At 29.0% G+C, this 72,089-nt stretch overlaps 5 protein-coding genes across 5 annotated transcripts in view; 3 read left to right on the top strand and 2 right to left on the bottom strand.

Moving 5' to 3' along the window:
* Nucleotides 1-15,345: 15,345 nt before the first annotated feature.
* LOC124921065 (AT-rich interactive domain-containing protein 1-like) lies at nucleotides 15,346-18,225 on the top strand. Its single transcript, XM_047461669.1, has 2 exons — nucleotides 15,346-15,533; nucleotides 16,980-18,225. The coding sequence occupies exon 2, from the start codon at nucleotides 17,131-17,133 to the stop codon at nucleotides 17,854-17,856; it is 726 nt and encodes a 241-aa protein (XP_047317625.1). The 5' UTR covers nucleotides 15,346-15,533; nucleotides 16,980-17,130; the 3' UTR covers nucleotides 17,857-18,225.
* A 22,990-nt stretch (nucleotides 18,226-41,215) lies between these two features.
* On the top strand, nucleotides 41,216-42,960 carry LOC124921302 (cytochrome P450 86A1). The gene is made up of 2 exons (XM_047461938.1): nucleotides 41,216-41,752; nucleotides 41,920-42,960. The coding sequence occupies exons 1-2, from the start codon at nucleotides 41,216-41,218 to the stop codon at nucleotides 42,940-42,942; spliced, it is 1,560 nt and encodes a 519-aa protein (XP_047317894.1). The 3' UTR covers nucleotides 42,943-42,960.
* A 7,972-nt stretch (nucleotides 42,961-50,932) lies between these two features.
* Nucleotides 50,933-51,271, bottom strand: LOC124929354. Its single transcript, XM_047469700.1, has one exon. The coding sequence runs from the start codon at nucleotides 51,269-51,271 to the stop codon at nucleotides 50,933-50,935; it is 339 nt and encodes a 112-aa protein (XP_047325656.1).
* A 2,216-nt stretch (nucleotides 51,272-53,487) lies between these two features.
* Nucleotides 53,488-55,908, bottom strand: LOC124915606. Its single transcript, XM_047456367.1, has 2 exons — nucleotides 54,675-55,908; nucleotides 53,488-53,874 (listed from the first exon to the last, which is right to left on the bottom strand). Exons 1-2 carry the CDS (start codon nucleotides 55,751-55,753, stop codon nucleotides 53,631-53,633), a joined length of 1,323 nt encoding a protein of 440 aa, XP_047312323.1. The 5' UTR covers nucleotides 55,754-55,908; the 3' UTR covers nucleotides 53,488-53,630.
* A 12,395-nt stretch (nucleotides 55,909-68,303) lies between these two features.
* The window catches only part of LOC124915588 (anthranilate synthase alpha subunit 2, chloroplastic-like), a 6,370-nt gene continuing 2,584 nt past the window's right edge, over nucleotides 68,304-72,089 (top strand). Inside the window, exons 1-4 of the mRNA XM_047456343.1 lie at nucleotides 68,304-68,588; nucleotides 68,825-69,009; nucleotides 69,134-69,323; nucleotides 71,619-71,770. Coding sequence (XP_047312299.1) covers nucleotides 68,408-68,588; nucleotides 68,825-69,009; nucleotides 69,134-69,323; nucleotides 71,619-71,770 — 708 coding nt within the window. The 5' untranslated portion in view covers nucleotides 68,304-68,407. The remainder of the gene's footprint in view (nucleotides 68,589-68,824; nucleotides 69,010-69,133; nucleotides 69,324-71,618; nucleotides 71,771-72,089) is intronic.

Genomic DNA, 72,089 nt, shown 5'->3' with positions numbered 1-72,089 from the left:
CATCTCAAAAGACTTAGCCAAATCCTTTTTCAACTTGGCAATCTTGAGCTTGTCTTTCCCAACAATCAGTATGTCATCAACATACAGGAGAAGTATAATAAAATCATTAGAAGCAAACTTTTGTACAAAGACACAGTGATCTGTAGACGTCTTCATGTACCCATTGATTGTCATGAACGACTCAAACTTAAGATACCACTGCCTTGGTGCTTGCTTCAAACCGTACAAACTTTTGACAAGTTTGCACACCTTACTTTCCTCGCCTTTCTTATTGTAACCTTCAGGTTGCTCCATATAAACATCTTCATCCAAATCACCATGGAGAAATGCAGTCTTGACATCAAGTTGTTCAACCTCAAGATCCATACAAGCAGCTAGACTTAACACCACCCGGATAGAAGTCATCTTCACTACTGGTGAGAAAATCTCATCATAATCGATTCCATGTCTCTGGCCAAAACCTTTGACAACCAGCCTAGCCTTATATCTTGTCTTGCTATCATCACCTTCTTGCTTGATCTTGTACACCCATTTATTTTGTAATACTTTTCTGTTTTTTGGTCTTTGAACCAGTTCATATGTGCCATTTTTCAGCAATGACTTCATCTCTTCATCCATGGCAGCTATCCATTCTTCTTTATGAGCATCCTCAAGAGCCTCCTTGTAACATATAGGCTCCCCACAATCAGTTAGAAGGACATACTCTGTAGCAGGGTACTTAGAACTTGATATTTTCTCCCTAGTAGACCTCCTAAGTACCTCTGTTTGTTGATTCTGTTAATTTCCATCTTCTTGTTGAACATCAAAATCAACCTCAACATTATCACCAAGATTAGTTTTAGTATTAGTATCATTTCTATGGCCTACAGCTTGACCCTGAGGAACATCATCATCACTATCTGAGTCTGAAGCTACATGTAGCCTTGTCTCCTCAACATCATGAGACAACTCAAGACCAGAAAGGTCACGTATGTATGCATCAAGCTTTTCACCATCTTCAAAATTCTCAATAGTCTAATCTTCAAAAATACCACATCTCGGCTTCTCAAAACCTTCTTATCAACTGGGTCATAACACCTGTATCCCCACTTTTCATCACCATACCCCAAAAATATGCATTGTCTGGTTTTTGCATCTAGCTTAGACCTCTCATCTTTTGGAACATGCACAAAAGCTCTGCAACCAAAAACACGTAAATAGTCATAATTAACCTTTTTACCTGACCAGACGCTTTCTGCACACTTATTATTCAATGGCTTGGAGGGAGAACGATTGATCACATACACTGTAGTGCTCATGGCTTCAGCCTAGAAATTCTTAGCCAACCTGGCATGGGAGAGCATACTCCTCATCCGTTCTAACATTGTTCTGTTCATCCTCTCTGCCACACCATTTTGTTGTGGAGTCTTAGGCACAGTCTGTTCATGTCGAATACCCTACTCTTTGCAATAATCATCAAATGAGCCTATGTACTCTCCCCCGTTATCTAACTGCACCCTCATTAGTTTTCTTCCTGTCTCTCATTCAACCAGCTTGTGAAAGACCTCAAACCTTGTTGCAACCTCATCCTTGGACTTTATAGCATAGGCCCAAACCTTCCTAGATGCATCATCTATGAAGGTTACAAAATAGGAAGCACCACCTATGGATTTAATCTTCATAGGACCACAAACATCTGTATGGACCAGTTCAAGGACATTCTTTTTCAGTTCCACTTTTGACTTACTGAAGGAGACTCTGTTCTGCTTACCCTTCAAGCAATGCTCATAATTTTCAAGATGAGCATCCTTGAGATTCAGCAGCTCATTCCTCTTGATCAAAACATTCAGCCCCTTTTCACTAATGTGACCTAGTCTCTTATGCCACAACTCAGAGGATGACTCCATCACAACAGAATATGCTACATCATAGACAATTTTCAAATTTGTCTTGTATAAGGAACAACATTTCTTACCTCGTGCAACAACCAATAAACCCTTGCTTAGCTTCTATGCTCCACCACTGAAAACATTATGGTAGCCTCCATCATCGAGCTTACCTGCTGAAATCAAATTCATTCTCAAATCAGGAACATGTCTTACATCTCTCAATGTCATGAAGCAGCCCATGTTTGTCTCGATTCTAACATCACCAAAACCAACTATCTTGGACACACCACTATTACCCATGCGAACCTCACCATAATCACCAGTTTTGTAGGACTGGAAGTAACCTTTGTGTGGAGTAATATGGAATGAGGCACCTGTGTCAACAATCCATGCTGTTTCATTTGAAAATGTGCTAAGACAGGAGTCTTGACAGTTAGAAGCATATGTCAGTTCACCATCTGAAGCATAAGCAGATGTATCTGCACTCTGTTCTTTCTTTTCTCTAGGTTTCACTGTACCCTTCGCTTTATCATTTTTAAATTTCCAGCACTCATTTTTCCAGTGACCCAATTTGCCACAATAATGGAAAGCACCATCCTTCTTTGGAGCTCTAGACTTGCTTCTAGACTTGCCCCTGCTCGAACCACTTCTATTATCCTTTGATCTTCCTTTATCAGCCACCAATATATCAGACTTAGATGTTTTATCCCCCTTTCGATTCTCCTCATCAAGTAAGGAACTGGTGACAAATGCCATGTTGACTTTACCATTTGGTGCTGAGTTGCTGAGAGTGATAATAAGTATCTCCCAACTTGCAGGTAAAGATCCAAGAACTAAAAGTGCTTGCACCTCATCATCAAAGTTTATCTTCATACTACTCAACTGATTCAAAATATTTTGAAATTCATTCAAGTGCTACACAATTGATTTATTATCAATGTACTTCAGATTCACCAGCCTTCGTACTAGTGCTGCTTTATTCCCTGCTGACCTCCCAGCATAGAGAGCTTTAAGTTTGCTCCACACACCATATGCCTTAGTCTCATTCTCAACATGGTGCACAACATTTACACCAACCCAGGAACGAATAAAGCTGCAGACCTTTCTATCTATCTTTTTCCAATCAGCCTCTTTTGTAGTCTCAGGTCTAACACCTTCATTTTTAATTGCTTCATTCAAATCATCTAAAACTAACAGATCATTAATCATCAGTTTCCATTGCTTGTAGTTTGTACCATTCAGATTCACTATATCAGGTCTAGATTTCCCCATTATTACTGCCTTAACAACTAACAAAAAAACCTAGCAAAGAAACCAGTTGATCTTTTCTACGAATTTTGCCAAATAATCAGCAGAGCACTCTGCTCCAATGTTAAAACAGATAACCAATCAATACTGCTCTGATACCACTGATGGGTTTTGCAACAGCAAAACTATGGATATTCTTAGAAATCAAACCTGTAACAAATCAGTTTCCAAATCGTCTATGACGAACAATAGATTTACCAAGAATTGAAATAGCACAAAGCAATAAACGACAACACAATATACGTGGTTCGGTCAAAATCGACCTACGTCCACGAGAGGGATAAGTTTCACTAAATCAAACAAATGTCAATAGTAGAAACTTACATGCCTTGTTCTCAAATGAAAGAAGTGATTACACTAGGAATTATTGGACTACTCTACAATCAAAAGTTCCCCCAATCTCTCTCTCTAGATCAGCCAAAGAACAAGAAGAAGAAGAAAACCCTAGATCTGTAATTCACTCTCTCTCAACCTTTCTCTGTTATGAGAAAAATACCCAAAAAAAATTAATTATACTCTAACCCGTTTTCATAAAAGAAAACCCTGACCCGTTTACCCGGAATTTAAAACCTGCCCACAATGGCAAGGAACACCAACAACCCACACATTGTGCATATTGTTCCATTCGACTAGTCATTATCAACCAACACATACCCTCACTTTGAACATTATGCACTAACAAATTCATCATTATCAATCACATTACACCCTTATTTTAGGCATTTTGATCTGATTTGAACCATCATTCCCATTTTAATCTTTATATTAGTCACTCTAAAATTCGGTCATTCCTTTAATCGATCATCGTACCCACATATACCATCATCATTTTAACCTTTATAATATCCCCTCTAAAATCCGTATTGGTTGGGACTTGAATCATGAGCACAAATTTGAAATGTGAACACTTTAATCGTTATACCCTTCTTATTATTGAATTTAATTTATAATTTTGTATATGTATATAAACTCATAAAGGAAGACAAACAATCAAACAAATTCATCCAAGACTTGTCATATTATTGACCATCTTCTACCCTCACATTGTACATATTGCTCCATTCGACTCGTCATTATCGACCAACACCTACCCTCACTTTGAACATTATGCACTAAGAAACTCATCACTATTAATCACATTACACCCTTATTTTGGGCATTTTATTTTGATCCAATTTGAATCATCATTTTCATTTTAATCATTATATTACTCACTCTAAAATTCGATACTAGTTGGGACTTGAATTTTGGTATTAAATTTGAAATATGAACACTTTAACCATTACACTAATTTTGATGGTTGAATTTAATTTATAAATATATATATATATATATATATATATATATTGTATATAAACTCATAAAAGAGACTCGAACATTTGTCACAAGTTTAAAATATGAACACTTTAATTGAATTGAATTTATAATTTTGTATATATATATTATATATAAACTCATAAAAGGGAGACAAATAATCCAAACAAATTAATTTATTATTATTTAAATATATCACAAAATAATAAATAGGTTTTACAAAATTTATAAGGAATTAATACAAAATTTTAAAATTATATAAACGCAATTACGTCCATTTATCAAATTTATATTGAATTTAAAATATAAATCATTATTAACTTGGTTAGTTAAAATGTTGAACCTATATGGTTAGTAACGTCTAAATTTATCATATTTTGTGTTAAATTTAAAATATAAAATCTTATTAGCTGCTAATTGATTAAAGAGTTATTAATATTATTTTTTTTTGTTAGTATGCAAGTTTAAAACTTATATATACCATATTTAATTTAATTTAACTGTTTCAAATTTATGGGCGGGTCAACCTACAAACCGACTCAAATATCAATTTACTCTCACATATATATCTAAGTTAACTATCGTTCTCAACGACAATCTGGACACTTTGAAAATTAAGCATTATATATATATATATATATATATATATATATATATAAAGAAAAAAAATCAATTGAATAAGTATATTGTGTCGATATTTTAAATAATATATTTGGAATTTTCGGTTACCTTTTCCTTATTAATATGTTGTAAAATTTTAATTCATTTTTTCCAACTGTAGCATATTGTTTTATGAAATGTAAGAAAGAAATATGAAAAGATAAAATCGTAAAATCAAGTTACCAAATAATTTAAGTGTGAAAATATTGTTGTTTAAAAAAACAAAGTTCAAAGTATAGAGGAGGCACAGCTCAAACCTTTGGAGTGGTAACGATGAGTAAATTATGCCTATTTAGTTATAAAAAAGAAAGTATAAAAAAATTAGTTTAAGCCTATCAATATTTGAGTCTAAGAAGTAAGTTTTATGTGAAATTATAGTGTTTTTTCATTTTTTTTTTAGAGAAAATTATATATTTATTCTACATTTGTAGTGCCCAAACCAAATTATTGGTTTTATTGTATTTATGTTAAATCAAATTATTGCTTTTCTTGTATTTATGTTAAGGGGTTGAATTTTGATATTTCAGTTTATTATTTTTTTTCAAATTTATTTGGTTAATAAAATATTAATTTTAAATTTACCATGTTAATTCAAATAACAATAATAGTGTCTAAAAATTAAATATTTTAAATTAAAATAAATATCATGACTATAAAATATATTTATTTATTTATAAAATTTCAATATTTTTATTTTTAATTAAATTTAATTATTTATTATTATATTAAATTTATTCATTAAATATTATATGTTATTATTATTAAAATAATAATTAATAAATTGAATTTAAAATTATTATTAAAAAAAATCAATTCAATAAATATATATATATATATAATAATAATAACGCTTAATTTGAATTTGTTTGGTTTGTCATATCTAAGAGTTATGGTTAATTTAGATATATACGTATTGAAAATAATATAGGTAGAGGTATGCTTCAATTGCAACCTAATCAAATAAGTAAAACTCTTTAACCAAATAAACTAATAAAATTTTAGATTTTAGATTTTACACAAAATTTTATAAACACTATATTTAACAAATTATATATATATATATATATCATTAATTTTATATACATGTTTTCTTCTTTTATTATATTTATGAGGAGTGATAGAGGGAGGGAATTTGGTGAGGGAATTTGGTGAGGGAATGACGTGGCATCACCTTCATTGGTTTGGAAAAGGTTAAAGTGGGAGGAGAGAGAAAAGAGAGAAATTATTTGATTTTTTCAGCGAATAAGATTATGCCACGTAATTCCATCACCAAATTCCCTCACCAAATTCCCTCACCTAATCATTTTTCTATATTTATATATAAATAAAAACCTATTAAATAAGAATATTATATACATATAAATTAATATATATATATATATATATAAAACATAAAAAAATTATATAATATTTTTTTTAAAATTAGTTTTAAAAAATATGATATAAATATTTATATATAAAATTAAATAAATAAATATGTTATATAATTATTATATATTAAAAAATAAATGAGCAGATTAATATTTTTAACTAAGATAATATATATATAAGAGAGAAAAAAATAAAAATCAAAATTATTTTTATTAATAAATTTATTTAATATATTAAGAAAAATTAGGATATAATAATAATGTTATATATATCATTATTATTTTTATTTAATATTAGGATAAGAGATATAATTATTTTTATTATATTTATATTTTTTATAAGTATAAATTTTTTTTATAATATATATATAATTATAAAATTAGGATATAATAATAATGTTATATGAGTGGTTTAGCGGTTAAAGTATTAATATTTTATATTTAAGATTATAATTAGAATCCCTCTAAAAGTAATTATTACATGTGAGTGTGCAAATATTGGTAGATGAAGCCGGAGCAAGAATGTATATCGAAATGTTAGGAATGTCAGCTTGAGAAATGCAAACATTGGTGAAAAACCTAATAATTCGTCTACGGATAATAATTCAGTATGATCGATTGTTAGAATGTCGGCTTGAGTTAAACATTATAATAAATACTGGTAAATTCACATTAGATGCACACAAAAAAAATAAAAAAAATAAAATAAATTTAACACTAATAATTTTAAAATATGTATTCAATTTGTCTTATACTTAATAAATAAAATTAGTATAAGAAATTTAATTATTTTTATTGTATATAATGTTATATATATCATTATTAAATAAAATTATTAGGATAAGAGATATAATTATTTTTATTATATATTTTTTTGGTATATGTATGAAAAATTTATATAATATATAGTTATTCAAAAGGTAACTTACAAAATATATATATAAAATTATAAAATTATTTCAACAATTAAGGCTTAAGTATGATGGGAATTGAAATGGTTAGGTTAACAATTGAAATATAATTTAAATAATATATATGGGAGCAATATATTTTAATAATGTATTTTTTTAGTATTAAAATTGTTAATTATATATATATATATATATATATATATATAAATTCATAAAATATAACAAATATTTATTATTTTAATTTATAATGTTCATATATATATATATATATATTAAAAAAAATTAACTAAATATGTTAAGTTTTTAAAATCGGAGAAATTATTAAAAACAAAAATAAGACTTGAATCAATATTGTATGATTGACTAAAAACTTTAAAAAACAATTTCAATATATTATTAATTAAAAAAACTGAAATAAAAAAAATAAAAAATGTTTGTTAAACATAAAAATAAAAACTGTAAAAAAAATTAATAAAAATATTTAAATTAAAAACTTAAAAATATATTTAACTAGATTGGTAATTTGATCAAAATTCAATGTTGATGAATATTTTTTTTTCAAAACTATTTTTCTTTCTTCAAACATAATTTCTTCAAACATAATTTATGTTGTCAATTTATATGATAGTCAGCAATGTATTATATTTTTTTAAGATATTTTTAAAACTTTATATACTCGTTAAATTTAAAAATATAAGGAAATATTAAATTTGAATTAAATTTAATTTAACATATTAAAACCAATTCAAAATTTTGAATAATATCATTTTATTTATTTTTTTTATAAATAATATTTTGTTCATATCTTTACTCGTATAAATGTAAATTCATTATAGTATTGTTAAATAATTATAGGATATTTTATCTATCTAGACAGAACTATGTAGGGATGACAATAAGTACTTATATATTCGGTACATGTAGGTACCCGATAGTCGGTTCAAGTATTTTAAATTGGGGTCGGGCATGTGGAGGGGGAGAAAGTACCCGGTCGGAATGAAGAGTCTGCGAAACCCAAACACGCTACTATATTAATATTAAAATTATTTTTTTTATTAAAATTAATGTGTGACTTTTCAAATATTTCATCATTACAAATACATCATTTAATTTAGTCTTATCCATATTTCACTCTAAACATTGTCATAAATACACTATCCTCCACTTCTAAATTTGTTATATTCCCAAAAAAAAATTCTACATAAATTTTCAACTCCAACTTTTATTTTAATAACAAAATATTATTTCTCTTTCATCATTTTTCATATTTAATCTTTAATTCTTTTTTTCAATATTCATCCATTTTTTTCCATACTAATTTATCTTCAAAATCTAAAAAAATAGTTATGTAGATAAATAATTTTTTTTCTTTAATATTTATAATTTTATAAGTTTTTTAATCGGGTAATGGAGTATCCTTCAATGATCGATACCCAATGAATTGAGGATGGGAATAAGAGTAGAGATATCCATCGAGGTCGGCTAATAAAATTAAAATTGGGTTCGGGGATGGGTACTTTACTACCCGTCGGGTAGGATATCCGTTGTCATCCCTAGAACTAGGGATTGTTGGGAGAAAGTACCCGGTCGAATACGGGGTCGGGGATGAGAAGTGTGCGAAACCCAAACTCGATACCAAACTATGTTAATATTAAAATTAATTTTTTTTATTAAAATTTAATGTGTAACTTTTCAAATATTTCATGATTACAAATACATCATTTCATTTGATTTTATCCGCACTTCACTCTAAACATTGTCATAAATTCACTACACTCCACCTTTAAAATTTTTATATTCCCAAAAAATATTTCTCACATAAATCTTCAAATCCAACTTTTATTTTAATAAAAAATATTATTTCTCTCTCATCATTCTTCATATTTAAATTTTAATTATTATTTTTCAATTCTCATTCTTTTTTTTTCACCATACTATTTTATCTTGAAGATCTAAAAAAAATAAGTATTTAGATAAATAATGTTTTTATTTATATTTTTAATATTTTTATATTACTAATTTTAAATTTATTTATTAAAGTTGTATTTTTTTTTAATATTTATAATTTTATAATTTTTTTAATCGGGTAATGGAGTATCCTTCGGTGATCGGTACCCAATTAATTGGGGATGGGGATTGGAGTAGATATATCCGTCGGGGTCGGGTAATGAAATTAACATCGGGTTCGGGGATGAGTACTTCACTACCCATCGTGTAGGATATTTGTTTGCCATCCCTAGAACTAGGACTTGTTAAGGAGAAAGTACTCGGTCGGATACGGAGTCGGGGATGATGAGTGTGCGAAACCTAAAATCGATATCTGATTATATTAATATTAAAATTATTTTTTTATTATTAAAGTTTAATGTGTGACTTTTCAAATGTTTCATCATTACAAATACATAATTTAATTTGATCTTATCCACACTTCACTCCAAACATTGTCATAAATGCACTACACTCTACCTTTAAATTTTTTATATTCCAAAAAAATATTTCTCTACATAATTCTTCAACTCCAACTTTTATTTTAATAACAAAATATTATTTCTCTCTCATCATTCTTAATATTTAATTTTTAATTATTTTTTTTCAATTTTCATTCTTTTTTTTCTCCATAAATATGAAGATAAGTAATGTTTTTATTTATATTTTTAATATTTTGACATTACTGATCTTAATTTTTTTTATTAAATTGTGTTTTTTTCTTTAAAATTTATAATTTTATAAGTTTTTTTAATCGTGTAATGGAGTATCTTTCGGTGATCGGTACCCAATGAATTGGGATGGGGATAAGAGTAGAGATATCTGACAGGGTCGGGTAATGAAATTAAAATCGAATTTGTAGATGAGTACTTCACTACCCGTCGGGTAGGATATCCATTGATATTCCTAAAACTAGGGCTTGTTGGGGAGAAAGTATCCGGTCGGGTACAAGTTCGGGGATGAGTACTTCTCTACCCGTTAGGTAGGATATCCGTTGTCATCTCTATAATTAGGGTTTGTTGGGGAGAAAGTACCCGGTCGGGTACGGGGAATGAGGAGTGTACGAAACCCAAACTCGATACCCGACTATATTTATATTAAAATTAATTTTTTTTATTAAAATTTAATGTGTGACTTTTCAAATGTTTCATCATTACAAATATACTATTTAATTTGGTCTTATCCACACTTTACTACAAACATTGTCATAAATACATTAAACTCCACCTTTAAATTTTTTATATTCCCAAAAAATATTTCTACATAAATCTTCAACTCCAACTTTTATTTTAATAATAAAATATTATTGCTCTCTCTTCATTTTTTATATTTAATCTTTAATTATTTTTTTCCGTTTTCGTTCATTTTTTTCTCCATACTAATTTATCTTCAAGATCTAAAAAAAAATAAGTAGGTAGATAAATAATGTTTTTATTTATATTTTTAATATTTTGATAATACTGATTTTAAATTTATTTATTAAAGTTGTATTTTTTTATTTAATATTTATAATTTTATAAGTTTTTTAATCGGGTAATGGAGTATCTTTCGGTGATCGTTACCTAATGAATTGGGGATGGAGATAAGAGTAGATATATTCGTCGGGGTTGGGTAATGAAATTAAAATCGGGTTCGGGGATGAGTACTTCACTACCTGTCAGGTAGGATATTCGTTGTCATCTCTAAAACTAGGGCTTATTGGGGAGAACGTACTCGGTTGAGTATGATAAGTGTGCGAAATCCAAACTCAATACCCGACTATATTAATATTAAAATTATTTTTTTTATTAAATTTTAATGTGTGACTTTTTAAATGTTTCATCATTATAAATACATCATTTAATTTGATCTTATCCACATTTCACTCCAAACATTGTCATAAATACACTACACTACACTTTTAAATTTTTTATATTCCCATAACAATATTTCTCTACATAAATCTTCAACTCCAACTTTTATTTTAACTAGCATGTAGCCATGCATTTGCACGAGTAATGATATAAAAACCGAGAAAATAAATTTACGATGAAAATGTGATACATTTTTTATTACTATCACATTTATATCAAAATTAACTACAACTTTCGACTCGACAATCCATACATTTTGAAAATTAAGCATCATTGTATATATATATATAAATATATATATTAGTTAGTTAAAAAATAGAACTTATACTCGGCAATCCGGACATTTTAAAAATTAAACATCATTATATATATATTAGTTAGTTAAAAAGTTGAACTTATATTGTTAAAACGTCCGCGCTCATCAAATTTGATATTGAATTAAAATATAAAATCTTATTTGCCTTGTTGGTTTAATAGTTGTATTTATTTTGTTATGTTGCGAGTTCGAAACATACCTATAGTATTTTTTATTTTTTTAACCGTTTTAAGTTAATGAGCGGGTCAATCCATAATCCGACCAAAAATCCATTACTTTCACATATATATCCAAATTAACCATAATTTTCGACCCGAAAATCTAGATACTTTGAAAACTGAGCATATATAATAGTTAGTTAAAAAATTGAATTTATATTGTTAAAACGTTCTGCGTTCATTAAATTTAATGTTGAATTTAAAATATAAATTTTTATTAGTATAGTTGGTTAAAGGTTAGTACTTATTTGGTTAAGTTGTGAGTTTGAAACATACATATAACATTTTTAATTTTATTTTTAATCGTTTTAAGTTTATGGGCGGGTAAACTCACAACCGACCCAAGTATCAATTTACTCTCACATATATATCCAAATTAACCACAGTTCTCGACTCAGCAATTCGAACATTTTAAAAATTAAACATAATTATATATATATATAGATAACAAAAATTATTTATTTTTCATCATTTTTCATATTTAATCTTTAATTATTTTTTTCAATTTTCATTCTTTTTTTCTCCATACTAATTTATCTTCAAAATCTAAAAAAATAAGTATGTAGGTAAATAATGTTTTTATTTATACTTTTAATATTTTGATATTATTGTTTTTTAATTTATTTATTAAAGTTGTGTTAGTTTTTCTTTTATATTTATAGTTTTATAAAATTTTTAATCGGATAATGGAGTATCCTTCGGTGATCGGTACCCAATGAATCGGGAATGGAGATAGGAGTAGAGATATTTGTCGGGGTCGGGTAATAAAATTAAAATCGAGTTCGGTGATGGGTACTTCACTACCCATCGGGTAGGATATCAATTATCATCCTTAGAACTAGGGCTTGTTGGGGAGAAAGTACTCGGTCGGGTACGGGATCGAAAACGAGGAGTGTGCGAAACCCAAACTCAATATTCAACTATATTAATATTAAAATTAATTAATTTTATTAAAGTTTAATGTGTGACTTTTCAAATGTTTCATCATTACAATTACATTATTTAATTTGGTCTTATGCACACTTCACTCCAAACATTGTCATAAATATACTACACTCCACTTTTAAATTTTTTATATTCCCCAAAAATATTTCTCTACATAAATCTTTAACTCCAACTTTTATTTTAATAACAAAATAATATTTTTCTCTCATCATTCTTCATATTTAATCTTTAATTATTTTTTTCAATTTTCATTTTTTTCCACACTAATTTATCTTCAAGATCTACAAAAATAAGTATGTAGGTAAGTAGTATTTTTATTTATATTTTTAATATTTTGGTATTATTGGTTTTAAATTTATTAATTAAATTTGTGTTTTTTTCTTTAATATTTATAATTTTATAAGTTTTTTAATGGGTATCCATCGGGGATCGGTACCTAATGAATCAGGGATGGGGATATGAGTAAAGATACTCGTCGGGGTTGGGTAATAAAATTAAAATCGGGTTCGGGTATGGATACTTCACTACCCGTCGGGTATGATATCCGTTGTCATCCCTAGAACTAGGGCCTGTTGGGGGAGAATGTGCCTGGTCAAGTATGGGGTTGGGGATGAGGAGTTTGTGAAACTCAAACCCGATACCCGACTATATTAATACTAAAATTAATGTTTTTTTATTAAAGTTTAATGTGTAAGTTTTCAAATATTTTATCGTTACAAATAAATTATTTAATTTGGTCTTATCTACACTTCACTCTAAACATTGTCATAAATACACTACACTCCACCTTTAAATTTTTTATATTTTCCAAAAAAATATTTCTCTACACAAATCTTTAACTAAAACTTTTATTTTTATAACAAAATATTATTTCTCTCTCATCATTCTTTATATTTTAATCTTTAATTATTTTTTTCAATTTTCATTTTTTTCCACACTAATTTATCTTCAAGATCTACAAAAAAAAATAAGTATGTAGGTAAGTAGTATTTTTATTTATATTTTCAATATTTCGGTATTATTGGTTTTAAATTTATTAATTAAATTTGTGTTTTTTTCTTTAATATTTATAATTTTATAAGTTTTTTAATGGGTATCCGTCGGGGATCGGTACCTAATGAATCAGGGATGGGGATATGAGTAGAGATACTCGTCGGGGTCGGGTAATGAAATTAAAATCGAGTTCGGGTATGGATATTTCACTACCCGTTGGGTATGATATCCGTTGTCATCCCTAGAACTAGGGCCTGTTGGGGGAGAATGTGCCCGGTCAAGTATGGGGTCGGGGATGAGGAGTTTGTGAAACTCAAACCCGATACCCGACTATATTAATACTAAAATTAATGTTTTTTTATTAAAGTTTAATGTATAAGTTTTCAAATATTTTATCGTTACAAATAAATTATTTAATTTGGTCTTATCTACACTTACTCTAAACATTGTCATAAATACACTACACTCCACCTTTAAATTTTTTATACTCCCCAGAAAAATATTTCTCTACACAAATCTTTAACTATTTTAATAACAAAATATTATTTCTCTCTCATCATTCTTTATATTTTAATCTTTAATAATTTTTTAAAATTTTCATTCTTTTTTCCTACATTAATTTATGTTTTGAGATCTACAAAATAAGTATGTAGGTAAGTAATATTCTTATTTATATTTTTAATATTTCGATATTACTGATTTTAAATCTATTTATTAAGTTTGTTTTTTTTCTTCTTTAATATTTATAACCTTATAAGTTTTTTAATAGGGTAATGTGGTATTTGTCGGAGATCGGTACTCAATGAATCGGGAATGGAAATAGGAGTAGAGATACCAATTGGGGTCAGGTAATGAAATTAAAATCGGGTTCAGAAATAGATAGTTACTCACTGTTGGGTAGGATATCTTTTGCCATCAATAGAACTAGGACTATTGTGATGGATTTTTTAAATAACTTAGAGAAATAAATGATGATTGAATATAATTTTGAAAAAGTTGTCCAAATGTATTTTTTATAAAATAGTTTAAAAGGTATTGATATGTATAAATAAATAAAAAATAATAATTTAAAATAAAGTACATTTTAGTATTTTGGTTAATGACTGAAATGATTTGATGAATGAGAAGAAAATGTAATAATATTTGATTTTTTTGTTATTTAAATAACTCAAAATCGAGGCCTAAATTAATATGTTGGATTGTGAGTTTGGTTGATAAGTTTTGGGCTGAGATCGATACTAATTTAAATTCGACCCGTTTAGTAATTTATGTCAAATTATCTAATTGTCAAATTATCTAATTTGAATTTCATATGTTTATTTGTAATTGATTCGAAGCTAACTCGATCTTATTAGATATAATTAATATTATATATCTCTATTTCATATATTAATATGAAAAATAATGAAGTTAAATTACAAATTAATTTTAAATAAATAAAAAATAAAAAAAAATCAAAATCAGAAAATTATAAATGAGTTCACTTTCATATATTAATTCAATTTTGATCTGTTTATTAATTTCAAAAATAAATTATTCAAATCTGATTTATTTGTGTTCTGTTCGAATTTTAGTTATGGACCTGAGCCTTAACCGGATGTAAAATACCAAAACGATGTTGGGCTTAGGTATATTAGTGAAGAGCACATGTAATAGTTTTCAACTGATAGAGGTACAGAGAGGAGAGAGAGAGATTCCATGGCAACTTCAAAGGTAAAAGCGTTCTGGAATCACCCAAGTGGCCTTTGAAGGTAAAAGCGTTCTGGAATCATCCTGCTGATCCTAAAACAAGTACGTTCATAGATTATTCATTTCATACAGCTTGATTAGGCTTTATATGTAGTTTGGATCTCCGAGAATTGTAAACTCTTAACAAATCCAATGATTTGAGACTGGTCTCAAGATCTGTACTTTAAATCTGAACTCATGATCCAATTGTATCAATTCTTGTAACAATTGTCAAATTTTGCCTGATTTTGTTTTTCGATTTCTTGATCTACTGACTGCTATTGCAATACCATATAGATCACAATAGAAAGAGAACAATTGGATTGTCAGATTTTGTATGAAAAATTTAGGACAACATGAAGACATGAGCAGGAGTGGGATGCCTGTTTAGATGAGAATTAGGGAAAAAGGCCATTAATCTAAATCCAGCTGATAAACAATAAGAGACCTAAAATGGTCAGTCAAGAAAACAGAACAGAGAACTGAGAGATCTCACCTTGATAATAGGAATTGCTATGGGGTTGGTTACCATCTTGAGTAATATTTTGTTCTTCATACTATTCCATTACTGAGTATACAAGGCGAGAGAGCTATATATTTCCTCTATTTTCACCATTCTAGAAATCGAATTCTTGTTCTCCTCGCACCTCTCTTCTCCTTTAGTCGTTCTCAGGTGCGTTGAACTTTGAAGACGCCTACAACTAGCCTAATAATGAGTATACAAACAGAAAACTATATGTATCATCCATATTTGCACCAGCCTAAAATCGAATTCTTGCTCCCCTCATACCTCTTTTCTCACCTAGGTCCTCATTTAAGTTTCATCATTAAATCTCTTCCTCAATCTTCTACACATAAATCTATGTATTTCCCCCACATTTTCAACAACTAGGATTCAAAACTATTCAATCAGTCTATGAAGGATGAAGAATTCTGCTATTCAAAATAGGGCCTTATTTTGCAAGAAATTAGGAGATTATTAGTGATAAAATGAGTAGCTATATTATGATAGTTTACCCACTAGAGCTGTAAATTCTAGCTTAGTTGAAATGTGCAAGTCTGAGATATGAAGGATGATCATTGATTCAGGGTAGAAATAGTTTAGGAGGTTTGCTAGTAAATCTGTAGTTAATTCAACATCTAGCTCAGTTTCAATAATGGTGAAAGCATGGTGCAAGCTTTTATGATCTTCCCACTATAAATTTCTAAACTTATGCATAAAGACGAATAATTGAATTTTTGTAGAAAGTAAATTATGTAAAGATTTCTAATAGAATATATCACATTTGAATCAAGGCTGTATTCCTATTGGTGTAGCTTTAGCTGTCTACATCTTCGTTTTTAACATTTTCTTTCTATCTAGGCATATATATTCATTAATCACATGGAATCAAACATTTCTTAGCAGGATTAACATGTAATCTCTACCAAGATTCTGTTTTACCATGATGAAGTGTTTGAATGTAATAAGTGGCAAGTTATTTGACCATTCATTTTGCATCTTAACAGCGGTAATTCCATCCATGTCTTCTAAATATTTAGCAATATAACATAGCATGCATTGGAGTCGTCTTTTATGAGTCACTAGCAATCCTAGTTGAAAAGTGATTCAATAAGACACTACAATTTTTGAGGAAGAAACGAACCTTCGAAAAAGACGATGACGAGGAAGAAGAGTAAACCTATTCTCCATAAAGAACCAGATACACCTAGCTGGTTTGACTTCATCAATGATGATTGTACAAAACTAGTCATTCCGGTTGGGCCTCGTTTTCAGGCAGAGATTCCAGATTTAACTGGTCCACCTTTAGGTGCTCAATTAAGATGGTTGGGCACCAAAGATTGGCCAATCAATGTCCGAAAATCAGAAACAAGAGCCTGCATAATCGGGAAAGGGAGAACCGATTTTTGCACTTGTACCATGCCCGGAACTATTGAATGCGTCAATCACCATATCTTGAACAAAAGGAAGCAGCTGCAGGCTGATCTTGGCCCTGCATTCCAGAAATGGAGATTTGATGAGATGGGGGAAGATGTTTCAAAGCTATGGAACATGCAGGAGCAAATGAAGTTTATCAATCTTGTGAAAACAAATCCAATCTCGCAAGGAAAATGTTTTCTGAAGCAGGCTCCTGAAAGTTTTCCTTCAAGGAGCAGAAAAGCCATTGTTGGTTACTACTTCAATGTTTATATTCCTAGGAGGATAAGTCTGCAGACCAGGTTGGGATGTAAAACTATTGATACTGATGAGGATGAGGATGATGATGATGAGGCTACCAAAACCTCCTCAACTCTGAAAAGCTCGAAGAAAAGGTCAAAGGCTGAAAGAATTTCATCCAGAAACTCTAAAAATGTCCAAACCAAGTACTTAACTGGACATCGATGAGCATGCTTCGGTACACTACTGTATCCTTCAAATAGATAGTCATTGAATGGCAAGCCAAATGTTAGTTGAAGATTCATATTTGACAGTTTTGCATCAGAGTAAGGTTTGGCTTGCACTAATGAAACAACCATGTCCAGCTTTCTTAACGTCTTTGAAAGCTTTTACCAATTTTTTTTTCAAGAATTGTCAATTATGTGTCAATTCTTAAAATTTTATTGGGAATATCAATCCCAAATAGTGATGAATACTAAATTTAGAGGTGGACACTTGGATTAAAGGTTAATAATGTTGGGGACCATTTTTGCATGTTGATTGTATCGGTGTCGAGTTGTGGGTGTAGGATTTTGTCAGGCTAGTGCTTGCTCCCTAGTGCCCATCTCAAACTCACTATTAGAGGGCTTATAAATCGCTTCAGATCTCTTTTTAACCGGTTTAACTTATGCATCTTATAAATTGTTAGAAGTATTTTTTTGTGTAAGGGTATCGATAAGAAACAATACACCCGTCCTGGGTCACGATTGGGTAGTGTGGGTTGGCAATCATATTGCACTTGCCAATTGAGTTTTGGAATTTTTTTTTATCAATAGTCATCTAGTAGCATTGATGATTATATTTTTAGAGTTTTTACTTGTTCTTTTGTAAGGGGATAACCAAAGATAATGTGATTGATAGTATAGTGGGAGGATGTCTCAAGGTTATACAATGTGACAAGTGGATATATGATATGTGGGAGGATGTCTAGTGGTTATACAATTAACATTAGGGATGTCAAGCCTTGATTGGTCAACAAAGAAAGTTTGGTTGAAATTGCTAAAATTTAAGTGGGGATTAATATTTTGGACTTGAACAATTACCAATGTTATTTTCAAAACTTAGACGAGAATGAGCAATTGTTCAAAGAAAAGACAATTTATAGTGTCGCTTTATCCGTATCTATTTAGTACAAACTCGTAAAAGAAAATTACTCAGAGAAAATTGATAAAATTCTAAGTTGGAAGATGACATAATATTAGTTAAAATTATTGAAAATTGAAAATATTGTGTTCTAGGAAGCTATCATAAATTTTTGCTGTGCATTCTTGTTTTAACTCAGCCTGTCTCGGTTTTGGTTATTATTTTACTCTCTTTTACATCTATTAGATTATCGACAAAAATTTTGTCTAAGTGACTTCATTTCGTTTTGTCCAAGTCATTTCTTATACAAGTTGCTTTTCTTTTTGTCTAACTCACTTCTTTTTTTCTTTGTAAGTTTCGGGAATATCCTCATTCATAAGTCCGAGATCTACATCTATGAATTGATCTTTTTTTCTTTGTAAGTTTCGGGAATATCCCCATTCATAAGTCCGAGATGAAAGGTTCGAATGATCAACTCTGCAGTTATTAACAAAAATATTAAAATATCTTCTATTTTAAATTATTATTTTATATTATATATATATATATAAATATTTTTTAAATTTTTTTACCAAAAATAATCATCTTCCTCAAAATTATCGACCATCGTTATTTTTTTCTTTATTCTAGGTTATACAAATAACCTTAATCTGAACAAACTCTTAATAGATTTATTTAGATAATATTTTTGTCACGAGGTTACAAGTATACAATTTTAAATTATCATTATGTAATGATAGTGCCAAAATTATTGTTGTTGAAATGTTAATACAAACAATTCAAAATAATCACATTGTTTAGAGATCAAAATATTCACCTTAAAGTTGGTTCTCACCTCACTTGCACCTTTCTTTTTACTTTGGGCTATTAAAAGGTTGATCTTGCCTTCTAATTCTCAATATAATCAAGAACTCCTTCCTCAAAACTCTTAACCATCCATTTCCTTTTTCTTTTTTCTTTTCACTTCTTTTATCTAGAATATCTTCTTAATCACCTCTATTAAAGGTTAGATAGAGGTTCAATCTTTTATTTAGAATATCTTCTTAATCACCTCTATTAAAGATGTTCAATTTTTACTTTATCAAATTTCACTTTTTCACTTTTTACTTTAAAGTGAATGTCATGGCTGAGGGTTAAGCTATTGTTTTCAATTAAAAAAATCTTCTTAATCACTTCTATTAAAGGTTACAGGTTCAATTTTTACTTAAGTTAAAGTGAATGTTATGGATGAGAGGTCATGCTATCATCCTCAATTAAAAAAAATCTTCTTAATCACTTCTCATTTAGGTTCATCTTTCTCATTTTATATATTCTATAATCTTGTTTATTCCAAGTAAACATAAAAATAAAACCAAATAAGCAAAGTGTCCATACACAAAATTAGAAAAAAGGAAGTAACACACTTATATATCAAACAAACAAACTTCAAAAACAAATATTTATAACTATTAAAAGCTAACATGATGATTGTCTACTTGTTTATCCTTGTAGCTAAATACCTCAAACATCTTAATCCATCTCATCTTAATCCATATGTTTGTGTAATCACAATTCTATCAAATTTTTTAATGTAAAAAAAAAGTAGATCTTACCAAGTATTATTTTAATATTGTTGAATATTATGGAATTAACAATGAGAGAACATACTTGGTAAGATCAAAATATTATTTAGCCACGCAACCATACTTTTTTTTAATCTTAGTTTTGAGATTTAAAATATTAAAACAAATAGAGAATTCAAGAAAGTGTTATCAATAATTCTTGAACCACTATAATCTAGGTGAGTATATATTGGGTTGACCTATATCCTAACCCAAACCTAATATAAATTTAGGTGAAATAATTTGGTTTGAGTTGGGTAAATTTTGGGTTGAATTGAATTTGGATTAAGTTTAATTCAGGTTGAATTTGAGTTACTCAAAAAAAAAAAAATATTAATGTAATTAAAAAAATTTCATAAACAAGTTCTAAATAATCTGTGCCATGTTTTACTAAATTAGTTCTGCTCTCTCACCTCACTTTCTCTTTCAAAAATAAAATATTAAAATATTAATTTTTTATTTATATACTTAATTTTGAGATAAAAAATGTTAAGAAAATCAAATATGTCAAGCCAAAACAAGTTTAATGAATAAAAAATAACGAATTAAACGAGATTAAATGGGTTAAAATATGTTAAACATTTCAAAAGAAGGTTAAATAAAATAAAACGAGTCAAATATTTGTTAAACGAGCGAAAAATATATTAAACAAGTTAAAAATTTGTCAAACGAGTAAAAGACGTGTTAGATTGGTTAAGAATATGTTAAATTGTATATAACGAGTCGAATACTTGTTAAATGAGTTAAAAACGTGTTAATCAAGATACAAATGTATTAAATAAGTCAAAATTATGTTAAATGAAAAACAATTAAAAAAATAGTTTGAGTTACCCAATTCATACCCAAACTATATTAGTGAATAATACAGGTTAAATTATAAGTTACCTAAATTTAATTTAGGTTGAGAATGAGTTGGGTTTATCTGTTTTCTCATCCTATTAGAGCTTACCTAAAAAAATTTAACGAGGGCCTGAACTAGAACATACTTATCTCATAAATCAGACTCAACTCCTCTACCCAACCCACATGTTAGAGTTATGGTGATCATACTTAAATATTTTTGATTTGAGCCGCTCGACCTAGCTTAGCTATGTGACTTATAAATATATGTTTTTAATTAGAGTTTTTTTTTTTTACATAGAAAAATGAATCATTATTCTTTTCTCTTTAAGATTGTAATCCTAAAGTTAGGGATGACAAACGGTGGATCAGGGTAGAAAATGAATTTATCATTCTCTCCCTCATTCTATTTTGTGAATTTTATTTTTCTACAATTTCTATCCCGTTTAGTTTTAGGAATTCCTGTGGGACACAATTATACCATAACTAAAAAATTTATTAAACAATTTTTTTAATACTATATACAATAGAAACTCTATAAATTAATATTTGGTAAATTAATAAACTCTCTAAAATAATAAATTTATTCGGTCTCGACTTAGGCCAATGTAAAAAACTGAAAAACTCAATAAAATAATAAGATAATATTTTTTCGTGAGATCCCTTTATAATTTTTCGATCCCAAAAAAATTATAAATTAATAATTCATAAAAATTGAAAACATATATATATTACATTCTATTTCTATTGAAATATGATTTAATAGTTATCTGATTTTTTAAAGTAAGTCTATTTGCAGCTCATCTCTAACTTTTCTTATTAAATTTAATAGCTTAAGTGTTGTATTTTTATATTGTATGATAAAGTTATGAAGAGTGTTCGACGTCATAAAAGCTTCCTTTCACGTAATAGGCTCCAAAAACACCGTATCATCTTCAATGTCATCTTCTGTATTGTTCTCAATGATAGTACCCACAATTTATATGCTCTATGACATTCACATTTGTTTCTCTTGTTTACATTACAGTATTTTAAAGTCATTTATTACTTCAAAACTCATTAATAATTTTAAGATTGGAGTTCCAATGTTCGCTCCAACGTAATTCTAAAAGGCATAGACTAATTTGTCTTTTTATTTGGTGTGTATAATTACTTATTTTATACGGATATATGAATTATACGTTGAATCGGTTTAAACCTTTTTAAATTAATAATTATTAATTTATCGATAAATTAATAATTATTAATTAATCGATAAATTAATAACTCTTTAAATTAATAAATTTCTCCGATCCCGACATTATTAATTTAAAGAGCTTTTATTGTATATTTTAATATATTAAAATTTTATATTATTAATGGAAATAAACTTAACATTCTTATTTATAGGAAGAATAAATAAATATATTAATGAGGTTATATATTCAATTGTGTTTATTAGCGTTCGGGTGAATTCAGGGCGAAGTTAGGGCGAAGTTAGAGTGAGGACATAAAATACCATTCTCATCCATCCCTGGTCAATTACGTAATTGATCAAACCGAGGAAATACCGCCGAACAAATTATAATTGTCATACCTACCTAATAGGTACTATCCATTATCACACATAAAAAAAAAACTTAAAAAGAATTCATTTACTTTATTTTCAAATAGTTTTCTAGGCATTTTTAAAACTAGAATCAAAGAAGTTTAGAGGTCCAACTGTGTAGACCTCATTTTTATCTCTTAATTTATAATATTTTAAAATCTCAATCCTCAAAATTATTTAGAAAATATTTCTATAATGGTTCACTACACGAGATTAATAATAATTATTTTTGAATTCACTTGATTGAGCTCGGTCATTTTTTGTTCCTTATTTCATCATTTTTGAGATTTGAGAGAAAGATAATTTAACGATGTGTGCATTTTTTCATCGTACGCGTTTCTTTTTTAATTTTTTGACATCACAAACTGCAAAAAATGATATAACTAAGAATTTGTAGATGAAAGAGTAAATTAAATTTCTCTTAAAAAATCAAGTCATTTGAAGCAATAATCAATTTTTTATATAAATTTTACATGCAAATAAATTTCTCAAGTATTTCCAAGGTTTTCAAACCTAGTGTGAGCCTTAAAAATTCATACTTAAAATTAGAATTAATTAGAGGAAATATGAACTAGGTTGTTGTAAACCTTTATTTTCGCTCCCTAATTATATAAATAAGATATTTTTTTAAACTCATATAAGGGCTAATTGTACGAGAATTAAAAAAATAAAAATTTATTTTGAGAAATTGTGTAGTGTTAGATTAAGTTAAATAAAGAAAAATAAACATTAATTAAAAAAGAAATAATTAATTAAGGAAATGTGCTTTATTTGATTAAAACAAACTTATGTGAATAAGTTTAAATCAATAGGACATAGTTTTAATGATGTGTTTATGAACAAAACTAAGTTGTGAAAATGTCTATGCGTAGATACAACTTAAGAAGCGCGAGAAGACATCTTACTTCAACAGACGTGTTAGTCTGAAGAAGCGCGAGAAGACGTCTTGCTTCAACAGACGTGTTAGTCTGAGGAAGCGCGAGAAGACGTCTTGCTTCAAAAGACGTGTTAGTCTAAAGAAGCGTGAGAAGACGTCTTGCTTCAACAAACGTGTTAGTCTGAAGAAGCGCGAGAAGATGTCTTACTTCAACAGACGTGTTAGTCTGAAGAAGCGCGAGTAGACATTTTGCTTCAACAGTTGTTCTAGTCTGAAGAAGCGCGAGCAGACGTCTCACTTCAACAGACGCTCTGGTCTGAAGAAGTGCACGAGCAGACGTCTTGCTTTAGTAGTCATTTGAAGAAGCGCACACAGACGCCTTGCTTCAGCAACCGTCTGAAAAAGCGCCTGTCAATCTACATAGCTCATCAGCATAGTGAACATCAGTATTCGTTATCAGCCATCTACCAAGTCATCTCAATACTCTTAACTGTCAATTACTCAACTATTCCTCTAGCCCGCATTGTACCTTCAAGTACATTACGATCTACCGAATATTCCGCAGCACAATTCGGTACGCCACGATCCAACAAGTATGTTCTTGTGTATGATCCCGTACAACCAGCGTACATCCATCAGAAAGCTGAAACGTATCCAAGAGACGAAATCGACCGTTGCTACGCTTTAATATAAAAGGTGATCAGAGTACAACGACGAATCTCTCGGTTCTCCAATCTCTACACGAATTACGAATTGCTAAGATCTATATTTACTCTCTCTCTCTCTCAGATCTCTTTGTAATTCACTAAGCTAAGTTGAGTGTTAACTTACTGTTCTACCTGAGTGTATCATCAGTATTGTAAGTTGAACAGAGGTTGTTTGTTCAATAGAGTGATAATTAGGAGTTCAGAAATAGACAATTGTTAAGTCATGTGTTTTTGATTGGGTTTGTGTAGTTGCTATACGAATCAAAGCATTCTAGTGAAAAACTTTATGGAAACAGAAAAGGGGTGAGTGACGTAGGAGTTTTATCTCTGAACATCTATAAAATTCTTTGTGTTATTTCATTTCTGCATCTTCTGTCTTGTATACGCCGCTTCAAATTTAGCAAGCATTTCCTCACTTGAATCCGTTCAAGAGCTTGCGACAATTTGTGAAGAATAGAAAAAATTTCTCTAATAGGATTGAAATCGAATTGAAAGTCATAAGTTGCACAACAATATTCAACCCCTACTATTGTTGTACCCGATCCTAACATGTAGTATCGATTGATGCCCAAAATAAATTAATATTAGACCATTTATTTAAAAATATAAAACTCAAGTGTTACAAATAAATAAATAGAATAATATATTAAGTGAAATTAAATATATTTATTATTAATGTTATTATTTATTTTGTAGGTATTGGGGAGAATAAGAAAAAAAATAGCTCCTCAGAGTTGGCCAAATCTAACTGGATGGTCGTACGCTGGCAATGCCTTAACATAGCCACAACATAACCGTAACAACACTCAGGTAGGAGAGCGCAACGCATGCAGGGACGGACCTTGGACCCAAGTGTTGGATGGTCCAACCTAAGCTAAGGGGACACTAATTTACTTTCGTCAATTGTACAAATTGCATAGTATCATAAATAGATATTTCAGATATTACCCATCCACCAGGAGAGTTTATAAACAAACAGAGATGACTTAGATGTCTCATCTTTCTCGAAAAAGTGAAGTACCATAAGAGTGGATCTATAAGAATCCAAATATGTTAAATCACTCATGTTAGGATTTCTACATCCTAGGTCTTCCCGTTCCGTCATCTAGCTTATGTTCATAGATTCAGAGATTCCTGAATAGGTCAACCGAATATGCTGAATCCATGGGCGCCCTCTTTATCTCTTCCTTCTCCGAGCTTAGATTATGGAAGGGGGAGAAGAAGGAACCTAGAAGAATGTATCAACATCTACTGGTTTTATTATGGGACAACTCATGATGTTCATATCGATCTATTATGCGCCTTTGACGATTTTTTGCAGGAAATCCCCAACGAAAAATAATTCCCAAAGTAATACAGTCTCGAAGAGCCGTAGATTCCTCGTGCTGATCAACAAATTTCATTTTCCAAATATTTTTACGAATACGTTTTTTAGATATAGAAGTACGTTTTTTTTGAACTGCCAAATATTTTAAAAGTACATGTTTCTTATTATTCTAGTTGAATTTGAAACTATGTAAAACATGAAGTAGCTCATTCTAAGCACTTTTAATTGGTATATCATATAAATATTTACGAGGATAGAGGATGGTGTAGATCAACTAGAGGAGGTGTGCATAAAAGTATTTGCTCAAAGGAGCAATTCGAGAATTCAGAAGTAGATGTGTAAAAGAAGCAGCATATTGATAAAGTCTTTTTTTCCAAAATCAAAAAAGTGATTGGTTTGAAAAAATAAAGGATTTCTAAGCATCTTCTTATCATTGCTTCGTTAGGATTTCACCCACTATGGAAAATTCCCCATTGCCGCCTCCTGAAAATCCTTAGCATAAACTTCTAGAAAATGTTCTATTTTCTCATATAAATATATACATTTAAGAAAAGCTTCCGAAGATATTGATCGTAATTTATTAGATTGGTTACGTAGAAAAATTAAGGTCGAAGTTGACCAATATTTATATTGGAAAATAGGAAGTTTCCAAGTCCACGACCAAATACTTATTACTTCTTACATGAGAAGCGAATGATTAATCATTCTCTTCTAGAAAAAATTGAAGAATTTCTTAGGAATTCTACAAGATCAATTCCTTCTTGTAACCGATCCGATTATCCCCAGTTTATGTCCCATTCCATAACTTAACACGTGTTTGTGAGACATGTGGCAATATGGAAGGACTACCGCGAGGCAGCTCGAGGTTTGATGATTTTAACATTGGTTTGCGTGCCAGATATCTTTTAAAATGAAACATTTAGTTTTTTAAAAGATTTTGAAAATACATGGAGCGGTAAGAAATTAATTATGTAAAATAATTAATTCTTTGTTCAAACATTAATAATTTAGGAGGCTAAATAACAATTTAACCATAACCCGGTTTAAATTCATTAAACATAATCAATTTAAAGATTATTCATTTGAAAATCAGAGTCGCCAAGAGATTTTATGAAAATCAATGAAATGATACGTGTACAAATGTATTTATACCAGAGTTTCTGAAAAAGGTGGTTCATTGTTTATTTACGCTCGGGAAAAGGCTTTCTCGCTATGTCCTCTACGCCCGCCTAAGGACGGTTTCAAAACCCTTCTAAAATAAACAAAGTTTGGCTTCTATAAATCTAATTATAACATTCATTATCTTTAATTAGTAGTCCAGGGGTCCTAAATGAATAGACTTTAAATAATTGTACAAAATTATTTAAAGGAGGTGTGTACCTGTTGCGTGGAGATTCAGATTTAACAAAACTTGAAAATATCAAAAAATATATTAAAGAGTATAATCAAACAAGACTTTAGCAAAACATTTGCTTTGGGAAATATCTCATAGAATCTTGAGAGTTACTTTCTGACCTTTAGAATACTATTTTTTAGAAAATGGGGTTTAGTTCCAAAATATTTTTGGATTTTTGAAAGTTGGAACCAAACTGGCCTAAGGATTAAATCCTAGGTTCGAGTCCGATCTTGTTAATCTAGGCTTAGTAGGGTTTGAGAGGTTCAATCTTGAGTGAGAGTTCGGACTTAGGCCTAGGGCTGTAACGATCTTAGGCTAAGTGGGGGTTTGATCCTAGGCTAGGGCTTAAGGCTTGGCCTAGGTTAAGATGAGGTTAGGCTTAATTGTTGGTCTTAGGTTAGGTGTCAAGGTCAATTCTAGGTCAAGTGGAAAGGTCTGTCCTAGGTTAATTTGGTCTAGGTTAGTTTTTTCGGTCCTAAGCGAATTCTCTCAGTCCTAGGTTCACGGTCTTGGGCGGTTTCCTCGGTCGGGCGGCACGGTCCTATACATGTTTTCTTGGTCCTAAGGCAAAATTCCAAGACCGGGTGTTCTTGTTTTGGTACAAAATTTCAGAAGGCTATAACTTTTGATTGAGATGTCCAAATCACAATCAGTAAGTTGCAATAGGTTAATATGATCATGAAGAATAAAAGCCCTAAAATAAATCACGATTTTGAAGATCATAAGAGGATCAATTTCAAAACACTGTTTCTAGGTTAAATTTTAGGATCATTTAAATTAGAACATTTCAATGCATGATTTTTATTCCACTAGCTTTGAAATAATGAATATAGTTAATCCATACCAAAACAAGAACATCATTAAAATAGATTTTGAAGATTGAATCAAAATTTAACTTTTTTCAAAAACTAAATTTGATCAAACATGTTCAAAAGGATAAAATAGTCACTTGGAATTCATCCCTACATGTTAAGAATCATGTATAGCTACTAATTGAATCAACAAATCAAACTTAGAAGCAAAAACACGAAATTTCAAAAATTTTATTTTTTTAAACTTTTTTTTCAAAATTTCAATTTGATTAAACATGATCAAAACATGATTACAGTTATATATAAATAGTCCAAACATGTTTATAAACTTGTAATACAACTAATTGAACCAACAAAATCAGATTAAAAACAAAAACACATAATTTTCAAAATCCAAAATTTCAGGTTTTTTTCTCAAATTTCAGTTTGATCAAACATGATCAAAACTTGATTACAGTTGTATGGAAAATCATTTAAACATTTTATAAACATGTATATCAACTATTTGGACCCACAAATCCAGATTTAAACCAAGAACATAATATTTCAAAAAAAAAATTTCAAACTAATTTTTGCAAAATCTTGATTCAAGATGATTTGATCGGTTTTTTCAACAAAAAGCTCACACATGATGTACATAATGATTCTTAATAAAGAAATCATACAATCAAGCACAAGAACATGATCAAACTGACCAAACAATAAAATTTGAAGAAATTCAAAATTTTCAATTACAAATCAAAATTCCAGACTTCTAGAATCATACCAACAATTGGAAAACATTCATGGGCAGTGTTGGAAGTGATCCAGAAGCTTGGATCGCTGGAAAAAGTTTTTGAAAAAACTGTTCTTCACCGGAAATTACAGGTTTTCAATCGGGGAGAATTGAGGTGTCATTTGTGGTTATTGTTTGATGGATTGTTAGTAGAGGGGTAAGAGGCTATTTATAGTGCTCGAAAGTCGGCTGTAGAAAGCCAATTTGACTTTTTTTTAATTGTTGGCGTTCTTATCCCTAATTCATGGCGGTCTTATCCCGGAGAAGATAATGATTCTAGATAAGGGGAAACGTAGGCGCTGACGAGGGGTTCACGTGGGAAAAAAATCAACGGATTTGATCGCTTGTTGACGAAGTTAGAGCTTCTAGTAGAAACACGCCAGCGATGTCGCGATTCCGGCGACCCCTGTGCCAGCAAAGAAGACGAACAAAACGACGTAGTTTTGAGTAACGGAATGCCGAGTTTAGTATGGTTTCGTTAGTGGTCAACCTGGTTGACTAACGGGGTTAGTCTGTCCCGTTAGATGATCCAGTGCGGGCACACGCGCGTGGTTTTGCTATAGTTGGGTGTCTGGCGCGTTTTGGGCTGTCGGATGAGATCTGGGCGCGCATCTGATGGTCTAGGATCCTGCTGCAAAGTTTTAAACATAAAATCAGCCATCCAAAATTTAGCAATTTTAAATTTTATTTAAAAAGTTATTAAAAATTGAATTTAATTCATTTTAAATCCATTTTTTCACCAAAAATTTTACAAAAATTATTTCTAGAATCATAATAACAATTATTATCATGTTTTATTTTTTGGGGGGAGTTTTGGGAATTTTAGGGTATTTTGTTTAATTCGTATAAGTCATGAATTAAACATAAATTATGAATAAACCCTAATTAAATATTTTTAACCCTTCCTTGGTCTAGTTTGAGTAAAATATATACAAATATTTTATCCTCAAATTATTTTTGGATTTTTGGAAAATTTCCTTAATTAAAGTTTAATTATGACAATAATTAATCCTTAATTAGGTTTTAATTCATTCTTTGAAGTTATTTTGAATATAAAAATCTAAAATATTATTTTAATATTATTAAATATAATAATAATTTTTTTCAAATAGGGTAAGTCAAATTTTCATGTTTACAGATCTTTTTTCTCTGATAGATGGTCAAAACTTCATCTATTTTTTTTTTACTATTTTATTTTTATTTTTCTATTGATTTTTCAAAACTCCATAGACCCGCATAAGAGAAATGCTATCCCCACTCGGATCAAGACAAAACTTTTACTTGTTCAAATTTTTGATTGATCCTAACCAGATAATTAATTCTGAATATTTTCAATATCAAATTTGGCGTAAGAAGATAAAATAAAAAATCATGAATTTGAATAAAATTTGACTTCGAACTTCTTATCAATTGTTCAAGAAATAAAAAGAATAAAATGGTTTTAGAAAATTTCGCTTTAGACAATGATCAAATCAGCATAATAGTCTATTTTTTCCTAAAATTCTTGTTTGGTCTACTTATCTCATACCCCCTCTCAATTGAAACATCTTATTAGTCATAGAAAAAGAAAGCCTCATTCTTCCTTACCATGGCAAGTCTTTCCGATGAGAAGAAAAAGAAGGCGTTAAGAGACCCTCCTGGCCCCGCCCTAGACATAGGATAAAGAGAGAGAGCCAAAAAGGAATATTTTGTGTATAATCTTGTATAATCTCGAATGTTATCAGTTGCGGTCTGTTTGATAGACTACCAGAAGAGAGATTTTAAGAAATGACAGAACCTTTTATTCTATCAATAACCGAGCCGGAATTCCGTAAATATTCCATTCCAAAAATAGAAAGTTCGAAATAATTGGGATTTTTTTTTTTGAAAATTGGATGTAGTTACTAATTCATGATCCGGCTAGTTTGTGGTTCATTCTAAATTTTAAAAGGATGCGGTAATCGTCGAGGAATTAGTGTAAATCGTTATTATCCATGTAATCGCAGAAACTATCGAAATGATTACGCTTTGCAGAGATATATGGTGCATTCAAGGGAGTTTTATCTAGAATGAAAGAGCAAAAATGGATTCTTGAAGGTTTAATTACTGAATCACTTTAACCAAAATCTTTTTTATTTGGCATTAACTTGGAACTACTTATTATTTCTGCATTTTTTTAAATACTTAAAATATTTTTAAATCCAGAAGTTTCGAGAATTTTATTATTGTTCTAGAACAACTAGAAAGAAATTCTTTAACTAGAAAGAATTCAGAAAGGCGTAATCGATGGACAACAAATGAATATTCATGTATTACCCCTTGTTGGTCCCTTCAAAGATTCCTCGTGAATTTTTTTGGGGGTATTGTTCATCTACATCTATCTCAATGAGCCTTTTATCGAATCATTTTTATTCAATATAGAATAGAGGGGTCGGGTCGGGTCTGAATTTTTATAAAATCCATCTTATTATTCTACTCTTTTAGTACAATACTCCCATAAAAAGTGGATTCAAGAGGCCTGTAAAGATCAAGATAAAGATGATTGAGCCAACTTTACTTTTGCAGGTAAATAAAAGCAAACAAATGCACACGACTAGAATTGGAAGCACCCGGATCAACAAAGACAGCCAACCAGAAGCCAGTTGTGGAAGCACACTAATCACCAATTGATCCATCTTGACCGTCAACTGGGAAGAAATCTGAGTCGCTAGCCCAAAGTTCTCTTTTGAAACTAGGCTTCAGGTTAGCCTTTTTTGGCTTCTACTCAAGAATGGTTAACCTATGAAGCTTATTTACGAATTACGAGACATATGTTGGTTTGAGGATCAATCCTCATTTTATTCAAGTTTGTTCTTCACTCATATTTATTTATTTTTTGGATTTGAATCCTTAACTTAATATAAGGTAGATTTTATGTGTTTCTTTCCATTTGTTTTGAGCTATTACGTCGTTATTATCAAAGCTTATTTTTGTAGCTTTGAATATTCTGACGAGGCCCATTACAGTTTTGTCCGCTTGAAATTCACTATTTTAGATTGGATTGAGTTCAGATTATATTGAATACATATTGGATTATAATTATCCAAATAAGATATATTATCCATATTTTTTACTTATCTCCCCATAATATATTAATTTTTATTTGTTTTTTACTTTTTCGCAATATTCAAGCAATTAATTTTTTTTCTGAATCATTTAAGAATTTTTTTTTTAATTCTAAAATTAAATTTTATTATAAGTAAGTGATACAATATATATTAATTAATAAAATAAAAAGAAAGTAAAATAAATAAACTTATTAAACAATTAGATAAAAAAAAGATTAAATTGGATTATCCAAATCATACTCAATCAAATTCAAATCTAATTCGTATTAATCAATATTATGGATTAGATTACTGATTGGATTAATATAATTTAGATAGGATAAAACCGATTGAAATTAACCATTTGATCACAACTTGAATGATCTCCTCAAGCTCGGCCAAGTTGCTTTCTAACATCCAAAGAATCTTCAGATGTATGTAGGTCCAAGCTCGGAGGCTTGGAGAAGAGCCCCTTCATTGCTTCTGTTGTTTGTATGTAAAAGGATAGAGGAGGTTCTAGTATTCGTGTCTGAGACCCGCGTCCGTATCCCATGCTGAGATCTCCTGCTCCCAAATTAACATGTTTTCATATTAACATGTTTTCATATTCCCCTCTCACAAGGGGAGGGGGCAATATGATAAATAAATAAAAAGTTTTTTTATTTATTTACTATATTGCCCTTCTCATTGTGAGAGGGGAACAAGAAAACATATTAATTTGAGAACAAAGGATCTGCTTCCCCGTATCCCGCTCCCGCATCCATGAACTGAATCGTGTCCTATTACCCGCACGGTCGCACCCATGTCCAACCCAACAATCTTTTGTTTCCTCTTTTTCCAAGCCCCATGTTCCCTCTGTTACCAACCAATCAAAATGCATCTTAATATTATATTATTAAAAAAAAATTGAAACCAAGCCGATCTATTCTTTTCGCCGTCACCGTTCTGTTTATAATCTAAATGTTTTCCCGCTCTGTCACTTCATTATTCCTCATCTCTTTCAAATTCACCATTTTATTATTATTTATGATTTCTCTCTCTAAACCATTCACAATTTCTTTGTCAGAAATCTATTTACACAAATCTTTTCTAGAAATAAGTGTGTTTGAGAACTAACAAGTTTCTATTTTGTTCGTGTGAAATGTTATGTTTTGTTTAGAGAACTAATAAGGTTCTATTTTGTTAATATTCAAGAAACAAATAACGACGACGCGATATCCAACAATAATATCAACGATAATGATGAGAGGTTACGTATTTCATTAATACTGTATTTTTAATATTCAAGTTAACAATAATGGTTGCTGCAAACTGGTATCATGTAATGCTCACATTACATTAGAGTTATTGTACATCAACTATTGTGTAATGTGAGTATTACATTAGAGCTAGGGGTATTTAATATTTGGTCTGAATCGAATATCCGACTGAATTTAAATTCACCGAATTCAAATTTCATTTTCAGTTTTCGAATAAAATTTTAAACAAATTCGAATTCAAATTCAAATACGGTTTTCGAATTGGTTTTCGAGTTGAGGTTTCATTTCAAAAACCAAGCCGAAAACCAAATTCATTTTTTATTATTTATTTTTATTATATATAATATATAATTTATTATATATAATATATAATAATTTATTTTATTATATATTATATAACTTATTTATATAATATATAATAATTCCTCCCTCATTCTCTAAACCTCGTTCTTTAGTCCTCATTTATATTTTCTAAACCTAATTACTCACTTCATCTATATTCTCTAAACTTAATTCATAAGTCCACCTCAATCTCCAAACCTAATTCCTTAGCCGCCCACTTCATCTCATTTGTATATTCTCTAAACCTAATCCTCATCATATATTTTCTCTAACCTAATCAAATAATCTCTCTAGCCTCCCTTATCTTTATTCTTTTAACATAATCTTTCAACAATCACCTCCCTCTTTATCTCTATTCTTATATGAAGGAGCCTTCAAACTTCAACTTTATTTCTGAGCTTTGATTTATCTAATATTTATTTCTTTTGAGCTTCTTCTTTGTCAATACTCTTAAATTTTGATTTATCTCCGTCGTTCAACACCTATTTTAAATTCAAGATCTATATCTATCATTCAACATCTATTTCCTTCGTTTAACATCTTAATTCAAATTTTGTTTTGAATTAAAATAATTAGAATTTAAAATTTAAAATTTAAAAATAAAAAAGAAAATTAATTTCGTTTCGAATTTGAATTATTCGAAATTTGAACCAAGTATCAAATTTGAATTCGATTCAGTTTTCGAATTGGCTAAAAAATCGAAAAAACTGAACCGAAGAACTCGAAAATCGAGCAAATGTTCAGCTATTATGTAATTCTCGTATTACACTAGAGCTTCTATATATCATCTATTGTATAATGCTCGTGTTTTACTCATGGATTGTACCTCATATCCCTCGCATTCAAAACGAGCACTCTACCATTTAAGCTTCACCCAACTTTGTTAAACTATTATAATGATACAAATATATCAGTTAATAATAAATTCAAAACAAATAACATTTTACTTGAATTATGACAATGATAGTTTTATACGAAAAAAATATAGAGTAACTAGTTTTTGTGAGGTAATAATTTATAAAATTAAAAAGAAGTTTTATTATTCAGATTTCATTATATAATAAAGATTATTTGTTATCTTTATATGAACACAACTTCTCATATTGCAGGCCATCTTCTTTCACCTGGGAGCGTTACACCTGTCGCTGCTTTACTCTCAACTGGAATCAACATAAAGATCACAACCTATTTGGATCCAGATGGATGGAAAACAATATTTTTTACTTCTTTTTCACTTAAACAATAATCCTATTTATATCTCTAGATCCATATATAGAAATAAAATTTTGAAAACAAAAAGATGTTTTAATTGGTACCAATATCTAGTTACAACAATTTTATTTTATTTTTGAAAAATGGGGACATGTGATAAGAATATACATGAATGTGGATTTATAGCTTGTCTAAAGCTAGGGTGGATCCAGTTATTCTATATGGGATTATATCTATAAACAAAACTTAGTTATAATCTCCTTTGAATATCCTTCCCCATGCTTTGAATTATGGTTTAATAATAAGCCAATGTTTCATTTCTTTATAACAGACGACATTCGTTAATAACATCGCTTTTCGCAAGGAATTGGAGTGACTGTGCCAAGTCAGGAGTTGGGATTTCAAACTTTGTATGGAATATACATAATATTGTAGATAGTGTTGTTTAACTTTGAATAATAGACATATGTATATCTTTTTTATATTAATTAAATTTTCATGTGCTCATAGAGGGGTAATTTTGGAGGCATTTAATATATTTCTTACCTTGTTTATGGTAACCAAACTTTCTATAAGTTTTTTTTTTCAATATCTGTGTGAACAAATTAATTGTTAATTTTGACCTTATAAAAAGTGAAAAAATAAATAAAATGAAGCTAACAAATAATCACAATTTAATCCATATTTAAGAAATGTTTCTATTAGGAATGACCGACATTAACATAAATATGTGTTAAAATTTAGCTAAATTGAGAAATAAGTTTATAATTTAGTGACATAATGAATTAGAGAAAGTAAATAGATATTACTAAACTTTTCATCAATGACACAATTCTTGCTCTAAAACTGTAGATTGCTTGCTTTGCATGCGAACACTCTACCATTTAAGCTAATTATACTTAATTTTGTCAAAAAAAACCGTATCAGCCCACTTCATAGAGGCTACTGATGTATAGTAAATAGAGTGTCAATAACCATATTTAAACTTTGCCTCTATCTATATTATTTTTGCAAATTTAAACCAGCTTCCAACCAACATTAATATAAAGATTTCGTTTAGACTTAGTGTTGGGAGTTGGTCCAAATGTGCAAAAGTGTTATAGGATAAGCTTTATTGTACTTGTGTTAACTTTTCAAGACAAAATCTTGGCATATGTTTCCGACAAAGAATCGTGAAATAAAGTTCCGACAAAGAATCGTGAGCTTATTTCTAAATAATCGTAAATATCTAGAAAGAGAAATTGTAAATCGTAATAAAATAGTGTAATTGGAAGAGATGAAAACTGATGGTGTGAAATGATTATGACAGATAAAGTGACAGAACGTGAAATGTAAATTTGGGTTACTAACGGAACTACGGAACGGAGAAACGAACGTGTCGGGCTTGAGTTTCAATATTTTTTAAACTAACTCAATTTTAATAATATTATATTCAATTACATTTTGAATGGTTCACAACATGCATAGATGGGATGATAACAAAAGATCCGGACTGCCGGTTTCAAGCCCATAACCAAGCACGCCCAAGGCCCACAAACTGACACATCATACCCTAATCCTTGTTTGTTCTGTGTTGTTTTTCCAGTTTTCTTTTCTTTAATTATTTTTACATTTTCCTTTGAACAATCTTATAAAAAAAAAAAAATAGGTATCGACTCTTAAGCCTAAAAACAAGTTTATTACCAATGCCTCGATTTGATTTGATTTAATTTATAATTTCAAAATATTCTAAGAGATATATATTTTAATTATATTTCTAAATTGAAAACTTTTGTTGGGTGGATTTAAATGTGTAGAGTTGTAGATCTATATGTCACACATTTGTGTCAAAATTACCGAAATGCAACATACAAAATTACAAAATTCTCAATTTGGGGGTATTGTAAGTCATCAAACCCCAATGCATTTACAGTGATGCTATGATGCTCTTATTTTGGTTGTGTTCAATTATGTTCATCACTTCAAAATTAATGGAACAAAAATCAAACCTTGAAATAGCCATATTCAAAAGATCTCAAAATTTGACCTAAAAACGGTCTTTAAAAATTGATCTTTGTAGAGATCAATTGACCGTGATTAGAGTTAGGGTTTTTGTTCTTTATGATCATATGAATCATTTGCAACTTATAGATCATGATTTCATGATCTATATCAAAAGTTATAGCTTCTGCAATTCTTGACCTATTCAAGAACACTCGGTCCCCGACGACTGAGTCTTGTAGGACCGGGACCGAGAAACAATACCAAGGATCTTTGGTCCGGACCGAGACCAAGGATCAATGTTCTTGAGTCAAAGATCGGTGTTCTTGAGCTAGGACCGATGTTCTTAAGGAAGGACTGAGCACTCCTTTTAGCCTAGAACCGATTTTCTAACCTAGGACCGAGCCTTCTCTTAGCCCAGGACCGAAGACTTCCTAACCCTAGGACCAAGAACATTCTAACCCTAGGACTGAAGTATTAGACCGATAAACTAGACCCGGGACCGAGCCTCCCAAGCTTATGACCGAGCAGTCTAAGTTCGGGACCGAGCCCTCTAAATCAAAGGACCCACGACCCCGAGCCCTAATCTAGACGTCCCGGGTCTAGTTCGAGCCTGTCCGAGCCCAAATTGACAAAACCGGACCCAGACCCTAGAACTCCGGTCATAAGGCATGTTTGGTTCCCATTTTCAAAATCCGAAATCATTTTTGTAATTTTGGAACCCCAATCCATTTTCAAATAATCCTAAAAGGTCAAAAAATGATATTTAAATATTTTTGGGATATTTCCTAAACAGCTAAGGCCCCGTTTGGAATTTATTTTTAAATTCTAACATTTTCTAATATTTTTTTTAGGATTTTAACTTAGTTTTATATCAACGCAATCGCAGGTATGCCCTTTTAAATAATTTTGTACAATTATTTACGCAATTTAAACTTATCCTTATTTAGGACCCGGACTACTAGTTAAAAAAATTAAATGTTATAAGTAAATCTTGAAATAGCTCGACTTTGTTTTAATAAAATTAAGTCGTCCTTTGACGGGCGTGGAGGACATAGCGCGAAAGCCCTTCACTGAGCGTAACCAAAATACGAACCCTTATAGACACTCTGGTGTAAAATACGTTTGTACACGTACACCTATTTACTGATTTTTTAAAAATTATTTGGCGACTCTGTTTTCAAATAAATAATATTTTAAATTAGTTATGTTTGATTAATTTAAACCAGGTTTTGGGTTAAATTATTATTTGACCCTATATTATTAAAATTTGAACAAAATTAATTATTTTTATATGATTAATTTTTAATTTCCAAAGTATTTTAAAAAATTAAAATAATGTTTTCTTTTAAAAAGACGTCTGACATGCAAATCAAATTTGAAACGCATCAAACATCGAGTTACCCCATAATATTTCCCGTGTTACCACATGTCGTCAAGACACGTGCTAAGCTATAGGGGAGCAAATCCTGGGAGTTACAAGTGTATCTAGTTATGATTTTATGAATGAGTTCGATTATAATAATCATAATGAAACTTTTGGAATCATTCAATTCCAAGTTAAAACACTTAAACTTGGAATCCTATTTTCCGACATGTTTTTGTCGAAGCTCCATTGACCTTCTTTCCGGTTGAATAACACATAGGAGTATGATATTTAAATTCTAAATGGGGAGACGAAACTCGATCCCATTATCTTCAAAATCATGGTTCAACCTTCTAACTAAAGACCTAAACCTGTTGAAGGTCGAAGACGACTTCAACTCGGCCAAAATCAATCTTCTACATCCGAGTCATCAACGTGTCCCTAGTTCACCTGCACGTGCCTCAACCTGCATTGACTAAATATTGGACATCGTTGACCCCTACCCAAATTGCTCTTCATCCGGCCCAACTCTCAAACCGACCCTTGTTTTTTAAAAAAATTGAAAAAGTAGAAAACAATTTTAGAATATCTTCATAAAAAATATATTAAAAAAGGGTCTGTTTGAATTTATTTTTAATTTAACACCTTTAGTTGATATTTTCAGGTACCGCATTTCATAATTTTCGACATTAATAGCATGTATTAATGTTTATTTAATATTTTAAAATATTAAATTTAAATTTATGCATAAATTATGAAAATTTAATTAAATAAATAAAAATGTAAGGATGCAATTTTTGAAATAAAAAGTTAAGATTTTGTAGAGGAAATACCGTTTTTAACGGGGTTTTTTCGACTATCACCTAACATTGAACTCAACAAAAATCTTTAATAAAATTATGTTTGTACACGTAAAACATTTTTGATATTTTTATCAAGCGACAACTCTTTATATAAAAGGCTGGCCATTAATTTAATTTAATTTTATAAAAATTAATTTCTTTAATTTATTTCAATCCATTGTCTATTCTGAGATTGGATTAGAGATAAGTTTAATGGTCAACCTAAAATTAACTATCTTCATAATTAACTAGCATGTATCCCGTGCATTTGTACGAGTAATAATATAAAAAACCGTGAAATAAATATTACGGTAAAATTTTTATGGGCGGGTCAACCCACAATCCGACCCAAATATCCATTTACTCTCATATATATCCAAATTAACCACAGCTCTCGACCCGGCAATCTGGACACTTTAAAAATTAAGCATCATTATATATATATATAGATTAGTTAGTTAAAAAGTTGAACTTATATTGTTAAAATGTCACGCGTTTATCAAATTTTGGGTTGATTTTAAGATATAAAGTGTTATTAGCCTAGTTGGTTAAAATGTTGTATTTGGTTTGTTAGGTTGCAAGTTTGAACCATACCTATAGCATTTTTAATTTTATTTTTAACCGTTTTAAGTTTATGGGCGGGTCAACCCACAATCCGACCCAAGTATCAATTTACTCTCACATATATCCAAATTAACCACAGCTCTCTATACGGCAATCCGGACACTTTAAAAATTAAACATCATTATATATATATATAGATTAGTTAGTTAAAAAGTTGAACTTATATTGTTAAAATGTCACGCGTTTATCAAATTTTGGGTTGAATTTAAAATATAAAGTGTTATTAGCCTAGTTGGTTAAAATGTTGTACTTGTTTTGTTAGGTTGCAAGTTCGAACCATACATATAGCATTTTTAATTTTATTTTTAACCGTTTTAAGTTTATGGGCGGGTGAACCCATAATCCGACCAAGTATCCATTTACTCTCACATATATCCAAATTAACCACAGCTCTCGATACGGCAATCCGGACACTTTAAAAATTAAGCATCATTATATATATATAGATTACTCTAAAATAATTTTAAGATAACAACCGACTCACATGTCTTACTATTTTTTCGGGCGCCTAAAATTGTAAATTACTTTTCTTCGTGAAGGAACGAAAAAAAATGTAAATTAAAATGCAAGTGAAGAGATTATTTGCTTTTTTTTTTTTTTTTTTCTTTTTGTGGTTACACCCCGAAAAGTTCCATAGCTCTATGATTTTGTGTCCGTCCGTTAGCATACTATCTCTATTCTAAACATTTAGTCATTGAAACATGACATCTCCATATTTTAGTTTTTATAATTTTCAGAAGAAATGAATATGTAAAAGAAGTGAAAAGATTATACTTGAGTCAAATATCAGATGATTTGAATTTAGATAAAAGTTCGGATAGATGACCCATGTGCTGACAAACTGGGCCAAAAGGATTATATTTGGACTAATTTACTTAAAATCTCACTCTCATTAAACAAATTAAAGTATATTCAATGTTTAAAATCTCACTCTCATTAAAATTATAAATAGGAAGAATGTGACTAAGTTTAGAAATTATAATGTTTCATTAAAAACTCACTATAAATATAAATTAATTATAAAAATGTGTCTAATAAACTATAAATAATTTTTATTGTGAAGTTGTTCAAAAGCATGGTAACCTACTAGTTCATTGAAAAATAAACATTCTTATACAATTTTTTTTTTTTGTCTATACTAACATGTTATTATATAATTTTATTTTATATTTTAAAATAAGTAAAAGGTATTTTTATCAAGTACCACTAAGTGAAGATCACATATATAAATATCATCGAAATTAAACTACGATAAATAAATACAAATAAAAAATTTTTAAAAAAAACAAGTAGGAACAAAAAGTTATGGAATTAAAATTTTAATAGATAAAAAATGTGTATTTTATATTTAAAATTTATAAATAATTATTAAGGAATTTAATAGTTAAAATAGTATATGATGATACAAGATTTTAATTATTTAAAAAACAAGAAAATTTTAAATAATCCAAGATCAAGTTACAAATAGTAACAAAAAAATCCACATTATTTTAGAAAAAAATTAATGGACAGAAAATCTATCAATATGCCGCGTGTAATTAAGTAGCTGGTAAAGTAACCTGCCTAACATTATTTAGATAACTTTTGAATAAATCCCTCAATTTCTTATATTTGCATCTCTTTCACGTAACACTACAAATTATAATATTTCTTATGTTCCTATCAACCAACGAATTAAATATTTTCTTTATAATACACAAATTTTTCTTAACAACTCTCTCTGCAAAATTGTTTCTCCTTTTAAACGTCACTCCTATATATATAGATAGTTTTTCCATCCATGATACATGCAGTCCTCTATCTCCCATTGTATACAAATTAAAACTGAATTTATTTGCCCTTTCAAACTCTTATGGATCCATTACTTGTGATATTAAGCATTGCCTCTGTCGGGTCAGTTTACATGATATGGTTCTATATGCTGGCTCGAACCCTTACTGGTCCGAAAGTTTGGCCATTCGTGGGCAGTCTCCCCGGTTTGTTTAAAAACCGGAGGCGATTCCACGAATGGGTTTGTGGGAACCTAAGGGAGACTGGCGGTGCGTGTACTTACCAGACGAGCACAATTTGCATACCTTTCTTGGCACGCAAACAAGGGTTCTACACTGTCACGTGTCATCCGAAGAACATTGAGCATATTCTGCGTACCCGATTCGATAACTACCCGAAGGGCCCGACCTGGCAAACCGCTTTCCATGATTTGCTTGGACAGGGTATCTTTAATAGCGACGGAGAAACGTGGTTGATGCAGAGGAAAACTGCTGCGCTTGAGTTCACGACCAGGACTCTAAGACAGGCCATGGCTCGATGGGTTAACCGGACTATAAAGACACGGTTATGGTGCATTTTGGAGCAATCTGCTGCCCGTCGCATCCCTGTTGATTTGCAGGTTCGTATTTATTTATTTTTATATTTTTTAAAATCTAGTAAGTTAGCATAACCAACTGTCTTCACATCCACTTCAACTTAATCGTTTTAAGTTACATATTTATTTACATTTTACCATCAAAACAGAGCAACCTTACTAGATTATTATGGGTTTTCTGAAAAAAACAGGATTTGCTATTACGATTGACATTCGATAACATATGTGGGCTGACATTCGGGAAGGATCCAGAAACTCTGTCTCTTAACCTACCAGAGAATCCATTTGCAATAGCTTTCGACTCTGCAACAGAAGCCACCCTACAAAGATTACTTTACCCTGGATTTCTCTGGCAACTGAAAAAGATCATTGGTTATGGAGCCGAGAATCGTCTCCAAAAGAGTTTACAAGTCGTTGAATCTTACATGAACGAAGCTCTAATCGCTCGGAAGGAAAACCCATCCGACGATCTCTTATCACGTTTCATGAAAAGAAGAGACATAGCCGGGAATCCAATCGAAGCCCCCTTATTAAAACGCATAGCTTTAAACTTTGTTCTAGCTGGTCGTGACACATCATCCGTCGCTCTAAGTTGGTTCTTCTGGTCAGTAATGAACAACCCACGAGTTGAACAAAAAATCATAGACGAAATCAAAACAGTCTTGAGTATCACTCGTGGAAACGACACATGTGCATGGATTTCAGACCCATTAGTCTTCGATGAAGCTGATAAGTTAGTTTACCTAAAAGCTTCTTTAGCAGAGACCTTAAGGTTATACCCATCTGTACCACAAGATTTCAAATACGTGGTGTCTGATGACGTATTGCCAGATGGAACCCATGTGCCAGCTGGATCAACGGTAACATATTCTATATATTCAGTTGGTCGGATGAAGACCATTTGGGGAGATGATTGTTTGGAATTTAAACCTGAAAGGTGGTTATCGGTTGAAGGAGACCGGTTTGAAATGCCAAAAGATGGTTACAAATTTGTGGCGTTTAATGGCGGTCCAAGGACATGTCTTGGCAAGGATTTGGCGTATCTGCAAATGAAGTCGGTTGCTTCGGCGGTGCTGCTTCGTTACCGGCTGATTCCAGTTCCCGGTCATCTAGTTGAGCAAAAGATGTCACTTACTCTGTTTATGAAGAATGGGTTAAAAGTTTATTTGCTGCCACGTCAACTGGATGGGCCCCATGATGACGTGTCTGCATAAACATGTTTGATTTCAGTGTTTGTTGAGCTGGGAAATCGTTTGTCTTTAAGGATCTGTCTTTGAAGGGTATACTTGTCATTTCATTTGTAATTTTCATTTTGTTGTTGTCTAATTTATTTAATATGGTATGCAATTTGTGTATTTTTGTGTATGCAAAGTTATAATATGTTCAATGTTGTCTTTTTATGAACTCCTTGATGGTTATAATATTAAAGTATTATTTTTATCTATTTTATCAGTTAACTATAAAGATAGTTTTGAAGACTAAAAAATATAATCTCAAATACGTCACTCTGCATCAACTTCACAATATAAGTTAATTTTTTAATTTTTTTTCAATAATTTCGATTTGTTCTATAAAATAATCTATTTTTATGAAGGTGGTTCAAAACCCACAAATATACCATTAATTTTGAATATATAAAACTAAATTTGACATTGATAGCTAGAGAAACTACCACAAGACATCACAAGTTGTGAATTTGAGAATTCAATATCATTTTCAATAAATATATATATATATATATATATATATATGTGAGAAAATAATTTAAATGTGGAAAATTTATTCTAAAGGAATTTAGTACTGTTTTTTATTTTCATGAAACAAGATAACGAGAAATTTGAAATTAATCGTCATTTGATTTATATTTAGACTAACATTCAATCATCTAATTATATATTTTATAAATTATTTAATTTATTAATTAAAATATTTTTTATTTTATTTTTATAAATTTTAAATAAAACCATTATATTAATTCAAATAATTATAAACTCAAATAACATTATAGTTTTTGTACGAAGCAAAGTTTAATTATAAAACTCCACTATAACCAACATCAAACAATTTCTAATAGAATATCCATATATAAGGAACAAATACTTATATTTATGTCTTCTAAGTATGATGGTAAATTGTTAAGAGTGGAACCTAGTAAATTGTTGAATGTCTAAGGAATTTTAATTTTAGGTTGTCAGATATTAGGAGCAAGTTAAGGGTGTGTATATTATAGCAAAACTCAATTTATTATAGATTAAAAAATATACATTTATATATTTAGAAAAAATATTATTTTAAAAAAATCTATGCTATTTTAATAAATATACATTGATAAATCATTTTTTCTGTCCACACTAAAAAAAATATTATTTTTATATTTTAATATATGACAAAAATCTTTAATTTAAAAAAAAAATCAATTATTTCATTATTTTGTTTCTCTAATCATGGAAAATTGGACAAAACCTACGTTAATCTAATCGTTTTATTTATAAAAAAATTTAAGTCCACACTAATTCAAATTTCTGTATCCGACGTTGAATAAATATGTAATAATTTATATTGTATTATGAGTTTTGAGTTTGAACCACACTACATAATAACATGGTTTAATAAATATGATACAAATTATAATGTTATGTACATATAATATATATTTTTAAGTAATTTATATAATGGTTAAGGATATTATTATATTCTTCCATATACAAATTCAAGGGTTTAATTTATTATATCTTTCTTATCCTTGTTTAAAACAGCCTGCCGGTTTGTCAATGAAGTATATTGAGGAATTTGAAAAAGTGGCCAAACAAGTAAACAACAATTCATGCCAACCTCAAAGAAAGCAAAACATATACCCCATTGAGTGAACTTTAATTAGTCTCTACCAAACATACCAACACTTGGAAATTCCAAACATGGTAAGTCCACTTTTTGACTCAATACTTCATTACTTTAATAGTGCCACATTTCCCCCCCTAAAATAGGATAAGTTTCAAATTAAAATAAGAAGTATTAGACAGCACATAACATGTGCATATAATACAAACAAAACAAAGGTTGGAAACAATAACAAAATCAACAACATGGACTAAACAAACATATATATATATACAAATGAAAAAGTTTACAAATATGTTGGTAATCTTTATCTCTTATAATTACACATATAATTGTTTACAATTCAATTGAACCAATAATTTAATAAATACACTACATTAATTAAAGAAAAACAATAAATTCTTTTATTTTGCTTCGAGACATGTGATTATCATAGTTTTATTGTTTTTCGTTTGTCCGAACTTAAATTTAGACTAACTTTAACTTTATAATAGTCTTCATTTGATTTTTCTTCACAAAGAACCAAGAAAAATTGATATTGTTTACAAAGACGCAAATAACAAAATTATGATTATGATTCGGTGTTTTGTTACACTTGAGAAAGAGCTTAAACATTTTGTCTATAGTGCACATCTAAAAGAATGTTTATATTCTAAATTTTTGACCATTTTAGAAAATGTGATGTTTACATTTAATTTTATAAGTTCATTAAATCCCTAAATAATAGCATGCACTTAAATGTATCTTTCATGTCCGTCCAACCATGCATTTGTATTATCAAGTTCCTAGCATGATCCTAGGTATGGCCATATTACAAGTATGACATAAATCAGTAAGGAAAAATATTTGGAGCAAAGTCACTTGATCTCCCTAAAAAAATATAAATGATTGTCAAATTCAAGCAATGAAAGTGCACTAACTTATTGATTCAAATGTACCACCAGTTTTACAATTTTCAAATTCGACTTAGAGCTCAATTGTTTTGTTATATGAGGTTTAAAAATTAGATCAATTGGACTATTGGAATGCTTCTAAACCACTTAACCAAGATTCATTAATTAAAAATCACCTCAAATGATTGACACAAAAATGTTAATTCAATTTGACATTTTTCAAATTTGACTCGAGAACAAATGTTCATATTAAATTGGCCCAAGTCATCATAAAAATTCAGCTCAATTGGACCATTGGAAGTTGAATAAATGGTTTAGCCAACATACTGCATTTTAGGGTCATTCACGACTTAGTTGAATAAATGGTTTAGCCAACATACTGCATTTTAGGGTCATTCACGACTTCAAACCTAGTCAGGATCTTGCTGAGCAAAACGTCTCGAACTAAATATCACTTGGGGTTGCATGTTCCGGGATCCCTGTCTCCCTAAAACTATTTTTAAAATGACTGTTTTGACTCCTCCATTTAGAGAGGATAGGGATCCCGGATCCTATCCCACGAAACATGAACCCTCAAGATTTACTCGTGCTCAATTATTCTCCTATACATGAGGAGCTTGTTTGGTTTGTGTTATTTAAGTAACTTGATCCAAAAAAACATCATCTCATTTCCCTTCTCATCCATCACATCATTCAATTTATTAACCAAAATACAAAAACACATTTTATTTTAAATTATTATTTTTTATTTTACCATTATATATTAATATATTTTAAGTTTTTTTTTAAAAAAAAAAACAAAAAAACTACCAATCAGAACACAAAGTTTTAGAGCATTTTGTGTTAGATATATTTATTCTTATCTTGTTTTAGTCTAGATTATCTAATAGTTTTCTTTAGTCATGATCTATAATCTTCAATATTATATTAGTGTTTAACTAGACAAAACAAGATTAATGATTCTCTATGTTAATAAGTCGATATGATAAGTTAAGCGGAAGCGTACATGATGTCATTGCCCAAAGTTTTTGAATTACCACAGGTTGAATCTTCCAATTCTATAGACCGTCTCTCTTGCTTCTCTCTAACGATGGAGGTTATGAGAAAATAAAACTAACATCTATGAATCGGGGACCACAACCCTATTTATATATTCATTTATTTATTATTTAATTCATCATAAATATTAAATAAATATCCGGTTTCTACACATAATAAACTGTACCATACTAATAACAAAACATGACTTAGCCCAATAACCAAAATACTTTAGTGGATCACTTTATCAATTGGGTTCTGAATAAATAATAGCCCAAACACATTATTTATATATATTAGTCCAATAAATCTAACAATCTCCCACTTGGACAATATATGTAATTAAATGTGTTCATCTTTATGCGCAAATAATGTAGCTATCATACTTTAAAGTCACTCTAAATCAATCTCGTCCATTAATTATATAAACATTGGACCAAAGAGGTTTTAATTACATTAGTTCGTAATTCAACCCATCAATGATCACGAATATCAGTATAACTAAATTACATAGATCATAGTATGGGTGTGTAGCATAGAAATGACATCTAATGTGATCATGAATCATGTTAACTTCTAACTGGTCCCTAATGAGATCAAAGTTTTCAAAAAAACAGAGTGTAACAAAAATTCTTTATTATCCATAAACTGCAGTAATCAATAAGTCTGTGTTACATATATATAGAAGCAAACTCCCACTAAAACTGAATATCTTTAAATGATATAACACCCATTCGAGCAGTATGCTCCACAAAGACCTTAGGTGGTAGTCCCTTAGTTAACGGATCCGCAATCATAGAGTTTGTACCAATATGTTCTATATATAAATGACCACTCTGAACTCTTTTTTAACAACTAGGAATTTGATGTCAATGTGTTTTGACTTGGTTGAACTCCTATTGTTGTTTGAATACATGACTGCTGACTTATTGTCACAAAATAATTTTAATGGTCTTTCAATTCCTTCCACAATTTTCAGTCCAGTGACAAAATTCTGCAACCACATTCCATGATTAGATGCCTCATGACATGCTATAAATTCAACGGCTATAGTAGAGGAAGCTATGAGTGTTTGTTTAACACTCTTCCATGAGATTGCTCCTCCAGCAAGCATGAAGATATAACCTGAAGTGGATCTCCGACTGTCTTGGCATCCAGCAAAATTCGAGTCTAAATATTCAACGATCTCCAGTTGGTCCGATTTCTTATATGTGAGCATGAAATCTTTAGTTCTTTTTAAATACCGCATAACCCGCTTGATTGCTATCCAATGATCCATACCAGGGTTACTCAGATACTGCCCAACATTCCGACAATGTATGCCAAATCTGGTTGAGTACAAACTTGTGCATACATCAAACTCCCTACTGCAGATGCATAAGGGATTTTCTGTATTTCTTTAATTTCAAGATCATTCTTAGGGCATTGTTGAAGACAAAATTTGTCTCCTTTAACAACGGGGGTAATTCCTGATTTACATTCCTGCATGCCATATCTCTTTAGTACATTCTCAATGTAGCTCTTTTGTGACAATCCAAGTATACCTCGAGAACGGTCTCGATGTATCTGAATTCCTAATATAAAAGAGGCATCACCAAGATCTTTCATTTCAAACTTAGTTGAAAGGAATCTTTTAGTTTCATGTAGTAAGCCTGTATCATTGCTAGCGAGCAATATATCATCAAAATATAAAATCAGAAAAATATGTCTACTCCCACAAAACTTGTGGTATACACAATCATCAATTACATTACTCTCAAAACCAAATGAGGTAATAATTTCATGAAATTTGTGATACCATTGACGAGAAGCTTGCTTGAGACCATATATGGATTTCTTTAGTTTACAAACCATTTTGTTTGGTTCTCCCACCACAAAATTTTCTAGTTGGTTCATAAAAATTGTTTCATCAATGTTATCATTTAGAAACGCAGTCTTAACATCCATTTGGTGCAGCTCAAGATTAAAATGCGCCACTAATACCATGATCGTTCTAAAAGAGTCTTTTGTCGAAACAGGGGAAAAGGTTTCTGTAAAATTAGTACATTCCCTCTGAGTGAAACCTTTTGCAACAAGACGTGCCTTATATCTTTCTACATCACCCTTTGAATCCCTTTTGGTTTTAAATATCCATTTACAACCAATAGATTTCGCACCTTCGGGTAATGAGACTAGATCCCAAACGTCATTGTCTTTCATGGACTTAATTTCTTCATTCATGGAAATAACCCATTTATGAGAATTAGAACTATGCATTTCTTGATGTAAGTTGATAGGATCATCTTCCATCATTTCAATGCTATCCTCATGTTCTTGGAGAAATATAATATAGTCATCTGATATAGCATTTCTCCTTTCTCTCGTGGATCTCCGTAATGGCATTTGTTCTTGAGGTGGTTGAGTTTGTTCTTCAGGAATGTTTACCTCATTTTCAATGGGAAGATTTGTATTAATGTCTTGAAATTCTGGAATTGCTTCTTGATTAATATCATAAATAAATTCATGATTATCATCAGTAGCAATTGTAGGAATATGAACAAATTCCTCTTCAAATACAAATTCTTTAGTATTTCTCCCCTCAAACTCAATATTCTCAAAGAACACTGCATTTCCCGTCTCAAAAATAGTTCTGTTCGTGGGAATACAAAACTTATAACCCCTTGATTTCTCAGAATATTCAATAAAGTAAAACCTAACTGTTTTGGAGTCCAATTTCTTTTCATTTGGCTTATAAGGCCTTGCTTCTGCTGGACATCCCCAAATATAAAAATGCTTTAAGACTGGCTTTTTACCGGTCCAAAGCTCATAAGGAGTTTTAGTTGTTGCTTTAGTTGGAACTCTATTGAGAATATATGCTGCAGTCTTTATTGCTTCTCCCCAGAGAGATTCCGGTAAAGTAGAATGAGAAATCATGCTTCTTACCATATCTTTAAGAGTTCTATTTCGTCTCTCAGATACACCATTCATGCGAGGAGAACCTGGAATAGTGTATTGAGGTATAATTCCACATTCCTCTAGGAATTTAGCAAATGGTCCTGGACGTTATTCTCCGGATCCATCATATCGACCATAGTATTCACCACCACAGTCAGATCTGACAAATTTTATTCTTTTACCAAGCTGATTTTCTACTTCAGCTTTGTATGCCTTAAACACGTCCAGTGCTTGGGACTTTTCACTAATTAGATAAAGATAGCCATATCTTGAATAATCGTCTATGAACAAAATAAAATATCGTTGACCATTCCAAGAGACCGTAGGGAATGACCCACAAATATCAGTATGTATGAGTTCTAAGACGTCTGTAGTTCTATTGGCACCCAATTTTCTTACATTTGTTTGCTTTCCCTTAATACATCCAACACAAACTTCAAAATTGGAAAAATCAATGGAATAAAGAATTCCATCACTTACAAGTCTTTCAATTCTGTGTTTAGATATATGACCTAAACGATTGTGCCAAATTGATGCAGAATTCTCAATTGTTAATTTTCTTTTAGTACCGCGTGTACTTGTATGCAAAGTTTCATTATATGAGGCAACCGTAGCAAGTAAATATAGATTATCATAAACCGACAAAAAACCAGTTGCAATAATACTTGAATTTAAAGAAAGACTAAACTAACTATTCCCAAATTAACAACAAAAACCAAATTTGTCCAAAACAGAAATAGAAATCAAATTCCGTCTAAATGACGGTACAATAAAAGTGTCTTTCAAATCCAAATAAGAACTAGTTCTTAATAATAATCTAAAGTTCCCAATAGCCTCAACTTCAACTGATTTGCCATCGCCCACAAATAGGAATCTTTCATCATTACTTGGCTTTCGGCAGCTCAGGCAACCCTACATAGAAACACTAATGTGAGTAGTAGCACCAGAATCTACCCACCAAGTGTTACTCGGTATTGAAGTTAAATTAACCTCAGAGCAAACTAAAGTAAGAATGTCACCTTTCTTTGCACGCCACGCATGATATTTGGTGCAGTCCCTCTTCATGTGTGTGGAATGCCGACAAAAGAAACAACTAAATTCCTCATTTTCTTTAGTTTGTTGTTTCTTTTGTGCGGGACCACCAACAGCTTCTTTAAGGTTCTTCCTTTTATTTCTTTGATCCCTGAAGTTATTTTTCAAAGTCAGATGAGCACTTTCAGTCCGATCTTGCTTCAATCTCTCTTCCTCTTGCACACAATATGAAATGAGCTCATTAAGAGTCCATTTCTCCTTCTGACAGTTATAACTTACCTTAAACTGGTTAAATTGTGCAGGAAGAGAGATCAAAACTAAATGCACGAGCAGTTCATCAGAAAGCTCTAACTTTAGTGCTTTTAGTTTTGAAGCAATGTGAGACATTTCCATAATGTACTCCCTTATATTTCCTTTTCCTTTATATTTCATTGAGGTTAAGCTCGCTAGAAGCGTGCTAGTTTCAGCCTTATCGTTTTTTTGCAAAACGTTTCTCAATTTCCTTAATGAATTCCTTAGCATCAGTAACTTCAGAGATATCACCCCGAAATGTTTCTGGAATTCCTCGCTTGATGATCATTAAACACATGCGATTTGATCTATCCCATTTTTCAAGGTCCCGTTTTTCATCAAGTGTACCCTCATCTGTAATAGTGGGACGATCAATCCGAAGCGCAAGGTCTAAATCCATACAACCGAGGATAATCAGAACATTTTCTTTCCAGTCCTTAAAGTTGTTTCCATTCAGTATAAGAATCAAATTAACATTGACAGATATTGAAGAAGCGGAAGCATTAACTGAAATCATAAACACATATTTTATCCAAATATAATTAGTATTTATATTAAGATTTGTCCATCAAAAAAAAAATTTATCTGGCACAACGTTAAAAGTTAGTCTTTTGATGTAAATCTTAACTTATAAATGATAATATAGTGTTATGATCAAATATTGACAATAAATAATGTCAAACAATAAATCTATCTTTGGACCGAAATATTGTTCACAGAAATATCAAATAATTGTCACATATTTATCATTACATGTGTATATTTAATTCGGCCCGACAATATTGATCTTCCTTTGGGCCGGCGATACAATATCCGCATGAATTAAAAGTATACTATCATTTAAAATTCTTAACAAATTAATCTTAACAAGAGAGGATACTTTGGTAACATGTTGTTTTAATTAATTGTTAATAATAATAAACTCCTTCAATCTTAATATAATCTTAATTCTTTAATTTCTAATAACCTTTTGGTGTGGTTTAACTTTATATCATCAAAATAATTAAAAGTTCTTTAATGATATATTATATTTTTAATAATCAATATAAAATATATGAGTAAAAAAAAATAACTGTCACTTACATATTTAATGTAAATATAAAATACTTAAAATTGTTTATCCGACTTTTCAAATTATATATATATATATAATAATAAATATATAATAATTTTAATCTTTATTTGTTTACTTTATTTATTATAATAAAATAAATAATAAACCTTTTCAAATTCTATATATATATATATATATATATTTAAATAAAAAAATATATAAATAACATAATAATAATAATAATATTTAGTCTTAATTACTTTATTTTATTAATAGCAAAGGAAGTAAACTAGGAACTCAAAAGTCAGTAAGTCAGTGTAAAGAAATCTTGTCTTAATATTAAAAGATTAATAATTTCTTCATAACAAAATCTTAAGATCAACAAATTAATAATTTCTTCCTAACATAATCTTAAGATCAACAGATCAACGATTTCTTCATATCACAATCTTAGTATTAACAGATCAAAAATGTATTCATATCATAATCTTAACATCAACAGATCAACATAGAGATTTGGTCTGATACCAATTGTTAGAAATATTTATTCTTATCTTGTTTTAGTCTGAATTATCTAATAGTTTTCTTTAGTCATGATCTATAATCTTCAACATTATATTAGTGTTTAACTAGACAAAACAAAATTAATGATTCTCTATGTTAATAAGTCGATATGATAAGTTAAGCGGAAGCGTACCTGATGTCATTGCCCAAAGTTTTTGAGTTACCACAGGTTGGATCTTCCAATTCTATAGACCGTCTCTCTTGCTTCTCTCTAACGATGGAGGCTATGAGAAAATGAAACTGACATCTATGAATCGGGGACCACAACCCTATTTATATTTTCATTTATTTATTATTTAATCCATCATAAATATTAAATAAAATCCGATTTCTATACATAATAAACTGTACCATACTAATAACCAAACATGACTTAGCCCAATAACCAAAATACTTTAGTGGATCACTTTATCAATTGGGTTCTGAATAAATAATAGCCCAAACACATTATTTATATATATAAGTTCAATAAATCTAACATTTTGATCATTGGAATTAACCTAAATCAAATTAGCCAAAGTTCAACAAATTTAAGTCTAAAAATATGAATGTTAGTGTTTTGGTCATTTTTTAGATTTTTATGTTTTGAAGTTAGGTTTATTCAAGTATTTTGATTATGATTTTAGGATCATACAACATTAATCAAATTTAGAATAGGTGATTGTATTTGTAGCCTAGGGACACATTTTCTTACCCAACCCGTTTTATAAAAATACATTAACAAGTCTAAAACCTTCTAATAAATCAATTAACCTATACCTTACTATTTTTTATAAAAAGAAAAATTAGCTCTATCTGAGGGCTAATAGTAGTAATACCGAGAATACCAATGTGATGAAATTTGTTGTAGAAGGCAACAAACACCACTTATAAATCCCAAAAGTAATTGTTGAAATAATTGCAGTTAAATACTAACATTAAAGCTCCTAACAAATGCGTCAATCTTGGTGTAAATATGTCATCCAAAGATGAATACTCCGAATAGTTCTATTTTAAAACTTGATTTCATTACAAACTTACTTATAATGTTTATATGTCACAACTAACACAACCATTACTAGTCACATACACCTGAATTTTATCATAGTTTCTTTTTATAGATGACCCAATCTTGCAGCAAAAGCTAAATTATTTAAAAAAAAAACTCATTTGACAACATTAAAATAGTTTAGATCCTTAAGAAATGATAATTTACAATTTATTTTTGGATTTCAAGATCAATTATTTGTCATCTTAAACAATTTAATGGTTTTAATTGTCATTGAAGTTGTGGAGATTGATCGGTTGGATTACAAGTTTCCTCACCGCCAGTACTCCATAAAAAATGGGCATAAATAGCAGCATAATTGGAATTGGTAGGAGATGCTGAGACTGCCGCTGAATAAGTTTGCTCGGCTGCGGAAATGTCATTCCTTGCATGCCACAAAAAGTTTGCATATTTGTTTAGTGCTTCTGCATCCAATGGTGTTACATTCGACGCCTTTTTGAAAAATACTTCAGCTCTGTAAAATGTACAAAATATATACTCTTTAAATCTACCATTATTCTGAAAAATTGTAAGTTAATTTTTTTTAATAAAAATCTAAAATGACATCTATCAGTCACTTAAACTTAAGACATTTTTAAGGGGAATTGAACCTTTAACATTTGAACCCTTAGGAATCACTCTTACTCTTCACACTTAAGTTATTTAATGGGGTGTAAAATCAATTTTTTTTTTCTATTGTTGAGCCATAAATAAGTTATTTAGTTTGTTTGCTTATAATAAAAGAAAAGAACATAAATTATTTATAGAAATTAGTATTTTTAAATTATAAAAAGTAAAATAATGATTAAATTATTAACATTTAAAAATAATCTCCACTCGATAAAAACATAGGCATTGTTTCTTTTGATTTTTTTAAAATAATTATATTTAAACATTATTTTATCTTTTATCTAATCAATTAATTCATCAATTAAAATATTAAAATATTTTTATTTCACTTTTATAAAAAAAATATTTTATAATCATATATATTAGTATCTACATAAAATATTTAAAAAAAATTACTTTAACTCAAAATCCAAATATAATATCATTTACACTCATAAAACTCAATTATTAAATTTATTAATCAAAACATTAAAATATATTTTATTTTATAATTATATATTAATAAATTCTAAATTATTCTATAAAACAATTAATACTCCAAAAATCACAAACAATCAAAAATTTTTTAATTTTAAATATAATTAAATGATTAATAATTCAAAAAACTATTAGTTATCTAATTATTCTTAAAGAAAGTAGTTTTACCTGTCAAAATCTCGCGCCACTAGGTAAAGAAACTGACCAAAGTTTGCAAGAAGCATTGAATTATTCGGGTCTCCAGCCAAACCCGTCTGATACATCATCTCCGTCACAAAATAATCCACATAATCGTCTTCCTCCACCACCGCCGTCACCGGCGCCACCAACCACCGCAAATTCTCATCTTCCAAACCACCCTTCATTCTCGTAGCTTCATCCACAATCGAACCCCACAACAAATCTTCATCCATCAAATTAACCCTTTGTAAGTAATTCCTCCCCACCGCCGCCGAACTATCATCATCCGCATCTCTCGCCGTCGCCGGACGGAATTTCCCTCCACCTCCGTTACTTCCCCCGGTTGAAGAAACAGAGAATGTTTTAACCAACGATGAATCGAATCTCCCATGCTGTTGCTGTTGTTGTTGTTGTTGTTGTTCTACGGCCGGCGGCGGGGATATTAACGAAGGCATAGACATAGAATAAACGCTGTAATTGGCGAGTAAAAGCATTAAGGATACCATTAGAGTTGGTGTATTAGAGAATACTTGTGTAAAAAGCCAGACAAATGAATCGTGCATTTCTCTCTGTACGCAATCGATTATTCCTTGAAGATTTTCGTATGATTGTTTTTCTCTCATTTGTATAGAGAAACTCTGAAGTTCACGGATTATAAAAACCATTGAAGAAAATGCTTTCTTCATCGAACAATAAGCTGATTCACTTACTTGTTTAACTCCCTGTTTCCATTGATTCTTCTTTTTTATAATCCGTAAAGAGAAAGGAATATCAACACTGTTCGCCTTTAGTTCCATGTTCGCCCTTAAGATCTCTTCTCTCCATTTCGGTAAATGATCATTAATATCCGAATCGAACTGATCACTAAATCTGAATTCAGTCAAATGGGTATTCTTCTTCTTCTTGAATTCATCGTCGAAAATTGAATCCAAGTTTGTAAAAGATCTGGATTTACACTGCACATTTAGGGTTTTACTTTTACCCATGACCCAGATATCTCTAGAACTCCGGCGATTGAACGAAGGAGATGATCGGAAAGTCGGCAGCCAGTGAATTTGCACTTCCATTTTTTCTCTGGAATTAGATAGATCCAAGCTAATCTGGAGATTAAGTCAAGAATCCATGAAAGGAGTGCTAGTTTGGGAGCTAGTCAAAGGTATAGAAACTTTCTTCCTCCAAACATGGTATATTAGTATTGCTGCCTGAAATGGGAAAGTAATTTCATTTATATTTATTTTAAGACAAAAAAAAATGAGAAATTAAATAAAGGATCTAATTAGAGGTTGTAGGAAAAGATCTCCCAATAAAATCTAGGGAGATCAGTCTTGTTTGCCTTATCCACATATGAATGGCCTACATGTTTTCAAATTATATATCTCTCTGATTTTTTATTTTACATTTCAAATTATCAACATGATATTTTATGTTCATCAGATATTATGTTCACTTAAATTATCCTTCTTTTTATTATTTTAATATTTAAATTATTAATTAAAATATCAAACAAAATTTTATTTATATAATACTATCTCAAACCATCTCAATTGATAATGTGGGTTATTTAAGATGTAATTAAGGGTAATTATTTTTAAAAGGGAAAATTTATTTTAAAAAATATTAATATATAATAATAATTTAAAATATAAAATATTTTAGTATTTTAATTAATAAATTTAATAATATAATAAAATAATATTTAAATAAATTGAAAATTTAGTTCAATACTTATTATAGGATCATTATTTTATTTTTTATTTATATTGATGATTTAATTTATTAATTAAAATATTAAAATATATTTATTTTAAATTATTATTTTTTATTTTATTATTATATATTAATATTTTTTTAACTTTTAAAAAAAAATATTTTTAAATCAATGACTATAATAACTTTTTATACATCCTGAAGTTATTTAAATAATCCATTTAAAAAGCTTAATAATACTTATTCTATCCTAATATCACATCCATTAATATAATCAATCATTGGATGATTTACAATTCACAATAATATATTTTTTAAATAGTTTACAACTAACATTGATTTCAATTATGTCCTTAAAGTTTTTTTTAAATAATTTTAAAAAATAATAAATTTTATTATTATTTTTATTAATTACATCATTTAATTTATTACCAAAATATTTGTTATTTTCTTTAAAAAAATATTATTTTATCATTATATATTATTATCAGCTTATTTAAATATTATGATACTTACATATCTATTATTTTCATTGAAATGTCAATTTTGAGGACTAATTTTTTATTTTATTAAGTTTTTATTGTGCTATCTTTTTATATAACTAATTTAATTTTAATTTAAAAATTAAATAATATTATTTCTCAATTAATTGTTTAATATTTAATTATTAAGAGTGGTTTAAAATGTATTTAGTCTTGAAGTTTGCACTTAAAAATGAATTATCTCATTTATGCGCAAAAGTTTTTACAAAGATACTTAAGATTCAAAATTATATGTTGGTTGTTATCATTTTTAATCTTTCTTTATTAGTTGATTTATTTTTTCGACAAAAATTACAAATCTTTTATTATTAAAAAAAATTATTGTGAACTCAATAAATAATTTCACTTTTAAAAGAAACAAAAAAATATACATTCTAACAGCTAATTTTATATCATAAAAATAATTATTAAATACAATTGTAAAAATAATTAAATTAAAAAATACTAGAACTCAAACCATACAAAATAAAAAATAAATTACATTTATAAAAGAAAATTAAACCACTGAAACTTAAAACCTTATGAACAAAATCAGAGATAAATTTTGACATTACTAGTAATAAGCATTATACAGGTTTTCAAAATAAATAATAAGCATTATACTTTGCTTTTATTAAAAAATCAATATTGAGAATTTGAAATTAGTACTTTTTTTCTGGACATCAATGACTATATTATGAAAACATATTTTTTAAAACAAAATTGTATAAGAATATATTTTATTGAGAAAATCATATTTTAGAAATTGTTATCAAACTATTCTGTGTAAAATAATTTGACACCTACTTGTGGTTAATAATTAATTTGATTTTGTTTTATTTCAATTTTTATTTAAAGAATTTAGCATGTTGGTTTCAAGTACAAATACAGGGTAGGGTGCATACAAAAGATAAAAATCAATAAAAATGTTTAATTCATTTTATTTAATAAATGTAACTAATAATAGTTGTAATTTGATGTGTTAATAAATTTTTATATTTTCTTCTCTAGTTTTACAATAGCAAAATGTTATCATTTAAAAATTGAGAAGGAAAATGTACCATCATAATGGGAAATTTGATAAAATGTCCTGCTAATAGTCTTAATTCTAAAAAAGGCCTGCGCCTAATAATGTTTGCAAAATGGGTCTTTTTTTCCTACGAAAAGTCTGTAATACCCCTCGCGCGTCTGTTTTACCGCTCAATTATGAGAAATGTCATTCACGCATTTTCATCTAAAAAACGTGAGTTGATTAACGCGTTTTAGATGAAAATGCGTGAATGATATATTTCTCGCATTTAATATTTATTGCATTTGGTATATTTCTCGCATTTGATGTATTTCTCGCATTTGGTATATTTCTCGCATTTTGTAGGAAATGAATATACCAAATTTTGGTGACCATAATCTCCAGCCATATGTTTTCAACTCATCTGCATTTTGGCATATGTGTCTCATGGAATATCACAACCAAACATTCAAGCCTATCACAAATTTTAGCTCATGGAGTCTCATAGAGTATCACAACCAAATATTGGCAGAAAAATGGATAAGTATATAGAAAGAAAGTTAAGCAAAAAAGGTAAATATCAAGAATGGTTACCCTAAAAGCGGACGATAGAGGGAGCACGTTAGGGCGGGAAGGTTCTATCTTTTTAGGGGCTGACTTTCGATTCGGGAATTTTCCTGGCTAGTCTAGATGTCCCTGCCTTGCTTGGTAGGTGATCCATGCTAAGATAATAAAATTAGGCCAGGACTACTATTAGATTGCATATCAAATCATTCTGAAACTTGGAAGGTCACGATAAAAGGCTTCCAACAAGTTTCCTTTGTATTACGGGAGCGACCACAATGTTCACACTTTCACCTTCCTTTCTCTTCTGCCGCTTGGATCTCTTGCGGTGTTCATTTTCAATTCCGATGTGACTCATCTATCAGCTCTAGGCGAACATCCATTCACATTCCTACCAACAAGGCTGATTCACATTGTCGGTCATTGGCGATTGCTTTCTTAGTGTGGCATCATTTTGTTCTGTATACTTATCCATTTTTCTGCCAATGTTTGGTTGTGATACTCCATGAGCTAAAATTTGTGATAGACTTGAATGTTTGGTTGTGATACTCCATGAGACACATATGTCAAAATGCAGATGAGTTGAATAATATGGCAAGAGATTATGGTCACCAAAATTTGGTATATTCACTTTCTACAAAATGCGAGGAATATACCAAATGCGAGAAATATACCAAATGCGAAAAATACCAAATGCGAGAAATATATCATTCACGCATTTTCATCTAAAACACGTTAATCAACTCACGCTTTTTAAATGAAAATGCGTGAATGACATTTCTCGTAATTGAACGATAAAACAGGCGCGCGAGAGGTATTACGGACTTTTTATAGGGCAAAAAAGCCTATTTTGTAAACATTATCAAGCGAGGACCTTTTTTAGAATTAAGGCTATTAATTATTAATAAGGCCATTTCATCCCATTTCCCATCATAATAGTAAAATTAGATAAAATCCTATGTGAATTTTCTCCTAGACAACACAAACCAACTTTATTGTACACTTAATTCAATGAAATGTTTTTTTTCTAATAAAGTCCCACTGCTCTATTGAGAATAAATATCTCCAAATAGAAAAAGCATTCCCCTCAACTATTTATCCATTAAGCCCCCTTATGTGATTTATGCAGAGATGTCATATGTCAAAATTATATGTAATATTATTTCCTATAAGATACAAAACTATTTGGCATCTTTCAAAAAGTGCATTATATATGCAATAACAACAACATGATATTGGGACCAAAATGAATTAATGAAAAAAGGTGGAGATAGAAAGAGGATAATGAGAATGTGCTAAAGAAATATGGACGCAAATGCCACGCAATCTTCTTATCTCCTTTCTCATCTCCTTTCACAATCATCTTTTATTTTATTTATTTTATTTTTTTTTTCAAGTTGTTCTATTTGAAAGAGAACATACTACTAGTAGGTCAGCCATCACTTTTTTTTTTCACTTGTTCCATCTATCTTGTTTATATATATATATATATGCATATACTGTCCTAACACTTACAAAAAAAAAAATAGTAAAAAATTAAAATTAAAAAACTTAAATATAATATTAAAAATATCAAAAAGAAAATAATTTTAAAAATAATCAAATTCATGACAAAATATACATTATTTATCTTAAAACTATTAAAGTACTATATTATTTAGAATCTTAGATAAATAAAGGTTTAAACTATTTAGTAGATAAATAACTTTGTTTGTTCAACTTAATCATATTAATAAAACCACTACATAAATCCACTCACAACAAAAACTAATAACTGATTTCATAGTTTTCTTATTAATCATGTAACTCAATTCATTAACCAAAATACTAAAATATATTATTATATATTAATATCCTTTAAATTTTTATACATAAAAACATATTTATTCAAAATAACTACCCATCAATATTATTTAAATGACTGAATTGTTATTTGAGGTTCGAACTTGCGTCGATTTTACCAAATGAAACTCGAACTTTAAATTGTGTTATATGAACTCGAACTATCAAAATTTTAACCATTGGAGACTCCAAATGGACAAAACATTTGTTATAACGTATCATTTTTGTTTTTTTAATAAATTTGTCGTGTTTTTAAATGAAATGATATTTAAATACGTTTTGAACGTAGTTTTAAAATTGATTATTGTTTTCTTATTATTTATTGAGATTTATGCTTTCTATTTTGTTAAAAATAATTTGGTAACAAAAAATGTGTAATCTAAGAAAAATTTGATAAATTTTTAATAGAGATAGATTTTATATTTATTTTTCAAATAGCTTAATTAATAACGACATAACACTATGTATTGTCTACGAATTTAGACGAATTTGTATTTTATTTGTATTTTAAATTGAGTTTTTTTTTGAGATATACGCGTTCAAATTTGTCTAATACGGTTTGAATACCTTAAGAAATTTACTTATAATGTGAAAATATATTGACAAATTGAAAAAATAAAAAATTGTTATTTTATTTATACAAATGAGGTAAATTAATTAAGAAAGTAAGAAACAGACATTTATTATTTTTTAAAAAGTCTTAAATAACTAAAATTATGATAGTTAGAATTTTATACGATACAATTCAAAGTTCGAGCCTCATCTAATCACGGTTTAAGATCTAACCTCAAATAGTAATTGAGCCTTATTTAAATATATTAAGGTTTATTTAATTAAAATGCAGGTACAGAGATATTATTTCATCTAAATATTTTAATTACAAAATAACATATTATTAATCTCCTCACAAATTATTTATTATTTAATCAATTACTCATTAACCATAATAAAACCTAACTATGCCTAAAAGGCTAAACCAAATGAGCTCGGTAACGCCCATTATGTCTTAAACCCATCAGCCCAACTATTGTTTACAATCACTAAAATTGGAAGGTTAAGAAATTTGAATTAGTTATATATTTGTTATAGAAAAAACCTAAATTCCACGTATTAATAACTTATTTCTTTTTCTATCCATCCTAAAATTCAAGAGGAAGAGTTCAGTTTTTTATTTATGACTCAGGTTTGGCATTAACCTATTTAAATCATAGAGTTGAGCGAGAATCAAACATAGTATCTTTGACTTTTTTTAGGTAAAATCTTTTCCATTTGAACTACTTTCACGAGTTAAAAAAATAGTGCAATAACCTGGCCCTTGCGTTGCAACTTGCAAGGATAAATAAAATTTACATTTACAAAGTTGAAATAGACTATACTCACTTCTTTGTCGTCATCATCATCGTTTTCATTGTCTTCATCATTTTTTTCGTTGATAATATCTATGGTCTGAACATGAAAGATTTCTTACTCCTTTCATTCAACGTTTGTTTTTGTTATTCATCAAAAAAAAAATGATAACAAAGTTGATAAGGAGACATTCATTTAACTTTTTTTTTCATTAGTTCACCGACTTTACCTAATTTCTCGGTAAACCAAAAATAGTATTTCTTACATAATAAACATCTCATATTATTACTTTTGTAACCTCACTTCTACACCTAACTATCTCAACAGTACCGACATCTTTTAACTTCACTTTTGACACATCAACAATCTCATCATATCACTAACCTATTTATTTTAACTTCTTCGGTAGACCAACAATCTCATTCATATATTTAACCACTAATATTTTTTGTTTACCATTTAATCTCTCATTTTATCCATCGGCAAACCAACCACAAATATCTTATAATTTGTCAACCAATGTTACTGGTCTCTTATCCCTCGACAAACCAACCACAAATCTTAATCACACTTTCACAAGTCTCTTATCATTAGCAAATCAATGTTATCAACCTCTTATTCCTCGAAAAATCAACCACCAAATCTCAATCGACCTTTTATCCATCGACAAACCTCATTCCAATCACATTTTCACAAGTCTCTTATCCTTGACAAAACAATGTTATCGACATCTTATCCCTCGAAAAATCAATCAACAAATCTCAATTGACTTTTTATCCCTCGACAAATCAACCATCAATCCACTTCTTTAATCTCATAACCTCACTTCACTTCTGTACTCAACTCAGTACCAACATCTTTTACCTTCACTTTTGACAAATCAACAATCTCGTCCATATATTTAACCATCAATATTTTTTGTTTTCCTATTAGTTTCTCATATTACTAAAATCTCTCATCTTATCCCTCGACAAACCAATCACAAATCTCTTATCATTGACAAACCAATGCTACCGACTTCTTATCCCTCGGTAAACCAATCACAAATCTTAATCACACTTTCACATCTCTTATCTCTCGACAAACCAACCATCAATCTCAATCGATCTCTAATATTATGACCTCACGATCCATTGTTACCGACCTCTCACACACTTTTACACGTCTCTTATGTCTCTTATTCATCCATCGACAAACTACATCTCAATCACACACTTTTACAAGTCTTTTATCCTTAAATATCACAAGCTTCTTATCTCTTAGTAATCTAAACATCTAATCTTTCGACTAATTAATCACTAATATCTCAATCAGTTTTTAATCTCGTGACCTCATACTTTGGCCAATAATATATATGATTTATATGTTTTAACCATCAATATCTCATTTGTTAATGATCTTACTTAAATTTGTATTTGCAAAGATTCAAACTCTTGTTCGTGTGTGGAAGATTATCATTTTAACCATCAGACTGCTTATGATTGATATGTTTTATTTATAATTTTGTGTATGCATGTTTTTTTAAATTTTGTAACTAATAAAATTTTGATTTTTTGTTTTTTTTTTAAATTCATAAACAACATTGGAACATTTTTATTAATAAATTAAAATTATTTTTTCAATATAAAAAATATTATTTATCATTTTGTGTTAAATATAAAATGTAGATAAATAATCAAAAAGATTAATTTATTTTTAACTATTTTTTCAGTATAAAAAATATTATTTACCCGTCAAATTGTAGACAAATTAATAATAATTTATTTTTATTTAAATATATCGCAAATTAAGTTTTAAATAGATTGTTATATATATATATAACAATATATATAATTTTTTAAAATTGTCCATATATATAATATTTATATAAATTATAAAAATAATGAATAAAAATTGAATCTACTAGGGATCGAACAAAACCAAATTCGTTGGTACCGAGCTTAAGCTTCTTGAAATTTATGTATATATATTTGTATGGAGTGTGTTTCTAAAAAAGTTGTATGTTAACTACTTCAAATTTGTGAAAATCAAAATGTAATGAGTATTTTTGAAATAGTATAATTTAAAAAAACTCATATTATTACTCAAAGTTATGAATTTGAGTCTTCACATCATGATTATTTAAATTGTTTTGTCCAATTGTTGTTTCGATTTAGTTCTATGTACATCATAGATCATTTATGTATTTATAGAATCGATCCATAATATTTAAAATAGAAACTTCTAATTTTGAAATTTTAAAAATTATTTGAAATTGTGTTTTTATTGTTGGACAGTTTTTGAACTTGAATATTGTTTCTATTTTATCCTTACCTTATGTAAAATGATTTTGGAGTAGTTAAAATCAATTAATAGCCTAATTTCTGATTTTAATTTTTTTTGGAATTTGTTTGAAATTTGATTTTTGAAATTGATAGTTAAGTTATAGTATTTGGACTTGTGTTAAACTTCTGTACACTGTCTAGAATGCTTATAGTTTATGTTTTGATTGTGCATCAAAAGTGAAATCAATTGAGTTTAGACATTTATCAAAATATAGGAAAAGTGAAATTAGGTAAATTTTAGAGATCAATTATGTATTGAATATAACTTCACATGCTCTAAATTTTTTATATGACTTACATCTCTTCTTTGTATGTCAAAGTGCAAAATGGATGTTTTTCTCAATTCAGTTATCACGAACTAGTAAAATTGTCAAAACGATTTATGCAAAATATTTGATTATGTGAACTGAATGTTGATTCAATTGAGTTAATTCTTGTATAGTAGGATTGATACACATTTACCTACAACTCATATTAGACAAAAATTTCTTGTTCATTACAAAAGATAATGTATCAAAGTCCAGAAGTCCAAAATTTAATGTAAATTATTTTTAAAAAATTCTAACTATTGTTAGTCTCAGTGAGACCATATTTAAAATTATGATTATGAATTCCAAATGAATTGATTCCTTGAATATCTCTAATTTTGTTATGAGATTTTTTTTTTTTTTAATTTCAAAATCAGGAGGCCATATATATAAGTATTTTTGTCTCATAATCTAAGATTTTGTTTATGAATGAATTTTTAATATTTATTTTACTAAATTTTATTTGAAGAATAGACTATTTATTAGAGTATCAAGAATTAACTGATAATTATTACTTTTCATTAATTTGTGTTTCATCTGTAATATAAATTGCTTAATAATTTTATTTGTGATTACATTTTTTATTTAGATTTTGTTTGTTATTTATCTAATTTTGGAATGTAAGATTTAATCATTTGAATACAAAATCCAGGATTTTTATTAAGTTTTTCTTGTCAAAATTATTTAGTTTATATTTTTTTCTACATGCACTTTATATGTAATTCTACTCTTTTAATAATATTGTTTGAATTAGATTATTAAGTGAAAATTTTATAAAATATAAATATATAATTACAAAAAAAAACATTTATTATTTTTAATAATAATTTAATGTGAATAATATTTAGATTTACGAAAAATAATAGGTAGAAGAAATTTAGAAGAGCCTCTCTCTCAACCCATACTTTTTTTTTCAATTAGTAAAGTGATTTATTTCCTTCTCAATTTTACTCTCTTATTTGCTCTTCCATTAAGGAGGCTATTTGATGGATTGAAAAAGTTGACCGAAATAAAAAATTCTAAATATAATTATTTTCAAAATACTATATTTTATTATTACTAATTTAATCAAATTAATGGTTTGAGGTAGAGCTTATAATTTTGAATTCCACACGTATACATGATATGAACTGAACACGAAAAAAATTAAATTGTCAACACCAAAAATATTAAATTGTCATGTAATTTTTTTTCAAAGGTCGATTTATTTAACCTTATTTAACCTGATTAATAAATAAATTCAAATCGGGTTGACCTGAAATAACTCAGAGTAGACTTAATAATCAATTTATAAGTTTTTTTTATGAGTTTTGTGGTTTTTTTTTTACTCACTCACTCATTTTTTTTTTATGAATTTTTGTAAACATATATGTAATTTAACTTTATTTGTGTTTTGTGTTGATGTCATTTTAATTTAAAACAGAGATGTGAATTAATTATATCGGGTTGGTTCGAGTTGAATTAGGTAAATTGAGTTGTGTTCGGATCAATGTTCATATTAGTCATTAGAGATTTTGACACGAATTATTAAACATGTCAGATTTAAATCATTATCGCTCAACTTGTTAACTTATTATCTCAAACCCGCCAATTTGAAATTAACTCGAATTATCACCCAACTTTGAGGGGTTCGTTTGATGCTACCTTTATGGGCACGGCCTGAATCCATTTACTAAATGACACATGTCAATCATAAAATATGTTTCTCTCACCATTAACTCATAAACTTAACTATAGTTATAGTTGAGAATTTAAAGAAAAAAACTAACATATTAAATTATTATATATTTTGTTTTAAGGAAAAATAATATAATTATTTAAATTTATAATATTATTTCTCCTAAAAAATATATATAATAATTTAATGCATAATTTTTTTTTTAAATTCTCATCCACGTATAATAATATTAATGCAATATATATATTTAATTAATAGTAATTTTAAATTATTAGGTTATAATTTTTATGTCACTACTAAATAATATTAATATAATATATATTTAATTAATAATATATTTTTTAAATTATTATGTTGTTCCTTATAGAATAATATATATAATGATTTAATGCATATGATACAAAACATATATAACATTAATTTGTTATTAATAAATAATAATAATTTAATATATATTTAATTAATAATAATTTTTTAAATTATTGTGTTATTTCTCGTAACAAAATATATATAATAATTTAATACATATATATTTATAAAGGTGATTTAAAATTATTATGTTATTTTTACTTAAAAAAGAATATAAAATAATTTAATATATTATTTTCTATTTTAAATTCTCAACTATAATTAAAGTTTATGAATTAGTGGTGAGAGAAATTTAAAGATTAACATGTGTTTATTGGATTCAGGCACTACCTGTATAGGTAGCAACTTTGAAGGTATATCATTTGTCATCCAACTTTGAGGGTATATCAGTTTTAAGGCCTCGTTTGATCTTTGGGTTTTTGGGATAAAACCCAGGTTTTATCCCAAAACCCAACCATCCCATCATCAATCAAATCAATCTTTTTATTAATTAAAATACCCAAATTACCCTCTACTTAAATATTTATTTTTATATTAATAAAAAATTATTTTAATATATATAATATTTATTTATATTTTAATTATTTTAATATAAATTAAATTATAAAATTATTTCATTTTAAATAATTTTATTAATTATCTCAAATAAAAATAAAATCACAATATAAATTCAATTATAACATACCCTATTAAAATTTAAATAATTCAAATAAATAAATAATTATACTAAAAAATAAAGTTAATATATTTGAATAACATATATTAATTAATTTATAAATATATCTCATATAAATTAAATATTTATAAAGAAATTTATTCTATTTTTATATATATAAACTCATTCTAAATAAATATATTTATTAATTTAAGTTAATATTTTTTTTTTTAATTTAATAAAATCAAAATATTATAATGTAATTTAAGAAAATAATAACAATAAAATTAAATGACATTTAAATTATAATTATAGACCACTGAAACTATTTTATTTATTTTTTTTAATTAATTATAATAATTAAAATAAATTTATAATATAAATAAAACTATAACATATTATATTATCTCATATAATATTTAAATTTTAATAATAATAATTTATAAGATTAATATTTATTTAAAATTTTATTTTTATATTAATAAAAGTTAATACTAATATATGTATAGTTTTTAATATTTATTTTATTATATTTTAAAATTTAATTTAATAGAAATTAAATTATTTCATTTAAAAAAAGTATTATTAATTATAATATATATATATATATATTAAAATTTTATTTTTTATTAATAAAAGTTAATATTAATATATGTATAGTTTTTTAATATTTATTTTCTTATATTTAAAAATTTAATTTAATATAAATAAAATTATTTTATTTAAAAAAAGTATTATTAATTATAATATATAAATAAATAAATTTTTTTTATTAATATTAAAATATTTAAAGTTTTTTAATATTTATTTTATTATATTTTAAAATTTTATTTAATTTCATATAAATTAAATTATGTCATTTACAAAATATTATATATATATATATATATATATATAAAGGGTAAAATTGGTATAAATTTTAAAAAACCTAGTTTTTTATCAATTCCATCATACAAAGGTTATTTGGACAAAACCCAGGATTTATCCAAATAACTCCTTCCTCAAACAAGCTCTAAGTGGAGTTGAGATTTGCTTTTATATATATATATATATATATATATATATATATATATATATATATATATATATATATATATATATATATAAACTTAATTTTTTATGTGAATAAAATTAAGAAAATTATTTGCATATGACTGGTGAGTTATACGAAAATTATTGAATTAAAATAAAAATATATAAAATTTGTCAACTTGCATTTGCATAAAAAAACAAAAAGCTAGAAACTAAAAAAGAAAAATCCCTTTTTTCTTCGTAAGATGTTCAAACAAAGGCCGCGGACAAGAAATTAGCAGCCGCCATCCATCCATCGAGTGCACTTCATAAGTGACGGCAGACCGAAATTGCTGGGTGACGACTTTTCTTCCTCCCCAATAGGAATGGAAACCCTAGCTCTCTCTTCGCCTACGCTTCTCTCCCACCTCCAAACTGCTACTTCCTCCACCCGCCGCATCTCTTTTCCCACCGGCTGCCGTCTTTCCATTGCCTCCACCCGCCAACCTCTCCGCATCTCCCGCATCCATACTGTCACATGTTCATCAGTTCAATCCCCATTACCAGGTATGTCTGCCCACCTCCCTTTCTGTCCAGCAGAGTTTAATGCAAGGCTGAATTTTGTAATGAGGGTGGGTATTGAAAATCTTAAATAGGTTCACAATTGAAAAAAAAAAACATCCCTTTCATAAATGATCAATTTCCAACTGTTTTTTTGTTATAAGTGCATGTGGATGTGCCACATTGCTCCTGCTAGTGGATGAACTGGGTAACGGAGATTTGTGTTTTTCTTTTGTGGGCAGTCAACAATTTGACCAAGTTCAAAGAAGCTGCAAAGAATGGGAATTTGATCCCGCTTTATCGGACTATATTCTCTGATCACCTGACCCCGGTGCTGGCTTACCGTTGCTTGGTCAAGGAAGATGACAGAGATGCTCCCAGCTTCCTGTTCGAATCCGTGGAGCCTGGCCTACAGGCATCCAATGTTGTAAGTCTCAAACTTTTTGTTTGGGACCTTTCTTACTTTTTTTCTTCCCTATTGCCTTATTTTGATTCCATTTCTTATAGCCAACTGTTTCCAGCTCTTCTGATTGTGGAATTAATCGTGTTAGGGACGGTATAGTGTAATTGGAGCTCAACCGTGTATGGAACTAGTCGCTAAAGGACATCTGGTGACACTTATGGATCATCAGGAAGGGAGGAAGACAGAGGAGTTTGCAGAAGATCCTATGACCATTCCTCGAAAATTTATGGAGCAATGGGAACCTCAACTTGTTGATGAGCTTCCTGGGGCATTTTGTGGTATGGCCTAGTTTCAGTTTCCGGCTTTATGTTCTGAATGCAATAAGCATAATCACATCGTCTGGAATAGTTCTGCATCTTAAGCATAAGTTATAAACATATAAAGGATACCATTGTTCTGATGTTAAATTTTATCTGTTGATGAAGCCCTTATGATGCTAACATTCTTATTTAGATAGAGTTGGATCTCAGAATCCTTCATCTTATGCATCATTCTTTGTTGCAAATTGCAATTATGTGCAGATATGATCTAGCATGTTTGGAAACTTGGTGCTTTATTTAAAATAATTTGCTTTAGAAGGTTGATTTATATGAGTGCTTTATAAAAGAAGTTTTGAAAATCAACTTTGTATTCTTTTGCTAAAAATAAAATGTATTTTAATAGGAACTAAATTGTTACATGCATTTCGAATATAAGGGGAGTGTCAAATTGCAAAACCTCCCAAACTGCTAACTGGGACAATGGTCCTAGGGACATAAAGAACAATTCAATTTCCATATGATTTATACAGAAGACACAATGTTATTAATGATGCTAAAAACTTCCTAATGGACAACTTCGTTAGGTGAGTTAAATCACATCTTTGATTGTGGTGGAATTAGCTAGAATGTTGGTCCTACTATTTAGGCTGAAGTGGGCATTGCCATGTCATGCTGGTTAAGATAGCAAGACCTTCAACTGATCAACAAATGAACCAAATTTTGTTGATGTTATTCCATTGAAAACATCACTATTGTTGATACAAAGGATACTTACCACAATAAGGATATTGTCTTGAGTTTTGCCAACACAAACCATATTAAACATCATTTGGAGTCCTCGAGATGAAAGGGAAAATTGCAAGATATGGGTGTGAGTTTTTTTGAGACTTCTTGGTGGGGTTAATTAAGGAGAGTTCCTGAAAGATCATGACACAATATCCTTCATAATTTGGTTAAGCTACATTCATTCGTTTGTCATTTCCTGTTGCAATCTTAATTACAATTTACTTATAGAAATTAGATTCATTCCCATCACCATTTATAACATTTGTTTTATTCCTAAAGACTAGTTTTCTTCTTGTAATCTCTTTTTCTTTCCAATATTTTAATTATTATGTTTTTCTTTATTGTCCTTCATATTATCATGCATTCCCTGGTTGTAAAGTATCAGAAAATAATTCAATCACAAGAACATTGGTTCTTATTTTGTTCTAGAAATATCTTTCAGATTATCTCTTCTAAAGAAGTTTCTTTTCTTAACTGTTTCCTCTAATTGTTTTTCTCGTACAACCTTACAACATTGTCTTCATCCAATACCTCCATTGCCACAATCAATTCATGTCAGGCTACTAATTCAATAATCTTAACTTCCTTCAATGCCCAAACTCCATGAGAATCACTATGATACGAGAAGAGTTTTAGGTTAGCGGTTGCTATAAATAAGGCTTGAAGGCGCTAAAAATAGTTAGTGAATTTCTATTTTCTCCTATGAGGATACTCTATCTATCATCTATTGGATTCCCTCTTCTCATCTAGGAATTCTATCCTCATCTCATCTATAATTCTTCTTATGATACTATTTAGGGTGCTCTTAGTATGTTAAGAACTCTATCTTCGTCTTCAATTTTATCTATAATGTTTATTTAATTCAAGATTTTAAACCTAATTCTATATCAACGTTTATCACTTGTAATATATCTTCTATTAGAATTAGGCTTAAATGTAACTGGAGCAATACATAAATCAGATAAGGAAAGCCTAAATTAATATAGAATTGAGATGAAAGGTGTATATACAGGATTGTGTATTTTATGTGGTAGAAATGAGACCAGTGAAGGTGTGTTGTGTATAGAGGTTTCCGGTTGCTTCATGGATTCCGTCCCTTCATCCAAATGAAGGCTTCATTTGAAACTCTTAGTTTTAGGCAATATTGGTGACTGATTAGGATTGGAAGGAGAAAGCTGAATAGGTTTTGAGATGTAATGGAGATTAGGAGAGAGTTGACGGCAAGAGTTGGATGTAGAAGGGTAAGAAGCATAAGTTGACATACCTTTCGTCCTAACAGACTCCCACACCAAAACTTGTGTTGCTCAAGTTTAAAATTATTTGTATGTCTAAACCAGAACCCGTTTCAGAGTCGACTTACTATAGATGATGTTGATGTATGTGCGCCATTTTTTTAGAGAACTTTCTATGGAGAATCTAATTACAGTAATGAGAGGATCTATTTACTATAGTGATGTTTGTAGCACCTCTAGGTTTCCGTTGTTTATTCTTACCACTAATTTATTGTTTTTCATATTTCTTGTTTAGGAGGGTTGGTCGGTTATTTCTCATATGACACAGTGCGTTATGTAGAAAATAAAAAGCTTCCATTCTCTAGTGCCCCGGAGGATGACAGAAACCTTCCTGATATTCATTTAGGCTTGTACGATGATGTTCTTGTCTTCGATCATGTTGAGAAGGTTTTTACTTCTTTCCTGTTTACAACTCTTCTATAAAAGCATGTGATAAGTCTTTTTGACAGTATTTTTTTCTTAACTAACATTTTGTTATTATTTATGTTTATTTATTTGTTTTCAAGTCATGAATTTTAAACCTGAATGAAATGAATTATCTTTCAAGCATCTTAATTCTTCTGAAGTACATTCTTTTTTCATTCTTTAATGTTAGAAAAAAGTGTTCTATTGTCCATCCACATTTTAAAAGGAAATGCAAAAATCTAAAACAAGTTATATACTATATCCTTTCTACCAAACATACACATTTGGGTACAGTATCCAT

Source organism: Impatiens glandulifera, chromosome 1 (genome assembly GCF_907164915.1).
Source record: "Impatiens glandulifera chromosome 1, dImpGla2.1, whole genome shotgun sequence".
Taxonomy (NCBI): Eukaryota; Viridiplantae; Streptophyta; class Magnoliopsida; order Ericales; family Balsaminaceae; genus Impatiens; species Impatiens glandulifera.
This window is presented reverse-complemented; position numbering and strand designations above follow the sequence as displayed.

Bases quoted from the DNA above. Each gene is read 5' to 3' on its own strand.
- LOC124921065 (XM_047461669.1), top strand. From the start codon at position 17,131: ATGACGAGGAAGAAGAGTAAACCTATTCTCCATAAAGAACCAGATACA.
- LOC124929354 (XM_047469700.1), bottom strand. From the start codon at position 51,271: ATGATTTCAGTTAATGCTTCCGCTTCTTCAATATCTGTCAATGTTAAT.
- LOC124921302 (XM_047461938.1), top strand. From the start codon at position 41,216: ATGGATCCATTACTTGTGATATTAAGCATTGCCTCTGTCGGGTCAGTT. The intron at 41,753-41,919 runs GTTCGTATTTAT...TGAAAAAAACAG, and splicing joins GCATCCCTGTTGATTTGCAG to GATTTGCTATTACGATTGAC.
- LOC124915606 (XM_047456367.1), bottom strand. From the start codon at position 55,753: ATGGAAGTGCAAATTCACTGGCTGCCGACTTTCCGATCATCTCCTTCG. The intron at 53,875-54,674 runs GTAAAACTACTT...TACATTTTACAG, and splicing joins GTGGCGCGAGATTTTGACAG to AGCTGAAGTATTTTTCAAAA.